At 42.7% G+C, this 57420-nt stretch overlaps 1 protein-coding gene across 2 annotated transcripts; it reads right to left on the minus strand.

The window, feature by feature from the left end:
- Window positions 1-23981: 23981 nt before the first annotated feature.
- FEM1C (fem-1 homolog C) lies at window positions 23982-41407 on the minus strand. Of its 2 annotated transcripts, none has more exons than XM_061478509.1 (3): window positions 41321-41407; window positions 40059-40786; window positions 23982-28057 (listed from the first exon to the last, which is right to left on the minus strand). In XM_061478509.1, the coding sequence occupies exons 2-3, from the start codon at window positions 40600-40602 to the stop codon at window positions 26748-26750; spliced, it is 1854 nt and encodes a 617-aa protein (XP_061334493.1). In that variant the 5' UTR covers window positions 40603-40786; window positions 41321-41407; the 3' UTR covers window positions 23982-26747. The 2 variants fall into 2 exon arrangements, with proteins under 2 accessions (XP_061334493.1, XP_061334494.1); XM_061478510.1 differs by lacking the exon at window positions 41321-41407 and adding an exon at window positions 40873-40937.
- Between the last annotated feature and the right edge of the window lie 16013 nt (window positions 41408-57420).

Raw genomic sequence — 57420 nt, forward strand, 5'->3', positions numbered from 1 at the left:
CAGGAGTGCTGTGTACTAACATAAATGGCAGTGTGCGCTTGCAGCCCAGAAAGCCAAATGTGTCATTTGCTGCATCAAAATGAAAGTGACCAGCAGGCCGACAAGGTAATTCTGCTCCTCTTCTCTTGTGGGACCTCACTCGTGTGCTGTGTGCATTTTTGGAAAGGACATGGAGCTGTCAGAACAAGCCCAGAAGAGGGCCATGAAGGTGATCGGGGGCTGAAACATCTCCTGTATGAAACCAGGCTGAGAAAGTTGGGGCTGTTCAGCCTGGAGAAGGCTGCATGGAGACCTCATAGCAGCCTTTCAGGATCTGATGGTGGCCTACAAGGATGCCAGAGAAGGAGTCTTCATCAGGGACTATAGTGGCAGAACAAGGGGTAATGGGTTTAAATTTAGGGGGTGTATTCAGGTTAGATATAAGAAACTTCTTTATTGCGAGGGTGGTGTGGCAGTGGAACATGTTGCCCAGAGAAACTGAATTCCCCATCCTTGGCATTGGTCAAGGTCAGGTTGGAAGGGGATTTGAGCAAACTGATCTTTTGGAAGTTCTGCCTGCCCCTGGCAGGGGGGTTGGTACTAGTTGATATTTAAGGTCCTTTCCAACCTCAGTCATTCTATGAATCTTTGAAATTATTTTTCCTCTCACCCACCCAATTGTCCTTTGGGGTGCAGAAAAGATACTTTTGAGTCGGAATTATGACCCTCTCCTCTTGACAGCCTTCTCCAAAATGTTGCTAGCAATCTATCTGGGTTACTAGGTGTACTTCTCAATCACAACAAATGATGCTGGCTTTGCTCCTTTGCAAAAAGCAGAGCTTTGCCAAAAAATGGTACTAAAATTACCTGTCAAGGCTGATGTTTCAAGTCAAAAGTGTATCTTTCAAATGTATAATCCAACAGGAAACAAAAAAGGAATAGATTCATTTAGGAAAAGAGAACACAACACAGTTTGTTTCAGTTTGATTTCAGCCTATCTTCCAACATATCACATCTGAGAGGCACGAGAGCCATACTGGTGCACCAGGATGACACAGTATCTGCTTTTAACCTTGATTATTCTACTCCTAAAGAGAGACCTAAATACAAGGTTTGAGAGTTTTTCACTGAGGGGGAAAAAATATTAAAAATTATGTGTATTTTATATATAAAATGTATTAAAAAAGACTATATAAAAAACTATATTAAAAAAATTTGCATAGAATATAGCCATTTCTTCATATGTCCTAGAAATGCAAAGAATGGGAGGATGTTTTTTTCTTAAAGTAGTGCATAGGATGGTTTTGAACTGACAAGGAAAACTCCTTGTTAATACCCAGTGAAAACAGAATAGCCGTAAGCTGCCTTTATGCTTTTTACTTCACAGGAATGTAAAATAATGGAGATCTGAAGTGCTGTCTGTGGCATCCTGTTCCAAATGTGCCTGCCTGAGAGGCCTCTGGTCTGCTCTGAGCACCACAGAATACCCTGGTCTTTTGAGCCAGCTGGCTCTGTGGGCTGACACAGCCACTGTGTGCTGAACAGCCACTCACACTCAATTGTCATTGTAGTCCCATTTACTGAAGCGCCCTGAAGGTCATCCCCATGCTTCTATCAATGCTATTTTTTTATTTGTATTTAACTTTCCAGCTCAATCAGGGCAAACATTTCCATATCATGTGTTACCCCACTGATAGCAGCAGCACGGAGAGGGTACCAAGCCTTCCTTATGCATGATCCCACTGCACTGGGGAACCTTATTTGGAAGCTATGGCTATCCTTGGTTACCAAGGCCTGCTGGCAGAGAACCTGGCTATCACAGCTGCATGAATCCCTCTGGGACTTACCCTCTGGGGACCACAGGCAGACGTCCCTTTTGTGACCACATGGAGGGGAAGCAATTGTGCAGATCCTTCTTCTTTGCAATGTGGTTGATTTTTATGACTGTGGGGTACCCTGCACTTCCATTGGTGCACTGGCTGTAGATGGCAACCATCGCAGCAGCACTCTTTACAAACCTGTTTGCAAGATGGGATTTTTTGCCTGCTTAAGCACAGATACAAAAGCTGTGGATGACCTCAACTAAGGATTCACAGAAAGAAAAGCAACCTTAATCTCCTTCAGGAACACAGCAGGAGTCATGCAGCTGGAAATAGCAGTGCGAATGCAACAAAAAACTGAAGCATCAGGTTGCTCTGTGTGCCAGCACTACTTTCCCAGAAGTGGAATGTTAGGTTCCTGACATCCTTCTACACTAGCCTTAAGCACTTAGCTTCCCTGCCAAGCATTGGTAAAACCTGATAAAACTAGGTTCAAAAATAGGGAGAGAAAAGTGAGCAAGTGCTGGGTTGCTGCCGTGAAGAAGAGCAGTGTGCACTACCGTCATGTCTTTGCTGCGAGCTTGATGTGTTTTCATGCAGAACATGACCTCTGCTCTCACAGTTACTGAACAGCATTGTATCAGCTTGAGCTCTACACCAGCAATTAGCAATTTGAGAAATCTGAGATTATCTGCAGCAACCAGCCACTTTCCCAGGGAGGACACACTGTCCTGAATCTGACCAGACGTTCAGCTGACCTCTTATTGGTCACCGCACCGTCACAGATGCTTTCATTCCTTTGTGAAATAACTGTTAAAACCTGTTCCTGCAGTCTTAGCATGGCAACTGATTATCTTATGAGAAACTGCTTTTTTCTTTGGCTGTTTTTGCAAGGTAAATTTATTTTAATGCTTTAAATTGCATTAAGGATAACCAAAGGAGATTATTACCATCTCAGGCAGAGGTTTGCCTCTGGCCATGCTTTTGAACAGGCTGTGTCACACCAGTCTTCCCTAGCCTGCCCTCTCAGTGTGCTTTGCTCATGAAAGACTGTTGCTGATCCACTGCTGGCCGTGAACAACTCAGCATCAACTTGAAGCAAAGCTGATCCAAAGTGCTGTCTGTGGTGGCTTATGTGACCTGGAGAGGGGACCTTCATAGTATCCTCATCAGGACGCTACATGCATCAGCAGAAGTAGCATGGTGAGAGAAATGAAGAAAGTCAGCTATGGAAACTCAACCCTCTGCACTGTAGATATGCAGAGGAGGCATTAGTGCTTTGGGTTTTCACCCTTAATCATGGAATCTCATAATTGTCTGGGTTGCAAAAGACCTTAAGAAACCATCTTGTTCACCCCCTACCATAGGCAAGGACATCCTTCCATTAGACCATGTTGCTCCAAACACCATCCAAGCTGGCCTTGAACATTGGCGGGGATGTGGCAGCCACATCTCCTCTGGACAACCTTTTCCAGTGCCTCACTACCCTTACTTCTTTCTTCTTTATGTCTAATTTAAATCTACCCAAATTTCTAATGTAAATCTACCCTCTGTCAGTTTAAAGCCATTCTCCCTTGTTCTATTCCTACATACGTTTGTAAAGAGCCCATCTCCAGAATTCTTGTAGACCCTCTTTTAGTTCTGAAATACTGCACATAGTCTGTTTAGAGCCTGCATTTCTGCAGGGTGAACAAGTCCAACTGTCTCAGCCTGTCTTCATAGGAAAGGTGCTCCAGCCCTCTGCTCATCCTTATGGTCCTCATCTGGATTCGCCTGAGCAGGTCCACATCCCTCTTGTGTTTGGGGGCTCCAGAGCTGAATACAGTACTGCAGGGGGGATTTCATGACAGCAGAGGGATAAAATCATTTCCCACGACCTGCTGGCCACGCTCCTTTTGGTGCAATTAGGCACCACTTTCTGCACTGTGTGCACACATTTCCATCTCATGTCCTGTTTTTCATTTGCCGGGATCCCCAGTTCCTTCTCCTCCTTTCCTCTCACTCCATCTCCCAGCCTGCATTTGATACTGGGGATGACCGTGACCCAGGTGCAGGATCACACATGTTGAAATTTATGAGGCTTAGTGGGCTTGGAGACCCACTCCTCAAGCCTGTCAAGCTCTGAAAGGTATTTTCTTGTTAACATGGGTATCAAGAGAGGGTTGGTTCTGCATTTGTTTCTGTGCCGGTGGGGCTTACAAATCCCAGCAGTTTATGTGAGAGAAGATCTGGCCCTCAGAGACAGCCCTGCAAGCCTGGTGCTATATGCAGTCTTGTGACTCATCATCACCTCTCCGTCTTCACAGTCTCTGGCACACAGCTGCTGGTGAAAGTTCCACGCAGAGAGGGGCAGTCTTCCAAGGAGGGAACAGAGCTGGCTTTTTCTCCCCACCCTCACAACTGGGCTGTGGCTTCTGTTCCCCTTCCATACCCGTAACTGGAGAAGCTGGGCTGCCCAGCCAGGCACTGTAGAAGTGACTGCTCAGCAGTGATCTCAGACCTGGGTCAGCTCTCATCTGCTCAGCAAGCCAGTGCTGGAAGCTTGTGACACGAAATTCAAGTGCATTGTTAAGAGTTTAAGTTGACCCATCATAGAATTATCCTTAAATAGCAACTAAGTGACTTCACAGAAGTCCCTGGCTATACTTTGAGAGGGACAAAGCAGGACTCAGTAGTGGCATGGAGGTGGAAGTTGTGGTCTGGCACTTCCCCCACACAACACATCCACTGCAGGTGACAGAGCCGTTTCAGTTTAATGTTCCTCACTGCTGCTCATACATTTGACACCTGGAACAGACACAGAGCAAGTTATACTGATTCAGATATGAAGTCTACTGAAATTTTCATTAGTTTTGATTATTTAGGATTTGATTCTGACTTAGCCAATTGAAGAGAACAGAAAAGAAGTACATTTGATGTTAGCCTAGTATCTTTTCTCCATCCTCCTATTACTCCATTACTTCTCTAACTCATGCTTATTTCTCTTATTTGGGTGGCATTAATTCATCAGTCATGCTGTGAGTTTTCTTAATTGAATTTCTTTCCTGTTCCTTGCTATGAAAAGCCTCTTTCTAGGCTATTGAGAGTACAGATCAAAATACACTACACTTATTTTTAGCTTTTTCTTATGCTTTTTCTTTTTCTATCTTATTGTCTACAAATCCCATTTTAGGAAACAAGTCTCTTCCTTGACGTGAGATGCTCGGTGTAAGTTTCACAGTAGTGTTAAAAACCTTTCTGAGTTGTAGTTCCTAGCACAACTGACGTTACATGCAAAAGTGAGAGCACCTTCTGTATGTTCAGTAGCTTCCTAAAGCTAAAGGTGTTTCTTACATATAGATACTGTGCTGTGTATCTAGCTGTCTAGATATGTTCTGCTTTATACCCATATTCATGCAATAGAAGTGTTCTACAGCTCAGATTTCCCATTCCATTCATTTGAGATGAATGCATTGTTCAGGCTATGAACAGGAAAGAAGTACGCTCACAATCATCACTCTGTATCCTGTTAGTCACATACACAAAAGAATTCTTACTCTTTGAACACATCAGCTGTCTTGTGGCCATTATTAACTCTCCCAAGAAAAAATGCTGAAACACATGCAACCTAAATCGGCTTCAGATAATGAGAAACCAAAGGGAAAAGTCAACTGTAAAGCAATAACAGATACAGAAACGAACCCGAGTCCTTGGGGGCAGAGCAGAGAGGAAATATGTAGTCGTAGACTTGTATGCTAAGCCGAAACTAGGGCACATGCTTTAAGCACCACTTCCATTAAGTTCCACCCCAAACTTAACCATACATAGATGTGCTTTTGCACAGTGATAGTACAATCATACTGTTTGAAGTGCAGCACTGTATCAGCATAAAGAAACTCTAAGGCAGAAAAATAGTCATGAAAGGAAGCAGTTAGGGTTCAGTGGAGCTGAGAAGGGCAGAGCAGACAATGTTGCAGGGAGGCTCAGAAGAAGGCTAGGATGGTTTTTTACTGTTTGTCCTGCAGGCAGCTTCATTAGCAGCTGTGTTAGAGGAGGTCTTACATACATTCCAGCTCTCTGAAAACTGCTGAAAAAAAATATGCAATTTCCATGACAGAGACAGGGAAAATGCAAGACCTTCGTATTCAGAAGGGCCAACATGAATTTCTGTACGTATGAATGCTTCTATATATTTACTTATTTAGAGGCAATTTTATTTCCCATATCAAGTTGAGCACTCAAGAGGCCCATCCTGGGAGCTGGTCATATATTTACGTTGGTTATAACTGTAAGATATTTTTAAACAGGGCAGAAGAAATTGTGTAGTGACTTTGCTTCACACAAGCACTGCATTTTCAGAAACTGAGGAAAGTATTTTTGCCCTTGGAAAGGTTCAAGCGTATTTAAGCATTTATTTCCAATTTTAGAAATCATTCCTGTAAAAGCGCTTTGAAGTAATAGAATGCAGATGATATGGTACCTTAGATTCTCGCTTGGTTTCCATAAAGAAACTGTAGCTGACAGCACACTGCCTGAGACCCCAAGAAATCCCACGCTGCCGTCCTCCCTCTACTAAAAGTTTCTTGTTCTGTCTTTCTAGAAATAATGAACTATTTTTGTGATCTGTTTCTTTGCCTATCAATAGAATTACAGTGTGTCTCTTGGAGGTGTTTTGTGACTTAAGTCTTTTGCTTTACATCCCTAGGATGAAAAGCTCCATAAAAGTCCAGTGATAAATACAGCCAAGATTGCAATTTAATCCAAGTGCTCCGATTATTTAGGGAAAGACGAAATGTAAACCACAAACTACGAAGTGTTCCTTGCACTACTTCTGAAATTTTCCCGTCAGTAACTTTAGAGGATTTTCTGCTCCTGGTTAAGTTTTCTTCAACTTTCTTGTAAACCCTGTTGCAATGAAATCCAGGGAAACAGTACTTAACATCTGTTTGAATCATCTTCTTTGGACCTATGTCCAAACAAACATATCTACTGATGCATACTCTGGGATAGACATACCCATTTTCTTGTTATTCAGCACAGATTACATGGAAGAAGTATTTACACCCTTCCGTTTAAAATGCTGTCCAGTCATGGAAAACTTTGCATCACAGGAGGGACAATTTATTGCACCCAAGCTGGAAGCATTAACATAAATATCCTGCATAGCTGTGCACTCGGTTTCACATATATTTTCCTAAATGTGTTGCTCTTCATGAGTGGCTATAGAATTCTAACTCATAGACCATAGTGAAGCACAGGACTGTTCTAGTGCAGGGCAAATCTGTGCCCCATATCCACTGATGTGCAGTATACATGCAGTGGTGCCTGCCATTAACGCAAGGGCAAGGAGCTGCTTTTGGCTCTTGACAAATCCATGGGGACAATGACTCATCTGATATTATCACGTTTGCAATTGTGCCTGTTGATGCACAGTGAAAAATAAGGAGGGCACGGTCGAGATCAGAAGTTGCATTCCCAGTGCCAGCAAACAGATTATGCAGCCTGCATCACTACCAACAGCTATCCTGTGCTGGCTTCCTGCTGCTTTTAGTGCCTTCTCCTGTTAGAGATGACGATGTCTCAGATTAAGGAGGAAGGAAAAATGTCCCCACAGTAACCTGCCTTCAAAGACAGCCCTGCTGTGCACCAGCTTACATAAAAAGAAAGATTGTATTTTTCCTTGGCAAAAATGTCTTTTAAGAGAAAAAAAAGTCATGTAGCTAGGAGACATGTTTTACTTCAAGCAGCCTTTTCTGTTATCAAAGATGTTATAGATAATAACCAAAAGCCTGGGAGTAGACTGCTAGGGCACTTGCAAACCTTTGATTATAAATCAACCCATGGTTTTTAATGACTTTTAACTTATTTTGATGGGACTGTTGATTTTTTTTGGGAGGCCTAAGCAGGCCACAGACTTCCTTTACTAACAGGCAGGCTCTATCTACCCCAGAAGCTCTTGATTTCAAGCTTGCAAAGAAAGATAGTAGTGGTAGTTTGGGGTTTTTTTCCTCTTTAGATCAAGGAGTTGACCATACCTGGTGCTTAAAAAACCTTCATGATCACATTAATATGTTACTGAGCAGTTTTCGTACTTGCATCTTTTAATAAAGACATTTTTACAGCAACTAAACTTCAAGTATCTCCAGGATCCTGCTTATTCTGGATTTCACACCTTCCATGACCTTCCATCACTATAAACCACCTCTGGTCTGCAGGCTCCTATCACCTGCATATTCACTTCATAAAATAAATCAAGGTCCTCCTCCTCAAAGCTCTTTGGAGCCTAAATCACAGTTTATTACTTCAACTACTTGAGGACTTGCTCATCAATTCATGGCAGTCCTTGCCAGCTACAGTTATGGTACTAAAAACCTAAAGACACTAAAATTTTTTTTTCTCAAAATGGTGGATTAGAAACTTTCTGGTGAACAGAACCTAAACTTCTGATTTCCTTCCTAAGAAGGACTGCATGTATCCCGGTGTGACTGCCATCACTTCAAAGTGAATTACATGCCCCTCCAGTAAGGCAAAATGATACTCAGAAAAATCCACATACAGACCCCTTACTAAGGGGGAACACATTAAGAACCTTTCAATTTCTTCATGGACTCCTCCTTCATAATTCCCAGTTAGCAGAGAGGGATGTCTGGATGTGGAGGCAGGGTGACAGCTTTTTGTATTGAACCAGAGGCAGATGATTTTATCCTGCCCTTTATTCAGCACTTTCACATGCAGATTTTTAAAGGCAGGCATAATCCTTCTATGTATTGATTTGAAATTTGAGGCAGGAGGTTTATTTGTTGTTTCAGTTATCTCGGTTTCCAAACCTTTCCCCATTAACACACTTGCAGTAGAAGGGGATGGCTGAAGGTGACCCTCCACAGGTCACTGCAGTTTCCTTTCTTTCCTGCCTTGTAGGTCTTTATACTGAATTTCATTAGTACCTACTAACTCAGTAGGCATTGTTTAAGTAGGTCGTTCTGAATTTAGTTACTGTCCTCCTTTTTATGAACCCAGCCTCATTACATGTCTATGTGGAGCTGCATTCACCAGGGGACAACTGCCTTGGGACCTACACCTTCCACCTAACTTCACCATCAACGTAATGATGGTGAGGTCAATTTCATTGGCTTCACAGCGAGCTATAGCCACACTCATAAAAGGCCTGAAAATTGACATAACCAACAAGAAAGGTGATCTTCATTGCACAAAGGTGGAGAGGAGGTACTAAGAGAGGATGGATCTGTCCCAGGCTGATGGCAGAGGACACACAGTACACCAGGTCAGCATTAATTTGACCAATTAGCTGTTACTAGAAACAGATTTTGATTTCCCAGACAAAACTCTAGCAGATTGCTACTTGCTCTTTCCTTGCAAAATGATTACATATCTTTACATCTAGCTTTTGCAGACTTCCTCAGAAATACGACGGATTAGTTGGTTTGAATTCCTGCTCCGCTGGTAACACAGAACCAATTCACCCCAGCCTAACCAATGAGTACACCATCATTTGTGTAGAGCTCAGGTGAGACTAAAAAGCACACAGAAGGGAAACTCAAAGTACCTGTGTAGATGGCAATCAGGGAGACAACAGCCCCAGTGAGGAGGAATGATTCAAAAGTGGAAAACCAGACCAGCTCATCAAGGAGCAGAAGGTTTTGCAGAAGTCAGCTTTCTGAGATGTGTCTTAAGGCAGTGCATCCAAATTTTTTGATTTCACACCCTTATCAGTAAAATTTTTTCAGCATGTACATGCAATATCTGTATATTTACTAATAACATACATCTGCTATTGTACTATTATGTACATTATAAAACATGCACAGAAGTAGAAATTAAAAAAGGACACTGTAAAGAGTAGAAGCCCACTTTAAAAAAATATATTTAATATTTAATATATTTAAGAAATATAATTTTATCTTGTTTATTAGTGGTACAAAAATATTTTCTTCCAGTACTAATGGGCTGTCTTGCAAACTCCCTGAGGTGCTTGCCCCCAGCTTTGGAGATCACTCTTGTAAGCTGCCAGACCAACACAGGCGGAGGTTTCACGCAGTGAAGCTATTGAAGGCTGGTAAGAAGGGTGTAACAAAGAAATACAAAATGAAGCATAATCTTTTGTAAATAAGTAAAATCAGTTCTGCTTTGTGGTTAAGTAGCATTGAGCTTGGTAGCTTTGCAACAATAGCAATGGGTAAGAGCTTTGTAGTAGATGACAGTGAAGAGGTATCAAGTAAATATTTTACACTAAGCAGCTAGAACAGAACCAGTTTTTGCTGGCATTTGGTACTTTCCAAACTTAAAGTTCAGCCAAAGGGGTACGTGAGAAAGAAGATAAGGAATAAACCTCCACCAGGGGGCCCAAAGACCACTACCACATTATTGTGTGCATGCAGGAGGAATTTTCTAGAAGAATGATGTCATACATAAATAGCTTTATGAATATACATGTAATGTAATGAACATGTATGTTTAATGACTACATAATCATGACTTGTTTCATACTCAAGTGAGATACACTCGGAGGAGCTATCCCCCGTATTTCAATAAAGAATACCTGCTTGCCAACTTAAACTTTGTTAGCGAATTCTTAGAGTTTTTCTAAGAATCAAGGGGAAAGGGATGAAAATAGCACTGTGCAATGAATATCATGACTATGTACTACATGTTTCTGGCTATTTTAGGGATGAGAGGAGCACAACCACTCAACCAAGACCTTCATTTACTGCTCTTCTCAGGGCTTGTTATTCAGAGATGTTGTCGGCACCTTTCAGTGCCAACTCAGATATCTGCAAACTATCTTCCAAGAGTTGTAGCAGGAAGAATATGTGCAGGAAAGATCAGCAGAGGCAATTTCTTGGTCCTGGTTTTACAAAAACGAATGTAGAGGAGGGAAAGCATATTCTTCGGCATTTATGCAAGCACTGTGCAGAATGACACAGGGCAGACTGTGCCAGATCCCTGCTGAAGGACCCATAGGTGGTGGGTTCAGGATCCTCAGTGCAAAAGGCAGAGCTGCAGAGATGAAAATGTGTGCTTAGACAAGACAACAAGAAGAAGCAGAACAGAGGAACAGCTCTTCAGCATGAGTTTACTTTAGTCCTATATTTCAGCCAGACATTAATCAGCAATAACTGCTTAAGGCAAAAGCATAAAGTACAACACAAGTATGAAGCAAACCTTTCCCTAGCACACCTGCAAATCAACAGTTTAGGGGCTCAGGTGCACTGAGGCCATGCAGTGTTTCCCTGAAGTGTCAATTTAAAGTGTCTAATCACTTTCTAGATTTATGGGTACTTTTAGCCACCCCAATCCTGTGGCAAAATTGCCATTAACAGAGAAAACTGCAGGCCAAGTGGCACAGCTAGCAGTAATGGCCTGTTTATATGTGGGTCTTATTGGTCACTTCCCAGTGATGGTGCACCTTTTGCAACCACTAATATCCTCAGGTTTTTGCCAGTTCATTGTTCTCAGGGATCTCCTTTCTCCCTCTGTCCAGCTTGCAATGCCTAGGCTCTGTATGCACAGCTGCTGCATAACCCGAGTTCCCATTGTCATCTCCTGAGTGCTTCACTTTTCCAAACCCAGGATGAAAACTGAGACACATAAAATAAGTAGATGCTTTTGAAATTAAGGGGCTTGAGCAGCTTATTGTTGCTGACAAGGTAACTCTGCTCTCAGGTAATACAGTAATGTAAATTGTGAATTTCAGGAGCTGGGTACTGCCTTTCCATGGCATCAGCACTTTGTTTTGCACTAAATCAACAGCTGTCAGATTGCAGCCATATGAGACATGGCCAGGAGTAATTTGGATCACCCGCTCCCACCTTTGCTTCTAGAGGCAAGAGACTGTGCTTCTGCGCAGCGGCTGCAAGTACCTGTAGGCGTACTGCTTGGCCATATCAGTCCAGCTAACCTGCCACCACTACAAAGGTGCTGTTTCTTTTTACATTTCATTCTTCTGTATCATCTGGAAGAGGAGGAGCCGTTGACATCCTTACCCCATTACAAGGCAGAACTGCTGACGCTCTCCCTAGACATGAACTGCACACAGACACACATATGTTCTTGGGCTTGTCATGACATAAGCAACCTGTGCCTATCCCAGAGCAAAATGAACATTTGCTCTTCTGCTAGCCATGGTGTGCCCTTGTTCCCAAAGGCATGTAAAACTAACGATATTTGAAAAGGGGAGAGAAGGGGAACTGCAACAGGACCCGCAGAGATTACAGCTGAGGGGGCTGCTGGCAGTATGAAGGTGTTTTGTATTAGCAAATGTATAGATTCATTAACAAGAGAGCTAGTATAAACATCATTCTTGGAGGCAGGAGAGGCAGGCAACATAACCAAGCAGCTGTACTGCCAGGAGAAGTTTAATTTAATATTATATCGTGTATACCATCTGACAAATGTTAGTCCCTCTCACCAAATAGTGACTGTGCTGCTGGGAGACCAGGTGAGCTGTAAGAAATATGTTTTAGAACTGATCTTAAACCAATATAGAAACACAGTACAGGATAAACAACTGCTTATCTGTCCAACAAATTCATCCTTCTGGAGTTTTATGATTGCTGCGTCGGTTGCAGATAATCTATGATTTTAATCTCTTTTGAAACCAGTGTTGCTTGGAAATCAAACCAGCATTGCTTCCTCATGAGCTTTTGGCTAAACATCGCACTCATTTCATGTCAGTCACACACTTCACTGGGTGCATGTCCTGCAATTGTTCCCATTCATATGTCTTCATGCTGAAGTAGCTTCCATTTTAGCAAATGCAGACACACTAACATGCTACAGTCACAGTGCAGTTATGACGTAGAGCAACTGAAAAATTAAATTCAATGTGATAGATTACACACTGGCCGCTCCTCCTATTAAAAAAGAAAACCACGGGGCCATGACAAGGCATTTTGTCTATTCCAATATCCAGGCTGTCCACTCGTGCCAATTCATTTTACTATGTAATTGCCATTTAGTGGCTCCATAATGCTTTTTCACCTGGTTTCCTATGATAATTTTTGATGTTATGGTTTACTCCTTCCTGTAACACACATAGCCTGGGGCTATGATCATACCATGAGGTAGCTCACTCCTATGAGCAAAGGAGAGTTAGAAATCTGTATCATGGAGACCTCACACTTCACAGCTAGTTTGCTTGCTAGAAGCAGTAACGAGACTTGTACCAACAAAAGTAAGGGCATGTCCTGGTCAGGGTTACAGCATATCATAGCACCCTGCATCTGCTGGTTTCCCAAGGAGGCAGCTCCTCTATGAACAGAAAAGGGCAGGAGATTGCTCCCATATCTCTTCCTCTGGTGGGGCACTTGGCTGTGCTGCTAATTAGTAGCTGCAAGTTTTACTAATCATGCAGATATTTGTAGGATACAGGCAAAGCTGTAAAGAAATCCTCTATGTTTTACCCCACCTTACAGACCTATCTCTCCAGTGTCTTAGGCAGAGATCTGGGAGATACTTATTTTAGAGGCGATGTCCCATAACACTTTACAAGAAGTTGAAAAGAACATGTATATTTTTAATGACAAATCACACTTATCTGCTTCACTGAACTGAGTTTCATGTGACTGATATCAGTGTTTACATACGACAGATGCTGAGGTTGAGCTCATTGAAGAACAAGTGGATGAAGCCAACTGGTTTGCTTGGTCTTCAGTCACAGAGATGTGCACTATTGTGTTTCACATATACCAAACATCTAAAAGATACGGTCACTTTTTTCCTCTCTGGCACTTTTTCAGCCATTTTAGTTGCTTCCAATTTTTGCAACAAATATTTACTTTCTGGCAGTGTGCAGGTAAGAGTAATTTTTATGCTCAAATCACCACATTTGAATACGGACTTCTGCAAGAATTAATCCATTTTCATGCTAACTAGAAAAAAGACAATACTGCATGTGATTTTAAACCAGAACCACTGGCATAGCTGTGTATCTGCCTCCTGTATTTTGCTGTGGATAAAGCCCTGCAGCTCCTGTCAGTGCTAATTCATGTTATTCATGATGATTCAATGCTTAAGATGCCTACTCTACTGAGAAGCACTGCTGAGACTGTATTTTCTTGATGCAGTGCAGATTGCTTAGCAACTTGTCACCAAAGCAAATGCAATCACTTATATATTTAAAGAGCAGTCTTTCCCAAAGGGGCCAATATTTTGCAGGAACACCTGTTAACTTGCATGCTTGAATTTTCTTTTCTGAAATGATAGGTTCAATGCTGTACTCCAGCTGGTTAACACTTTTTACAAGGAAGTCATGCAACGTGTGCAGCGTTCTATGACTCATCTCACATAGGTGTTGCTTAAATCACATTTCAGCTTGCATGTTGTCAGATTGAATACAGGAGCAAGAGTCAATAAAGCACTACCCTTACCAGACAAGTAACAGTTTATACACTTGTTTCCTATTTCTGCATCCTTGGTGGAAGCTGAAGGTAAATGACATGCTTCCTATCAAAATACACCATTGAGTCACATATGAATAAGGACATGGAGCATGAGGGTTTCCCACCAGCTGGGACTCAAGTTGTCGTGAAATGTTAGGTCACTCCATGCACCCACAACAGGGCTAAGCACGGAAGTCCCCCTCAAGGACTGTAAGGGGCTCTGCCCTGTGAAGGTCACACCTTGTATTTCATGGCTGGTGGTTAAGCGATGGACTCAAGAGGTGTGTTGGGAGGTTGGAGGTGCACCACAGCTATTAACCGTGTAAGAAGGCTCCAGGTATACCAGCTTGTTTCTCTTTAAACTCACCTCCAGAACTAGCTGAAGTGTCAGTAAGTACTAATAGATTTATGTAATAAGGATTTAAATATCTGTAAAAGAAAGGATGGCAACTTATGATTAATTCATGGTATGGTGATTCACATGCTCACATTTCGTCCCCCTTGCCTCAGCCTGTCATCAACATAACCGAAAAAGCCCCATGTCTAACAAAATATATTTGCGAAGGCAGATACTTTATTCAGAAAATCCTAAACCCAAAGGGTTTCACAGGGAGCCCCTCAGCCCTCCTGTTTGCATGCTTGACACTGGCACAGTTGATGACTTCCTTTGCTGCAGGACTGGGGCTACAAAACCAATTTCTGGTCCAGTCATTAAAAGCAAGAAGGCAGAAGGGCAGACAGAAGGCCTGCTCCCCAGAGAGGAGTGCCTAAGAATGCCATGGCACTATCAGTTTCTGCATGGAACAGCAGTCCTTGCTTCTTCTCATGGTAGAGCCAGGTCTTTTGCCTGGCCCATTTCATTCCCTTTGTTGAGAGCATGGCATCAGCTGTAAGAGAGGTTTCCTGAACTTATTTATGGAGCTCCCACCATAAATGCTACACAGGCACAAATTAATTGAGCCCTCTCATCACACCTATAGCTGATTGTCACATTCATTTCGAGAAACATGCCTAATGCTGTCTTAAACACGCTGTGCATCCCTTCAAGTTTTTATGTGCTATTTGAAACAGGAAGAAGTCAATTTTTTTAAGAATACAGAAACAGCATTTTCATATTTCTTTATATGTTCAGAGTGGCTAGATGATTCTGTAAGAAATATTTACCACCAAGATTTTCAAGACCCGACTGGTTAAAGCCCTGAGGAACCTGGCCTTGGTTTTACACCTGGCCATGCTTTCAGTTGGAGGTTGTATGAGAGACATCCTGAGCTCCCATCCAAACTAGATTATCCTGTGAAAGACTAACTAATGGCACTAACGGCTGGAAATAATGCAGTGTCTCCTGCGTACTTAGCATTTGGCTGAGAGTCATGCATAAAGTACACTGCTCTTCAGAGCAGTGAATCTGTTCACAGGAAGAAGTTGAGCAGAAGCACGTTCTTAGTTATCAGTCTGGTTTGGTGGGCTGTGATACTTTAAAGCACACTGTTTCAAAACCACTCTGATGTGATAGTTTACAACAGCATATCAAGAGTGAAAGCTGGCTGAAAAGCACAAGACTATCAAGACCAGAAATTTGCCAAGCTATGTTGCAAATACATTTTTGAAAGGTTTCTATGTGTCTGAAACCACAACTACTGTTAGCTTAATGAGAAGTTCCCTGTACTCTGTGATAACCTAGATTTTAACATGCGTGGCAAAATTCCACATTCCACAGAATTGTACACAGTGTATTCCCATCTCTGAATGACCATGAATTTAATTTTATTTTAACATACCATGTCTTGATAAGAAGTGAGCATACTACTAATTCAGAAACTTGTAGCTGCAAAATCCCCCCAGCAGCAAAAGAGCAAGGTAATCACACAGCCTCACTCCTGCACACTTTACAAGAACACTCTGGGGCCCAGAATGATGTGAGCTGCTATGCGAAACAGCCTTCCTTAGAAACATTTCCCACATTACCCACGTCCTCGGTAATGTTATTACTGGCTGTCCCCATTTTATTGTGTGTGTGTTTCCTCATACATAAGGTGCAAGAATATAATCAGAAAAAGAAAAAAAGAATTTTCCAAGAAAAAAAGCAATTCAGTTGATTCTGCACCTTGTCTTGAGAATTTTCTTAACTTTCCAGGGGGCTTGTGCCAGACCACTGCACAAGTGCTCCTCCCTGACTGATGAAGCTTTAGACCTGCTGCTAAGGATTCCCTGCTGCTGAGCCACTACATCTCTTTCCTTCTGCCCTTCACTAGTCTGTCTGCATCATTACAGTCCTGCATGGCAAAATCTAGTAACGTTTACTCCAGAGTGCTCTGAAACATTAAAAAATACCTCAAACTCCTTGAGGATGGGGAGAGTCCCGGCAGCCTGGCATTATAGCACTGTGTTTGCACAAGCGTTTTAACGGCACAGGCTTCCCTGGTGTCTGCAAGCCCTTACACAACATAGACTTCTTCCCAGAGGAAGGTCTTGACCTCAGAGGACACGCAGCAGTATGGCTATTTCAGCTGCAGAACACATCACCACCAGCAAATTAGTGACTTCTGTACCAGGAAAGAAGAAAGCAGCACAGGTACCCTTTCAAGGGATGGCGTTACCTTCACAGTTCATCTTCAGGAGTGTATGCGAGCCAAGTGCAGACTCCTGGTGAAACGGCATCAGGGCATGCCCATAGCACCAGGTGGGAGACAGCAGGAATCAGGAGAAACAAAGAATGTGATGGCACACCTTCCTAAGCTTCACTAAACTTTGGAAGCCAGCACAACACTGTTAATAATCCTAACATTTCTTTGCCTTTTCTAGAAGATTTAGCTGTCATGTGCATAGCTAATAATACTGCTGTACCATTGTGAGCCTTCACCATGACCCAGGAGACACAGCTGGAAAACACTTCTTAATGCCAAAGCTTCAGGCTGTCTGCAAATGTGACATTTCTGCCACTGTTTCACTCCTTTATGCTAACATCATGGTGACAAACACTAATGTCTTCAGTTAATTTTAAACAACACAAGTCTGAAATCAAGGAGCAGGCAAAGTGGGTAGATTTTAGTTCTGCAGCCTGCTCTCTCTGTTCTTTGATCTGTGTGAGCATCTGTTGTTGATACTCACACTTCCAATTTGCCTATTTGAGAGATGTCTCTTAGGAGTACATGTTCTGCAGCACAAACCATGGCTATGGACATATTTTAGTAACAGTAATTACACACTGATGTGCGCGCCAACTAAACCATGCTCTATGACAGCATTTCAAAGGGCGTGATGGAAAATTACTGTGCTTTGAACTCTCTCAGACACTGGAGACAAGCCAAAGAGATTTCTAGTCCTCATTTATGTGAAGAATTAGACAAATTCTTAGATAACTAGCTTTGCAAGTAAGCTATTTAAGCAAACCGTACTTCCACTTTGCAGTTAGTAAGATCATTTTGATGTAAAACACAGTCGCTTTTTTCAGTTCTCTTTTACACAGTTATTCAATTTGAGGAAAATACCCACCCACAAAAGCTTGTCAGAAAAAAAAAGTCTTAAAGAACTTGAATCTGTAGGTGTTCCTCTCAAAAATGTTTTATCATTATCAACATTGGAAAACACTCTTCTTCTTCTTTCCATTCAATGAGCAGTCTCAATGGAGATGTTCTGTAAACACCTGCCAGATTTCATCCAAGAAATATCTGCAGGGGCTGCAGGACGAAAGTACATGGGGTAGCTTGCAGTCAATTGTAAAATGCTCACAGTAGGAAGGAAACAAAGGTAGTTTAGGATTTCTTTTCCCCTTCTACATTAGGTTGTTACACATTTTTCTATCCATGCCAAACCAGAAAAAGTGTCTATTTATCTATATATGCAGTTGTGTCATATGCCATTAAATACACAAAATCCAGTAATCTTTACTAAAACGAGTTTGCCGCCCTGTGAATCTGTCTTCAAGTGCACATTTTTCTCCACGGCCAGTATCAGCCACACAAGCCATGAAACAACGGTGGTTAATGTTTCTGATTCTCTTAGTGCCTCAGTTTAGCTATCTAGTATCTACGGTTGGCTCAATGACTTCAAGTCACTCTGCTTTGCCTTTGCTTCTTCAGGCAAATGAAAAGAGAAGAGAGCTGTTAAAAGCACAGTTAATTGATAAGGAAAGTTCACAGCTCTTGCAGCAAAAAGAGCTTGCTTCTCTATTTATAAGCAAGTGCATGCCTATGCACACAAGTGTTCTGTCACACACGCACATGCATATTTATGCCATGAGCTATACACATGTATTTTGAAGTGTGGTCACTGGGCCCTGCTTAGTTAATGGTGACGGAATGTCTTTAGCCTCTCTTAAGTTGTTGTTCAGCATCCACATGTGCTCAACCCCAGGTACCAAGTCATAAAATCACAGAATTGTAAAAGGTTTGGGTTAGAATGGACCTTAAAAGATCATCTAGTTCCAACCCCTCTGCCGCAGGCAGGGTTGCTCCAAGCCCCATCTAACTTGGCCTTGAACACTTGCAGGGGTGGGGCAGCCACAACTTCTGTGAGAAACCCATCCCACCACCCTCATGGGGAAGAACTTCATTCTAAGTTCCAATATCAGTCTCCCCTCTGTCATCTTAAAGCCATTTCCCCTTGTCCTATCACTACACGCCCTTGTAAAAAGCCCTCTGCAGCTTTCATGCAGATACCCTTTAGCTACTGAAAAGCCACAAGAAAGGTCATCCCAGAGCCTTCTCTTCTCCAAGCCCAGCTCTCTCAGCCTGTCTTCATAGGAAAGGTGATCCAGTCCAGGAGCTTCAGGATGCCCTTCAGCTGGAGGCAAAGACTACAAATTACAGGGAGGTTCTTGATTTGTAAATCTTTCTGATATCCTTGATTAATTAAAAATCCCACCTCTGTACAAAAGCAAGCATGTACTTTCCTCCTTACTTCCTGAAATGTCTCTTTTGAACAAGTACTTAACTCAGGACTAAGTTGCTTTTTAGTTTTCTGATGCTGTTGCACAATGACCAGAACATTTTTTTCTCTGTCCCTGGTGGAGTATTCCTCATTAAAAGGGTGCTTTTTTATCTGCTGAAGAATGGACTCTGTAGATGAACTCTGCTTTAGAAGGTATAAAGTTCGTGCTGAGGGGCCCCTTACAGAAGGTGTCCCAATCATAGTGGATTAAATAAAAAATTAAAATAAAGATTTTAGGAATTTTTATTCCTGAAATCATGTCAGAGAATGGTTCAATGACTATGCATAAAATCTTAGCTGCTTAGGAAACACTCTAAGCAACATTTCTATTTAGGATTCTTTTTCTGGGATCAAAGCTTACTAAAATGACTGAGGTGATATTTCAGATTTCTTTTCCAGACTGGCAGTTCACAATATGTGGGCACGGACTCTGATCTTTCTGTAGTGGCTGCTGTGCACTGCTTTTCTGCCATTAGTATAGTAACGATACTTCATTTTCCCACTGAGTGATATTTCAGTATCTTTTGACCCCCGCAGATGAAATTTACCTGCTAAACCAGCTTTGCGTTGCTTTCCACTGTTCTCCTTGGCTGATTTCTGCTGGTGTAAGACCAAGATCACACAGCTGAAGTTAGCTGAAGACTAAATGAAGCAGGATTCAAGGATTTACCAGGTGAGAGTGGCACCCCCCTGGATCATCTCCATACCGCTTGCAGTCAGAGCATTATGCTCAGATGCCTTGACATGCTATTTCATCCTAGCTCCAGATCACAGCACAACTAAAAGTAAGGGGTTACCTAGGTCAGCACGCTGCTTACACAGTCTCTATTCTGGAGAACAGGAGGACAAGGTCTGCTGTGTGCATGGGACAGAAGAGGACTTCCAGCAGCAGCTGTTGCTATCCCTGTTGCTGCTGGCTGCAGCAGCAAAAGCTCTTCAGCCTTGTCTTTTGCACTTGCTCAGACCTTTACCCAACAGCATGAAAGATGCAAGATGGTCAGGAGAGGCTGCTAACTGGAGTTGTTGAATGCGGTGTTTGGTAACAGACATCCATCCTTGGCACCCCTAAGTTACCTATAGCCTGTTAAAGTCCAACTGACCACCTCTTCTATAAGACCCTTTCTAGTCTTTCTTCCCTCTTCTGTTGCAAAACGCACCCTACTGCCAGTGCAAAATAAGATTTTCTTTTGCCTGAATTGCTGAGAAGCCTTTGGCGAGGTCTGTGGAGTTCAGCATTCTTTGCTCTAAATCCACAGAGGTCTAATTATCCAGCCATGGTAAAGTTAGCAGTAATCTGGGTGTTGACAGGGTAAACAAGTGAATTTACTTGCTTCTCCAGTCCCACCAGTAGGTGCCTTTATCTTATTCCAAGCTTGGTGTTTCACTTTTTCCTTTTTGGATTTAAGAATATAATTCCATATTCAATTCAGGTTATTAAAATATGTTTCCACAGTAGTAATTTACAGATTTTCACTATCACCTATTTTAAAATAGCTTTTTTAGTCTACTGGAATTTATCCTCTGAGGTAAGTGACCCTTGCCTTGTTAATGGCAAGCCAGAGTCAGGCAGTACACCCTGTAAGAAGCAATTTTAACGCACTTCCCACCTTTGTGGTATCAGCATATTGAGAAGCAACACATGAAATATCACATTTCTAATGTTAGCACATATTTCCACGGCTCAGAAGGGCAAAATGAGGTCACAAAGCAACAACCTGGTGGACGAACTAGTGGGACTTGGAAAGACGCTGAAAGACACATTTTTAAGGCAGATTTTCAGAAGCCAGAAACTGCAAAATCAGCATGTTTGAAGACACAGGACCAGATGTTTAAACAGAGGCAAACCTTTTAGGGACTTTCTGCATGGAAAGAAATCCAGTATTACTGATTCCAGGATGAGATCTGCTTATGGAATCATAACAGTTTAAAACAGCAATACCTGCATAGAGGGCACATCTGCAGACAGATCTGGTTCTCAAGCAAGCTCAATCCCACATTTCTTCCAGACCTCCCACTGCCCAGCTGACACAGCTTAGAAATAACACAAGCTACTTAAGGCATGGCACAGGCCAAATATTCACAAATGATTCTCATTTCAACACAGGCTTGAGTCAGTCACAACAGCAGCAGGGGAAGAGTGGGTAACAGGACTCCCTGGAGCAACTGGTAACAGTTAAAGAAAGGCCATGGAGAACACAGAGAGAAGCAATGATGGCATGGTTAGAAAAAGGTTGCAAAGAATGTACGGAAATCTGAGCTTTTAGTTTTTTTCATTTTTAATAGCTACCATTGCTCATCCTCTGCACCAGACTTCTCCAGACATCCCTATCAGAGAGGAATTGACTGGTTTGGCAACTGTGTCCCAGTAGCAGCGCAGGGCAAAGGCAGCTGGGGCCAGGCAGAGTGCATGTCTGCATTCAGTGGGGCATGAGGGCAAAGTATCAGAGTTGGAAAAACACTGCTGCACAAACAGGACATGAGACAGCTGGGAAATTAACTCCAGGCATGCACACAGGAAAACTCCTGCTGGAAACTCGGGAGAGAGCAGACCACAGTGGGCAGATTTTCAGAAGTAACAATTCCCATTTCCCACAGAACTGTTTTGCACCAGATGTGTGTTTCTCTTTCCAGAATTCATTTCATGTTATTTTAAGCTTTTTAACACAACACTTTCCATCTTGGAGAACTGAAATGCAGGATTTTGAAAAAGAGTGTGTCCTCGGTTCAGCAGTAGCAGTCATTTTTCTCCTTCTTAGTAGCTGGTGCAGTGCTGTGTTTTCGACTAGTCTGAGAACAGTGCTGAGAGCAACAACTAAAACCATAGGTGTGTTTATTCCAATCAAGGACTTCTCAGTCTCATGCTCTGCCAGGGAGGAGGGGAAGCCAGGAGGAAGCAGAGACAGGACACCTGCCTCAAACTAGCCAAAGAGGCTAGCCAAGAGGCTAGCAAGTACAGTGCAAGCCTGATAGCCACACATGCAAAAATAAAGAAAAGGAGAGAAAGTTTAGTACTCTGAAAGTATGGACTGGAAATAAGAGACAATCCAAGCGTAGCTCATCCACTAAGCATTTTTGCCTCATACTCCAGTTAGGATAACGATGTGTGTGAATAGAAAAAAAATGACATCCAACAAATATTGGAACAGGACAATATAAGAAAGTATCTGAAAAGAAAACAAGTCTATTTACTATGAAAAGCCCCTCTCACTGTAACAGGGAAAGAACTGGCAAGTTAAACTGTAGTTTCAGCAGCAAAAAATGTTTAGTGACTCAGTGAATCTTTTTTTTTCCTAGTAATACACAAGCAAGGGAAGCAAAAAGGGAGAACTGAACGATTTGGTCAGCTTACTCTACCCTGCATGATTCCCTGTTCTTTGCTCACCCGTACAGCCTGGGTTTTGCTTTTGGTTGGTTGGCTGATTTAGCCTCACCACATGAGGCCTGAGAGGGGATAACTCAGATCTGAAGGGCAGACAACTGCTGAAACTATAAATAGTTCAAACATACAAAACTATGAAAAAATAAATATCAAATAGGAATTAAATTCCTAATTACTGAAGGACTGGAGTTACAAATAGCCCTCTAAAGACACATTTGGCAAGGAACTTATGACTTGATAGATCTTCAAGCAGCAACTCTTTGAACTTCAAGTGGGAACCCACAAGTTTTACAATCTGATGGGGAGACATGACTGCCATTTACATCATAGCCTCACACCAACTGACTTCTGATGGGTATTTGTAGGGATCAGAAAGCATTTATCGTTATCCCTAACTTCTGAGTATAGAAACCCTCTTCTCAATTTTTCTGAATATTGAAGATAAACTGCAAGGGACAGCTTGATTTGGCAGAAACAGGAAGGGCTTTTCACTGTGGATGGTATATGGTCCTCTGAATATTGTGTGGGCAACAAACTTACTGCCTTTGATAGAGTAACATACTTGTGTTAAGCCAACACACTGGCCTCTTTTGCCCTCTTCCTGTGCTACTTTCTTTGTACACAGAGTTTTGGTCTTCAACTGACAGCCAGCATTTGTTCCTGCCAAGAAGCATTTCTGCATGGGTATACAGCTTAGGTAACCAGCAAGCACTTCCAGACAAAACCACCTTTCAGCATCTGCAGACGGATAAATAACATAAATGCTCTTTTCTCATTCTTCCCTTTCCCAGTTAAGATAACCTATATGCAATTCATTAAAGCCATCTCTGTGACAATTACTTTCCTGTAAAAGCTCTGGATCAGTTTTTCTCATCCAGAGCCTCATCTTTTTTGATTAGGCCTAAGTCTAAAATTTCAGTTCTTTGAAGTGTATGCTGCCTCTAAGTATAGGCCTGTGATTACTGTGCATAAAGAACTTTGGCATTGTTCTTCAAAGTCTCCTATTTTCTACAGGCCTTTAAGAAAGATCTTCCTTACTTCTCTCAACCTTAGAGTATTCTATTCCTATTTTTTTTAAGTTGTGTGCTCAATAGGGAACAGACTTCAAAAGCTTTAAGGAGAAAACTAATTTGCAACTTTCTTGAAAAAGTACAAGGTTTTACTACTTCTATGCTATAAACTAAAACAGCTAGTTTTCACAGTTCTCAGCACAATTAACAGCATTTTCTAGAAACTGGGAAAATAATGTCATCCAGTTTAGCGTCTTCTTTACTGTTACCCACTACCAGAATTTAAAGGTTTGGCTGCACCACCGTTTCACAGAAAGAAGGAGAATGAAACATGAAGTTTTGTTTAAGGTACAATTCTTAATAACATGAAGACTGAAATCTAAAGTTTCAGCATTCATATTTAACTATCTACACTCAACAGAAAAAGTGGCTTACCAACCAGTACTGCAGCAGCCCTAAGGGTAACAGATATACAGACACAGAAAGATGTTCTCCAAAACATATTTTTAATGTAATCTGCATCTGGAGCCTAAAGAGAGCAAGAACAGAGAAATATGCTTGTTATTCCTTTTTTACATTACTGTTAAAGCTAAATTTCTTCACATGAAGAGGAAACTCCAATATTTCCATACATGGAGCTAGCCCTGCATAGGAAGTCTTTGTGATAGAACACAAATACCATGTTATTTATAACCAAAACAACAATAACTTTTCATTTGGCCCTCACTGAGGGCTCAATTCACACTCAAAGCCAAGAGGTACGAGCAGTCTAGCATGTCTCCCACCAATTTTTCCAAAATTACTTTGAAGCATTAAATACCAACTGGTTTCATCATAATCACAGAAGACGGAAGTTAGTGTGTAGTCTACTTACTCGCATTTGCCAGCATCTTAGAGTTTAACAGGCATCGCACTCTGTATTTCAAAGCATGAGGAAGCTATTTCAAGAGCAGTTATACCCTGCCGCTGTCACCTTGCATTTGATATAAAACTCATGAGAGGCACATTTTTTCCTCATGAGGCTTTTACCTTTCCTATAAACCCTCCTGTAAGGATTTTGCTACAGCACTCCATTCCTTTTTTAAAAAGTAGTGTTCTGTAAAAATGGAAACAGGTTTATTTTAATGAGTTGTAAAACAGTCAATAAGAGATACCTCTTTGGGGACTCTGAAAACACACAAAATTACTTCTTATCCAGTGACTGCTGTAAAGTACATATGGAAAACTAACTGTTGCCTTTCACTTCAGAAAGTGTCTTTACACTGCACTTAACAAAGAGAACAAAGACACCAAAGACAGATGAATCTTGTTATCAGCATAAACTATACAAAAATAGGAATAAAGTCTCATAGAATTTGGTAAGAAAAGCATTTATTTTTTTTTAGGAGAATACTATTCATCTTCCTGGATTAAGTATTTCATTTGAAACCCAAGACAATTAGAAGAAAAACAGATTTAAGCATTTATCCCCTACCCCCCAAAAAAATACAACTTTGGAGGTATCAACAAGCAAGGAGCCTCTGCCTCTAGAGAGGCTTACTGTGAACTGTATAATCAATTTTAAAAGCTGTTACACCCCTGCAGGGCATACAATTTTTTCAGCAGTGTTCCCAATATTTTTCTGCATTGGTAGCTCAGAAGCAGTATGTTTCAATAGGGAAAAAAAAAAATAAAATCCCAAATAGGAAGAGAAAAATGAGAAGAACAGGAAGGCCTAAACACAGGCCTAAATGTGCTTGTTGACCTTCTGGATCAAAAGCCCTGTATAGGTACACTTACAGCCCACCACTGAAATGAAATATCAAGTCAAAAATATCCAGTATGCTATACCATTAAATTTACAAGTAAACTATATTCTATGCAACTGAAATGATTTTCACTTTAACACATCTGCATTATAAATTCTACTATTAATCAACAGTAAAGTGCTGAATTAAATTAATTACCTGAATTGCACTCACATTTATGATCTTTATTTATAGATTTCTTATCAAGTCAAAAGAGCCCTTTCTGTTGTAAAAGCTAAGCTGTTGTGCAAATATTATAAAAATAGGTACTTTAATTAGGAGCTACATACACAACAGAACTTCTGCTTTTTGTTATGTAGAGCTGACATAGCAGAGGTGAAAAAGCCATGCAAGTATTGATAAAGACACTTAAAATGAATTAAAAAAGACACTGCTATAGAACTTTCAACACCCTGCCATACAGCCGTTTACTGTATTAGATGACGTCTAGATGCGGACAAATAAGCATCATGCCACCTACATGCTTTAGTTTCTTAGATAGCTAATACTGATTTGTAAATTTTAAACTACAGCATACATTTGATCTATTTCTCATTAAAGTGTACCATTAAGTTTGAGGTTAAACTTTGAACAACTTCACATCTAGTTACATAACCAGCACAAGCAAGACATTAGTGCAAAGGGGAAGGTGTCAATTGTACATAATGAAGACTCCTCCCCTAACTGCACGATGCAATAAAACATCTTCAGATTTAAAGTTCAAGTGGACTACAAAGAGAAAAAGTGAGATATTCTCCCAAATTTAGAACAAATTTCCAGAGGATCAGAAGGAAAACAACCTCCGTTACAGGTCAAACCCAAATTTGGACAGCTGGTAAGTAACTCCAAAATTTATCATGCTATGAACACAGCAGTCTTGGAAAAGCTCCAAACAAACTCCAAAAATCGGCATTTAAGTTCACATTGGCCAAGTGCTGCATAGAAATATGCTCACACACAACAGTCATGTTTAAGCCAGTGCATAGAGAAGATAAAAGCACTTACGGTAGCTGCAAATGTTAACAGTCCATACAACTTGTACATTTTAGCAATGAGTCCATAGAAAAAGGAAAGAGTTAGAGTAGAAATGCTCAAGCAAAACCAAAAAGATGACCTTCCAACTGTATAAAATCCACACACTTACAGTAAAAAGATATCAGTGGAAGATACTTAACTCAGTCCCAAACACCAACAGGCAAGTAAGACCAGAATAGACAAGCCTTTGGCAGACAATTTGAAGAGTCTAAATATGGCATTACATTTCTAAATAATCCACAAAATATATTATATGGAATATTCATATTAAATACTAGGTACCCAACTCTGCAGATCTGACACTAACAATGATTTAGCCAATGAGAGCAAGATGAAGCAAGCTAAGAGAATGCTGGTGTATTGTAACAGTGCTCAAGGAAAATATTATCATGAAGTCATGCTTCAAAACCGTACTCTGGCACTCCATACTATCATCTATGGAGCAAAACAAAGTTCTCTAGTTTTTCAGGGATGTGCCCTGTGTAGCATATGTTATAATTCGCTATTACACGGGCAGCAAGACACTGCAAAGTAGTATGATTTATTGGCTGGATTAAATTTTTTGCCATTTCCTTTTCACCCAGTAAATCACTAGCAGTTTGTTTATGTGAGTTTGTGGCATCAAAGTGAGAACCTGACTCGATAAGAAGATTCATGATGTCTGGATGGTTGTTCAGTGCAGCAATGTGTAACGGACTGTTGTTATCAAAGTCTCTGACATTTACATCAGCACCACATTCCACTAGGATAGCAGTAACTTGTAGAGAGGGGAATTTACAAACTGGGTAGCGACCCACACATGTAGTTTTATTGTCAACAGCAAGGTGAAGTGGACTAAAGTTATTCTTCCCTCTAGGCTGAAGCTTAAGAAACTTGTAAATAGTCTGTTTCTTAAAATGCTCCTGTTCTGAGGTGCAAGGTACTTTCTCCAACAAGCAAATTAAATGCAAGATGATGGAAAGGGCTTTGTTCACCTGTATCGGATCAGGAGAACACTGGGTTTGTTTCATGGCCCGTTCTATTTCAAGAACACTTTTGCACAGTATACCCATGAGATCATCAAATGTGACAGTAGTGCCTAGCAGGCCTTTTGCCCTGTCCTGAAGCATGAAGGAAAAAAGTTCAGCAAACGATAGCAAACTGCTGGCTGTCATTGGGCTCAGTGGGTCAAGATTGCTCTGCTGCATGTCCAAAGCATATTTCCATAAGTTGATACAACGCTTGAAGTTTCCAGAGTCAGCATAGACAGCACCTCTGTATCTAATATAGTAGGATGTATCTGGGTGAGATGGACCAAGAATTCGTTCTCTAATTAATAGTGCTTGCATTCTCATTTCATCAGGGTCTGCAATAAGATTTTCTAGCTCTTCGGAGCTGTTTACTTCTTTAGCATAATCATATGCCATAATTAGTGTTTGCGGCACAGGTTTGCTCAGGATATTAGTCCTATCACTGTATCTCATTTCCATAGCTCGCTTCCAGTACTTCATGGCACCAAGCAGATCCCTCTTTTTGTCCACAAATGTTGCTCCTAGAAGTTCCAGGGCATTTACGCGTTCAGCCTTAGTGGTCTGCACATGCTGTGTCAGAAAGTCCACGATATTTGTATGGCCTGTCACACTAGCTGACAGCAGGGGAGTCATTCCGTAACCATCCTGTTCCATTTTAGCACAATACTTCAGAAGCATCTTCATGATCTCCAGACTTCCAGACTCCGCACAGTCATGTAACGCTGTGTTTCCTGCAGAAGAATACAATTATACAAACCACAATCAAGCTATAGTCTGAACTTTGCACTCTAACAGTTTAAAAATAGTTTAAAAATCACCAAACATTAATAGTTAATAAAAAGGAGCTACCTGTTTTGACATCTATGGTCTATGAAGGTTTACATGACAAGTCAAAATATCCAAGATCTGATTAAGTATCAAGGCTGATAGGCAATTATACAACCCAAAACATTCTATATTATCACCTGAAAGAATTAAACAGGTCTTAAGGACCTCTTTGTCCCATTATTTCAAAAAAAGCAAACCCCACCACAATTAAAACAGAATTCCTTACTACATAAAAACCACAGGAGCAGGCAATTCCTTAAGAGTCAAGCAAGCAGGGTAAAAGACCACCTTGGCTGAACAAGGAACTCCTTATAGAGCTCAAAAGGGGAAAGAAATTGTACACTCTCTGAAAGCACATTCAGTCTTTGTAGGAAGATTCAGAGCTGTGGTTCATGTATGCAAGGAGAAGATACAAAAAGACAAAGCTCAATTAGAGCTGAAACGGGCCAGTGCTGTGTTAGACAACACAAATGCTTTATGTAAGTTAATAGCAAGAGTTGTAAAGAGAAAAAAGAAATCAGACCAATATATGTTGAAGATGGTCTAATAAGTATGATAAAGTGGAGGCTTTCAATGTTTTTTCTGCCCCAGTCTTTAATAATATGGATAGACCTTGAGATGCCCAATCCCCAGAGTTGGAGGACTGAGTATGGGAACAGTGACTTTTCATTTGTGGACAACAAAATTTTAAGGGACCAGCTGTATCAGTTTAACATTCACAAGCAGAGAAGGAGCTAGCCCATGTTATGGCAGGACCTTCTCTATTGTCTACCAAAGAGTCTTGGGAGGTCCCCATTGTCTGGAAGCTAGCCAGTGTTATTCCAGTTTATAGGAAGGACATGAGGGAAGATCTAGGAAACTACAGACCTGTTAGTCTAATCTCAGTTCCTGGAAAAATTACAGCGATTATACTGGATACTATTGAAAGGCATTAAAGGACAACGCAATCATCAGTCAGCATGGAGAAGTCCTGTTTAACTGATTTGATAGCCTTCTATGATAAGGTCACCTGCCTGGTGGAAGAAGGGAAGGTGATGGCTGTACTTTTTCTGGATTTTAGTAAGGCTTCTGATGCTGCCCTCACAGCATCCTTCTGGGCAAATTGTCCAGCTCTGGAATGTGCAGGTTCACTGTGTGCTGGGTGAAGAACTGGGTGAACAGCAGGGCTCAAAGTGTTGTAGTGAATGGGGCTACCAGTGGTGTTCCTCAGGGCTTTTCTAAGGCCAGTTCTGTTCAGTATTTTTATCAATGATCTGGATCTAGTTGAACATTGTAGGTCCCTTCCAGCTAAAATATTCTGTAAGAGATTTTGTATCTGCTTTCAAGTATGAAAAAGAAACTTAAGCTGTCTCCATGTTTTCCCTTCTTCCCCTGTCAAATTTCCCTTCCTATCCCCAGAAATGATTAAAAAATAATGAGATCTATATGAAAATTAAAGTTGGGCTAACTCAGTATTGGCTTTGTGTGCCTCCATACTATACCCCCTCTTCTCTCCACCTACCAGACATTTTGATTTATGCATTTTTAAGCAATAACTGTATTACAACAGGCCCTTGATCTCAGCTGGGGCCTCTTGAGACTGCCAGTATGTTCTGAGGGAGCTGGATATTTTGCCAAGCACCAGACAAACTATTCTTAATGCTTTCTTAGGTCATTATCCCAAAGTCCTAAGTTAATTCATCTGCTCCTCTGGTTAGGATTTCCACAGGCAAAAAGGGAAAAAAAAAAAAAAATCCAACCCAGAACCTTCAAATCCAACCCAGAACCTTCAACACACAACATCTAAGTGTCTTATCATTTACATACAGATTATTTCACATTAGCATGACATTGCAGAGTCTTTTATTTAAAGGCATTCCCTTTCTAACACTGTGTGGGAAAGTTTCTAGAAAGCACTAGTGTCACCTGTTTGAAAACCGTATTCACAGAAAATTAGAAAGCAAGCACTGGACTCCACAGTTAAATAACTTAACTATGAGGCTTCAACTAGATGAAAATTTTGCCTTTAAAATTACACAATTTATATCTACCTTGCTCTTCCATAAGGTGTTATACATTCTACAAATTCAGGCACAGCACTTTTCAGCCTTCCACTAATATTAAATTATTAAGTGAAAGCTTATGTAAAAATGCCACCCCCAATTAAAGAGATCTTGCATTAGTCCTGCAAATTGCAGTTACCTGCGCATCAGATCATCAGTTACTGTGACACTGTCAGTATGTTTCCATATTCACAAATGAGACATTCTTTATAAGGGTTCTCTGCACATTCAGATTTGGCTTTTTAAAGCTGAGAGAGAAGTTTCCTGAAACTTCCTTATTTGCATTTTTGGTAGGCTTTTCTTTTTTAAATGACAACAAGTCAGCAGTTGACAGTGTGCTTTGCTATTGTATTTCCAGTCTCTTAAGACAACTACAGTGGGTCAGGAAACAAAACCAGAAAAAAAAAAAACAAAACAGAAAAACACAGAAAATATCAGATTGTTTCATTAACAGATAGCAAGCTTCACTTGCAAAATATTCCTTTTATGAAACACTTCTAAATAGCAGCCAGCAATTCTATCACTCACTAACAGGCTGAGGAAAACACCCCAAAGTGGCACCTGAAATTATCTCTTAGATCAAGATCCACAAAGTTAAAAACAGTTTGTACAATAACAAGTTTGTTAATTTGGCATCTGTATCAAATATAATTCCCTCTGTCCTTATCACACACCACAGACCAGAAAATGTCAACACCTTTAAATGCCTAACATGGGAAGGTGTCAAATGCAACAAACTCACCAATGCACATACATTTTAAGTCTTTTTACTATGCTGGAGAAAGTCCAGTTGGTACGTAACTTCAGCAGACATCCTAGAACTAAGGACTGGCTGTTCCCTCAGTCCATCTGCACTTCTGCACTCAGTGATGAAGACAAAAAACAGATACATGTGGGTGCTGGCTAAGCCACCAGTTAATACAGCCATTCCAGAGTGTATTCAAGTCCATCCCGCACATCAGAGCTCCAAAACACTGGAATTAGCACCTATTTTTTTAACTTCAAGTCGGTATTTTCAACGTATTTTAAAAGTCGTGGCATAAAAGTGTACTAAAGACAAGCAAAAAGATATTTACAAAGTTCCTATATTGCTTCACATCTGCTAATACACATTTTTCTGGCTTTGACAATAGGATCACTGGCACCTATTCATATTACACGTTGTAGACCCATTGCCATATAATGCTGCTCTTGACACTCTTATTAATTACCAGCCATATATGCTATGACATACTGATACTGAAAAAATCCCACATAGATTAAGCTTGGCTATTGTCTGGGTAAATTCAGGTCCTATCCAACAGTCTACATGTCATTAATTTATAAGGCAGCTATGCAGAGCATATGGAAATATGCTTAAGACTCCACAAAATTTCAGTACTCTGTCCAACTGCATGTCCTTAGTTTAAAAAAAAATAATAAATTGTGTTTGTATTACAATTTTTGACTTTGGTTTAAGCAGCTGTTACTGACAGTATAACAGAAGTAGTGTAATTTTTTAGCTACTTATATTGTAGTATGCCTTAGAGTTAGAATAACCATAGTTATTTTAAGCCATGCACAAACCAACAACGGAAGGCCACCACCACTAATTCTTAGCGGCTGCACCTCACTTAGGTTTGACTGGATGTTACAGGTACCATTGTAAAAGCCAACAAATTTTTAGAGAGGAGATGTTGACTGTGTAGACAAATAGTTGAGAACTGCCAATCTAAAAAATAATAGAAAAAAAAAAGCAAAACAAAAAAAAACCACCACCACATATACATAAACCCCAAGAAATAACAAAATTACCAGCCATCTACACATAGAAGTATATCAAGTGTGAAATTTTAGAAGAACTCAAAAGAAAAAGAAAACTTTTATCCTGCTCTATGTTTGATATATTGAGCAGGAATTGGAACAGCTCAAGTAAGTATGGCAAATCAACCATTATTCTGTAAATTAACTTACCCATTTCAGAACCACTGTATTGTCTATAGTGACAAGAATATACAGTGGCTGAACACAAATCAGCAGTTAATTTTTGTAACAAACTAAAAGCCAACACTACATCTAGTGTTATATTAAAAAAGGAAAAGGCTGGAAAACTTGATATTTCTTCTCTTTGATAAACAGTTTTCCAAGAGACATATACAAAGATGGTGGTTAAATTCCTTTTTTTTTTAAGGTGTGAATGGTTATTTCAAAGTAGGTTTCAATAAATTTGCTTAATCCAATTTTTACTTCAAAATGATCTGCATGGATTTAATTACATACAGAAGACAGTTAATATTCCAATAACACGAAAGTTTCATTGCTCTTTCACAGAAATAAAATTAGACTGGATATGTTTTGGTAGTCACAGTATTTCTCTGCTAGAAAGTGATTCCCACTATTATTAATACTCCTTACAAACTATCTGTATCACACTTTACTATTCATATTATCTAGTAACTTCCTCTGACTAAAAAAGCAACAAAGAAATGGAATAACCCTACCTTCCAAATCTTGCAAAAACAAAGTAAGAAAATAGGTATGGTCAACTGACACCATATCTTCATGTTTTATTCTTTTGTTACTTTTTAAAGTTAGTATGAACACTACACATACCTAATTCCCTAACTATCCACTGTTACCAAAGACTGATCAGAGTGAGGGTTTAGCATTCAAATTCATAATTAGGCCATTTCTTTCTATGTCAGAAGCAAATAATTCCCAAAATAGACTGGTAGCATGTGACATGGGAATGAAAGAAAATGAAGCAGTCACACAGAAAGTGACTTGAAGCCAACCAAGTACATCTATTTCTTAATACTTATAAAATGCTTGGTTTCTAAGTAGTAAAATTTATATTAAAATTTAGGATCAATCTGACTTCATATTCAAGATGTTTAAACATAAGAGAAGAAAGATTTCATTTAAATGACTGGTCAGTATGTAAAATTACCCACGTGTATATTTTTGTAGCCTTACAAATTAAATTAGTCACTTTTATAAAGTTGTTCATGTAACATCAACTTTTTTTCCCAACAGATCACTTGAAGTACCCAAGTCTAAGAGTTTCACTGATTACAAAAAAACAGATGTATTACTATGTACACACAAACATGGACAGTGCACAGGAAAACTGCTACAGATCCCTATAAATAGTTTGCAAGACAAAGAAAAGCTAAAGGTATGTGTTTCCTTTAGAAGAAATTAAGAAAAAAATTGAGAAGAACTGCTGATCTCAGCAAGCTATTTCAGTCTAGTTTCCATATGCTGTAAGGGAACAGTTGCTCTCTTGCTCACCACAGCACTTCAAAAGAAGTTGCATAATCAAGATTACCCACATAAAGCATGCTGTTCTCCATTTAATTTCAGCATGGACTCCTTTTTAGTTGAAATTATTGAATTTGTTTCTTTAAACTGTATCCTCCTTATTTACAAACATTCCTACTGAAGTGCAGTTTCCACAGCATCAAGCATGAAATATCTAAAACATGGAGTGCACTACATCATTAACACCAAATAAAAACAAACTAAAACCAACCAAACAATAAACTCAAACCAACAAAAAAAAAAAACAAAACAAACAACAAAACACCTAAAAACCCAAACCAGAAAAAAGACCCTAAACACTTTTAGAGCAAGGGTTTATTCACTGTGTAGGGAGAAGAAAGGGGAGGCTTTAGTTTTTTTTTTTGTTTGATTCTTTCCCCCTCCCCAAAAACAAATCTTTGCAAGCAGACAAGACTGGCAACCTCAGAACAGAACAAACCTTTCAGACTCCTTAATGTGTATTGCAAGAGAAAATTAATTTTTAACACAAACATAAACACTGATCATAGAGCAAAACCAAACTCTCATCTTCCTGTTTCTGGGTCTGTCAAGTCTGTACAAGTTCTTTTTCCTTTACCAGCAGGTTTGAGTGTTATGCTTTCCAGTATCCCACATAAATAACAAGACTGAAGTCTGTATGCTTTTATAGTTTCCAAAGTGGGGAAGCAAAGTCAACAAGCCTTGTCCTCCACATTATTTTACAGAATTATTCTGATCAATTACTGTCCCAGTAGAATTTAAGAACAACAAGATTTTGAATCATAGTGTTATTCTGCATTTTCAAAACCAATGAGTCCCTCCAACTGCTATGGTAGTACGGAGCACCATAAATGATGAAGAGTCAGGGCTTGAAATCAAAGGTTCCTGTGCAGTACTCAAAAGACAACTAAAGGAGCACGTAGTCCAGCAGTCCTTAGGAAATGTTCTTAATACTCAGCAGAAAAATTAGCCTTTGGACCAGCAGACTAGTCTGCTAACTGAAGAAGAGGGACAGAATTAGTGAAGACCACTAGTAAAAACCACTAATATCACCCTGACGACAAAGAGACCACATACCAAGCACCTGAGCAATGGCAACACTTAAAAGCCATGTTCAAGAAAAAAAAAACAAAACAAACCTGCCTTCCAAGTAGATAATTTTTGAAAAGAAGACTCCTTATTTCCTGCACCATTATACTCAGACCATCCTTGCTATCAGATGTGTACTTTAACTGCAGAACAAAGGGGACGAATCTCAGCTGCTACAGTCTTGTGGAAAAGGATAATGCACAACATAAATTACCAAATTGTGCACTGCTCATTTTCAAAATGCAAGATCTAAGTGTCCTGTCTGGAGTTAGAACAGAAGGCTAAGATACCTATAAACGGTCTGCATGCAAAACAGAATCACAAAAATCACAGAATGGTTTCTGTTTGAAGGGATCTTAAAGCTCATCCAGTTCCAAACCCTGCCACAGACAGGGACACCTTCCACTCGACCATGTTGCTCCAAGCCCCGTCCAACCTGGACTTGAACACTGAGGCAGACGGTGTCTCATTACCCTCACAGGGAAGATTTTTTTCCTAATGTCTAAAATCAAATCTCCTCACCTGTCAGCTTAAAGCCACTGCCCCTTGCCCCTGTCCTTACATGCTCTTGTAAAAATTCCACCTCCAGATTTCTCATAGGTCCCATTTAGGCCCTGAAAGACTGTTACAAGGTCTGCCCTGAGCCTTCTCTTCTACAAGCTGAACAAGCCCAGCTCTCTCAGCCTCTCTTCATAGCAGAGGTGCTTCAGCCCTCCCATCATCCTTATAGCTTCATCTGTACTCACTCAAGCAGGTCCACGGCACTCTTGCGCTGAGGGCCCTAGAGCTGAACGCAGGTCTGCAGGTGGGGTCTCACAAGAGCAGAGGGGGGAAAAATCACCTCCCTCGAGGTGCAAGTTCCTGGGCTGCAAGTGCACACTAAAGCCAGCTCATGTTTTTCTCATCAACCAACACCTCCAAGTTCTTCTCCCCAGGGCTGCTCTCAATCCAATATCCACCCAGCCTGTATTTGCGCTTGGGATTGCCCTGACCCAGGTGCAGGACCTTGCACTTGACCTTGTTGAACTTTGGCTGGTATTGGCTCACCTCTCAAGCCTGTCAAGGTTCCTCTGGATGACATCCCTTCCCTCCAGTGTGTAAACCACATCATACAGCTTGGTGTTGATGGCAGACTTGCTGAGGGTGCATCAATCCCACTGTCCGTGTCACTAACAAAGACATTAAAATCTTGCCAGTCCCTGAGGAACCACTTGGACCTTGAGCTACTGACCACAACTCTGAGTGTGACCATCCAGCCAATTCCTTATCCACAGTAGTCCATCTGTCAAATTCCTCTCTTGACTTTAGAGACCAGGATGTCATGCACGATAGCGTCAAATGCCTTGTATAAGTTCAGGCAGACGCTGTCAGTCACCATTCCTTTATCCACCAGCACCGTGGTGGCATTAGATGGAAGGCCACCAGTTTTGTCAGGCACATTTTGCCCTTAGTGAAGCCACACTGGCTGTCACCAACCACCCCTTATAGTCCACATGCCTTAGCACAGTTTCTATAAGGTTCTGCTCCACGATCTTGCTAAGCACTGAGGTAAGACTGCCTGGCCTGTAGTTCCCCTGGTCCTCCTGTTTCCCTTTTTAAAATGAAGATTACGCTTCCCCTTCTCTGGTCAGCAGGGACTTCACCGGACTGTTACGACTTCTCAAATATGATATATGACAGCTCAACAACTACATTTGCCTTTTTTTATTACAACAATTATATGAAATAATTTATTCTAAGCATAAAATCCAACAAACACAGCCCCAGGTATATCCCCCGTGGAGCCCAGATCTGTAATTTGAAGGCCCAAGGATTGCTACCGTTACAGGTACAAGCATTTCCCTCCCTACACATAGCAGCCAAAGACTGCACAGAAACACATCAGTGAAACACTGTATTCAGGAATACAACAGTCAATTCTGAACATGGTAAGGAAGCACCACTCTTAACAGGTCACTGACAGACTTTGCAATGCAGAAGAGAAAACTGAATGCAGCTGACACAGAAAACATCCTTCTCATCCAGCACAAAGGTACGTAGGTCTGTGCTTCACTTCAGGAATTGTTCTAGAGTGAGAAATGTCCCACCCTTCTTAACCCACGTATCAGTTTCCCCCCCTCACCAACACCGTTCTTGTTACATTAAACATTTGTTAAGAACTCTTTTGTTTACATGTCTGTTGTCTACGTGCTTCATAAAAGTTTGGGGAAACTGTGAAAGTTTAGATTTAAAAAACAGAAGAAACAAAGACGACTAAAGGCTCATACTTCAAATTCAGAACCACTGGGCATCTTTTACAGTAGAGCATTTACCTACACTATGCATCTTGTTACCTCCCCTCTTCACAACCATGTCCTGTGGGACAGTGGCAGACTGACCATCTTCCTCAGTGTAGCATCTGATCTGATTCAGACTCTGAAGTCCATGAGTATCTAACTCCCTAGCTGTGCTTCTGCACTTTTGAAATAGACATTCAAGAACCTCTGCATCTGAATTTGCATAGTCCAAAACACAGCTGTGGGATTCTGCCTGTATTTTAGAAGCAGGATTTCACTGTATGTTTTCACCTGCTCTGTTACATACTCTGCCTCTGTTGTCACCCAGACTTTTAGATGTTTGTGAACTTACCCATTTTCTCATCTTTCCCTGAAACTGTCAACACTTTGAAACTTTTTCATGTCTTTTCAAGCTTTAGATTTTCCTGGGCTTTCTTCACATCTTAAAGTTCTACCTTGCAAGATTATGACCCAGTGGAAAAACAAGGAATAGTTCAAGTAATTTTGCCCACATCTTCCCTTTCTCTCTCCCTTCTTTCCCCCCTCCCTCCCCATTTTAAGAATAGTATCTGGAAAAGAAAATATACTAATCTCCCACAAGAGCACCTCTACTGAAGTTACATAGTTTTGTTTGCATAGTGTTGCCATTTTAAAACGAACCAAAACTTACAGTAACTAAAGCTTTTACATCTTCCACAGAACAGCAGGCTTCCCTGTATGTGGCCCAGGAAGGGGTCTATTTAAAAAAAATTCAGACATAATTCAGAGCAACAACTTTTCCTACTCAAGAGCAGAGCACTCAGGTTCTCTGTAACTCCCCATCACAAGGGCAGGCATGCTGTCAATTATTTAGTACACAGCAGTTGTACAGCAGGGAGTAGTACAACCTGAAAATAATACAGAGGTGGACATGACAAAATAGAATTAATCCTGTTGGAAATACTAATTTTGAAATTAATAGGTACTGAGAATGCTTGCAAAACAAAGCCACTGCAATACCCACACTGCTGCAATACTTAAGGCTATCAGTTTTCCTGCCTTTCCACTGCTGACTTTCACTTTCAGATTTTATAGCACTTTCTACCTCACTGCTGCTTATTAAACAATTTCAGAGATCAAACTACTTTAAGATGCCAAAAAGAAAAGGTATATTTGTGTCGTATCAGCAGCGATTTCCACATACAAAAACTTATTCCACATACTTGATACCCATTTTGTACACACATCCATTTGTACACATGGCAGTTTGAAGTATAAAATGAGTTTTAATGAGCTAAAGCATATCCAACCCAACTTTTTTAAATTTAATTTAAACAAGGATCAGTTACACTTAATGAATCTTTGCTCACTTGTGTGAGTCACACGGAAACTAAAAGAAGCAGAGGCAGGAAGGAATTAAGAGAGAAAATTCTCAGGAGTGCGTGGCTGCCACTCAGTCATCTCAGCAAAAGCAAATAACACTTATGCACAAGTGAATAAGGCCCAGTATAGTAAAGCCTACTCCACCAATACAAAATGAGGGGAGAAAATAGCTGCAGAGATATATAATTTTCTCTTTTACATCATTTAACTGCACTGCTCTGTTCACACCTATCATATAAAGGGATAGGTTTAAAGCTAAAAAGCAATACACAGTTTATATTTAGCTTGTTATTCCAAGAACCCTATCTAGAAAAATGACATTTTTATCCGATCACCAGTCCATGATGATTCATAAGCAACCGAAGGACATAAGGTTATTTATGTTTATTTTGCTCTGCCCACCTTTCTGACAAATCTGTAGTTTAGTTTTCTTTACATTAAACCCACATATCTGCATGATTTGCTGAAAGGCATATTTAACTGAACAGTTTTTCCAAGAATTACTTTCATATTTGGTATTTACCAGTATCATACAACAATCTACACCTAAATTACACTTTAACAGAAATAACTTTAAGATATAGTATACTGTTACAAATGTAATTTGCCTAAAACAGGCAGTGGAAACTGCCTTTTACACTACAAAAAGGTTTATTAGCAAGTTCATAATATAAATATCTCAAAGACAGGTGCCAGACTTTTTTCAGTGGTGCCCAGCAACCAGATGGAGAGCAATGGCCAGTAACTAAAATACAAGAAGTGTCACCTCAACACAAAGAAGAACTTACTTACATTGAGGGTGGCAGAGCACTGGACCAGTGTGGGGTCGTGGAGTCTTCCTCTCTGGAGACACTCAAAACCTGCCTGGACAAGTTCCTGTGTAACTTGCTCTGGTAGCCCTGCCTTGGCAGGGGGTTGAACCAGATGACCCCCAGAGATCCCTTCCAACCCCAATGATTCTGTGAGATATATAGATACATATATAAAATAAGCTGCTGAAGCAGAATCCTAGCTCAGTCAGCTAAAAAATTAACTGTAAACTCCAACAACGGGTATGCTTTTCAAGCAAATATCACACCCACATACAAGTCTGAGATGTAATGAAAAACAGTGTTTAAACCATGAGAGCCACATAATTATGATCACAGCAAAAATGCCAGAAATCTTCATTTTGCATGATAACACCAGGGTAACTAAACAGGCCACAGAGATATCATTTGTGATCTGCCCACCACCAGAAGTCCTTCTGTTTGGACCACAGACACCTCCAGCTTCATTACTTTAATCTTCATATATGTTTTTGTTTTCTAGCACTGAAAAAGGCCCAAAATTATTTAAGAATCTGGAGGAAAAGGACGGTAGAAAGCAAAGTGGTTATTCATTTCCAATGCAGAAAATATTTTCTCTCCTTTACGCACCTTTCCCTGTATTAGCCTTATTGCTATAGGTCAGTTTTATGTCCTGCATATCTGCTTTGTTAAGAAATAGTATAAAGAACAAGAACACATGCTCATATATTTAAATACGTTGCTACACCAACATCTATAAAGAGGAGTTCTCAGTGTGTTCATCAGGTTTTCGCACACACAAAAGTGAATTTTCATGACTGTCTTTTTAAGAATTATGGGGTTAAGATTAAAATGTGTGAATTCAGAATGAAATTATACAACCTGTGTTAGCAAAGGAGTAGACAAAAGAACAGTAAGAACATTACTAAATACACTTCACCTCTTTCTCAACCACCTTATGAGACTACAAGAATATTTTTGGATGTCAGCCCCCTGAAGAAGGTTAAATGAGTAACTTCACCCTTATGCACCACAAAGGGAAAAAAAAAAACAACCCAAACTTACCTTTAACACTTCTTCGGTTAACATCAGCTCCTTTCTCAAGTAAATACTGAGCAATTTCTTTGTGGCCTTTGTAACATGAGATCATCAAGCATGTATGCCCATGACGATTGGATACTTCCAGGTCTGCTTTGTGCTCCACAAGGTACTTTACTATTTCCAGGTGACCATCAAAACAGGCAGCTCTAAGCGGCGTTGAATTTGTCAGAGTTGTGTTGTTGACAGATGCACCATGATCTAACAGACACTGAACCACCTTCAAGTGACCAGCTGCAGACGCTGCCCATAACGGCGGAGCCCCCTCAATGGTCTCACCATCAAAATTCACAGAACCCCCAACTTCTATTGATGCAGAGCAGTGGTCCAGCAAGTATTCCACCATGTCTAGATGACCGTAACGGGCTGCCATCAGAAGTGGTGTGGCACCACTGGTTTTCTCTGATATCAGTAGGGCTACCTCTTCTCTTGTTTTGCTTGCCAGCAGCTTAGAGAGGAGCCGCAGCTTGCCATCACGAGCTGCAGTAAACACTGCTGTCTTTAGATCCATCTAGTCTGCACCTCTCTGCCTCTTAAAGGACACACGCCTGCCTTTTTCAGGGTCAAAAGCTTACTAGATACACACAGCCCAAACACAGTGTCCCCAGCTTCTTCTCAGAAGTTTCATCTAGACGGGTCAACACGGAGATTCCGAACGGGGTCCTGACAAAGCACAAGCTGTCCTTGCTATGAATCTGCAAGAGAAATAATTCTGGATGTTTTCACCTCCTACTTCACAGACAAGTAACCGCAACTGTGCTTTTTCTACAGCTACACTCACTTGCTTCTGCGGTGTGCCAGTGTCCAGCCGCCTTCCCTGGGACGTCCCCAGGCAGCGCGGGCCCCTGAAGAAACCTGTTGGGGGGGGGGGTGGGGGGGGTGATCCTACCCGCCTGTTATCCATACGAGAAGAGAAATCCTCTTCTCCCTTACAGCGATAAGAGCCATGCCCCCGATTTGTTCTGAGCTGCGGCTTGAAGAGCTCCTGCTGCCCCAAGAAGCACACAGACACGTATCCACACGGGGAAAGCCACGCGAGGAAGGCACCGCGCGCCCCAGCTGAGCCTCAGAGGAGGAGAGCCTGCGCCTGCCTTTTCCCTCACTACCAGCTCCCGCCCGCCCAGAGGATCCCGGCCCTCCTCAACAAGAAACCCCTCCCGCACCCCCTCCCCTCAGCGGTCCTTCAAGGACCACCGCGACCTCCCCGCCCACGCGGGCCTGCGTATTACCTTCCCAGGACGCTACCGGCGGGCCTACGCCCGCCCTGGATCCAACTCCTCCATAACAGCCGCCCCCCACCACCCACAACCAGCCCTGCTCTGCGGGGCGGTGCAGCACCGCCTCTTGGGCGCAACAGAGACCAATCCGAAAAGGGCGCGGGCGCCCGCCAGCCAATCGCAGCGGGGCTGTGGGCGGGACTACGCCGCCGCTCAAGCGCTTGTAGGGCGCGGAGGATAGCCACCAGCAGGGGAGATCGATCTCCGCGGCGCGCCCACTGCAGGGCGGGGCTTGCTCTAGGGGCGGGGCTTGCTCTAGGGGCGGGGCTTGCTCTAGGGGCGGGGCTTGCTCTAGGGGCGGGGCTTGCTCTAGGGGCGGGGCTTGCTCTAGGGGCGGGGCTTGCTCTAGGGGCGGGGCTTGCTCTAGGGGCGGGGCTTGCTCTACGGGCGGGGCTTGCTCTACGGGCGGGGCTTGCTCCGGGGCGCGGCTGGTGGATTCCGCGGAACATGTTTGCTGTGAAGGCTGCAGAGCAGGGAAGCTGCGCTTGTCGCTCCCGTGGCAGTGTTCAGGGCCGCGGTGGACGGATCTTGGAGCAACCTGATCTACCGGAAGGTGACCCTGCCTGTGGCAGCAAGGTTGGAATTGGGTGAGCTTAAGGTCCTTTCCCACCAAAACCATTCTATCTTCAAGCTTCAGAAAGGAGGGACACCATACACACAAACTTGGAGAACACCAGTGGACATTAATGGTCAGTCACTTGGAAATCAATTTGCAATGTGACCTAGTAGCCTCTCCACCACCAAAAAAAACCTAAAAAACATCACCAACAAAGAGAAAACATTCAATTTGCAATTTTATGTACAAAATCACAGTATCATAGCCTAGGTTGCTGTTTGTCCCTTTTAGGAAGCTGGTTCGTAGGTTTGTGATTGTTTTGTCCACAGACCTCAGAACCAGAAAGATGAAAACCGAGTGATGAGGATTTAGAGAAGAACAAAATGATTAAGGAGTTGGTGGTATTAATTTGAAGAATGGGGTTGATTGAAGAATAGGGTTGTAAATAAGTAACTTCAAGGACATTAGGCTCTGTTAGCAACTATAGAGAAAAGGAAATTACTAAGATGAGCTTTGCCAGAACCCGCTGGTGGTGATATGACAACGATCCTAAAACAAAGTGATGAAGAAATAAACACCAGGGGACACAAAGCCCACTACCACATTTTAGTGTGCATGTAGGAGGCATTCTCTAAAAGTATGATGTAATGTATGTAACCTAACGAATATGTATGTTTAAGGACAATATAATCACAGCCTGGTTGATGCTTGGATGAGACATGCTAGGAGGAGCGATCCCCATGTCTCCTGTTACCACAATAAAGAATACCAGCGTGTCAACTTAAACACTGTTGTCGAGTTCCTGGAGATTTCTCTGAATCAATTTGGCACCACAGATGGGACCCTTTCTGCTTGGCTGCAGGACCCGCTGAGGACAGGGCTCCCGAGGGCCCCCAGGACAGATTTCCCTGGAGGGACCCCTTGACTCACTCAGATCACTGCAGGAGCAGACAAGGACCATGACTATCATTGTAAAGGTATTCTTTTGCTTGCTTTATTTTATGGCATTCCGTAAGGCATAGGAGACATCCTATGCAGGAACACCGATTAATGTTCCATAAGGCGTAGGAGACGTCCAATGCAGGAACATGGGAACATGGTTAATATTCCATAAGGAGTACACAGGAATAAGAAAGTCTTCTGTAAATCAGGATAGAAAAATCTCATAGATAAAGGCACATACCCAGCTGCTAGCATCTGTTTGGTATACAGGTGTACATTCTGAATTGTTCTGTGAGGCATACGAGACGTCATATGCGGGAATGTCCTGGATTCAGCAGTAGCAGTCATGTTTTTCCTTTGTGTTAACTGGTGCAGTGCTGTGTTTTGACTTCTAGCTTGAGAACAGTGTTGGTGAAGCCGATGTTTTCGGTTGTTGCTAAGTGATGTTTACCCTGACCAAGGACTCTGTGAGGCTCATGCTCTGCCAGGGAGGAGGGGAGGCTGTGAGGAAGCAGAGACAGGACACCTGACCCAAACTGACCAAAGAGGTATTCCATACCACAGCACGTCATGCCCAGGATATAACTGGGAGTTAGCCGGAAGGGCTGGGAGACTGCAGGGTTGGAGGAGGTATCGGTCGGAGCTTGGTCGGGCTTGGGGGGCGAGTTATCGGTCAGCTGGTGCTGAGGTGTTGTATTCTCTTCCCTTGTTATTTCCTTTATCATTATTATCATTGGTGGTAGCAGTAGTGATTTGTGTTATGCCTTAGTTACTAAACTGTTCTTATCTCAACCCGTGGGAGTTGCATTCTTTTCGATTCTCCTCTCCGTCCCTCCGAGAGCAGGGGGAGGGCAAGAAAGGGGGGGGAAGTGAGCGAACGAATTACCTGACTGGGTTTAAACCACGACAGTTCTTTTTGGCGCCCAACGTGGGGCACGAAGGGTTGAGATAACGACAGATCTGACCAGATTAATAGTCACTCATCACAATGACGATTTATTGGCTCTCAGAGTTGTTCTTGTTGATCTCACAGCTTCAGAATGTTGTAACTTCTGTAGAGCCGGTATTTGCTGTGTTGGTGTTTATCAAGTGTGGGGCCCGGGCTAAGGTTCTTGTCTCACTGTGCTTTATGGCAATGGCTTGTAATACGGGTGGGCTCCAGCAGCAGGGCGGGACGGACGTGGCCGTGGACTTGTACCTGGCCTTCCGGCTGCTCTTCACCGTCCTGGCCCTCACCCTACTCTCCATCTTCGTGAGGCTGCGGGGAGCCGAGGGGGAGCGGCCCCGGGAGCAGGCGGCAGCCGAACCGGCCCGGGAGAGCGGCCCCGGGGACCAAGCGGCGGCGGGAGCGGGGCCGGAGGCCGCGAGGGGACGGCTGCCGGTGGAGGAGGTCGGGGAGATCGAGGAGCAGAAGGAAGCGGCTGCCGAGCAGCGGGAGAAGGCGGCGGAGGAGCCGAGCCCCCCGGAGAAGCCGAGCCCCGCGGAGGAGCCGAGCCCCGCGGCCGAGCCCAGCCCCGCGACGGCCGAGAGCATCCCCCGGAAGCCGCCCGCCGAGCCCCAGGAGGATGCAGGAGACCACGCAGCATTTCCCAGCAAGGCAGAGGAGGAAGAGCTGGACTCAGGAAAAGAGAAGCTGGCGGTGGGAGAGCCGGCAAGCACAGCAGCTACACCAGCCCCAGTGACAAGTACAGCAGCATCAACTGAGAGTTCTGAAGGTTTTGAATGGCCTTTGGGTATCCTTGGGACCTGCCTGCTGATTGTGATGGCGATCAGCATGTTGGCACACACACAGGCTGTGTTCTACCCACAACCATTTTGTCTGATCTCAAAAGTTAAGCAGAGTCAGGTTTGGGTCTTGTCTGGGGTTAGACAACAATATAGGGAGACCAAGAGATTTTCCCCAAGGCTGGACAGTCATGAGTGGCAGGGTGTATGGGACAGTATGGGCAAGTATCTAGTCCACTGGGCCCCTCCAGTGCTTTGGAAGCATGGGAGATGGAAGGCAGCTGTATGGAGTCCCCAGCAACAAGCTGCAGAAACTGCTGAAGGGGACAGTGAATTATTTTGAGCCTGGTGGGCCCATGGCACTTCAGGCCATCAGAGCAGAGATGCAACATAGAGATGGACTCATGATCAAGGGGTGGACTTAGCAATGGACACTATTGCCCTAGTTATTCATGAGTGTGAACACTTCACACAGTCTCTCCTGCTCTGGAAGACTGTTACAAGAGATGGAGCCTGACAGGGACCTGGATATACTTGGTGGGTAATGCGGGAAGATGGGGAAGTCCGATGTATACCTCAAGGGGATTTGATTTTAGGGGAAAACAGCCAGTGAACTCAACTGTATGCTGTTGCCTGCTGTGTAATGCTTTTATAGCCCATCAACTAGATGTCTCCAGGTCACCAGCGACTGGCCCTGACTTCCCTCTAGCCATCATCCCAACAGAGAATGAAATTTGAACATCATGGACCGAATGGACTCGGCAGCATTATAGGGATTGGTCCATGCACTAAGAAAATGATTTTTTCCTCTTGGTCTGTATGTATATGGATGTATATATGTGGGAGAGCGATGGTGTATTGAAAATGTGGGATCTGAGCACGACGTGAATGGTATGGAATAAGGGGTGGATAATGTCCTGGGTTCAGCAATAGCAGTCATGTTTTTCCTTTGTGTTAACTGGTGCAGTGCTGTGTTTTGACTTCTAGCTTGAGAACAGTGTTGGTGAAGCCGATGTTTTCGGTTGTTGCTAAGTGATGTTTACCCTGACCAAGGACTCTGTGAGGCTCATGCTCTGCCAGGGAGGAGGGGAGGCTGTGAGGAAGCAGAGGCAGGACACCTGACCCAAACTGACCAAAGAGGTATTCCATACCACAGCACGTCATGCCCAGGATGTTACTGGGAGTTAGCCGGAAGGGCTGGGAGACTGCAGGGTTGGAGGAGGTATCGGTCGGAGCTTGGTCGGGCTTGGGGGGCGAGTTATCGGTCAGCTGGTGCTGAGGTGTTGTATTCTCTTCCCTTGTTATTTACTTTATCATTATTATCATTGGTGGTAGCAGTAGTGATTTGTGTTATGCCTTAGTTACTAAACTGTTCTTACCTCAACCCGTGGGAGTTGCATTCTTTTCGATTCTCCTCTCCGTCCCTCCGAGAGCAGGGGGAGGGCAAGAAAGGGGGGGGAAGTGAGCGAACGAATTACCTGACTGGGTTTAAACCACGACAGGGAACATGTTTGTATTTCCCTGGTATCTGACCCAATTTCTGAAAACCGGCATTTGATGCTGTGCTTGAGTAATTAATGAATGGCGAACCATTTCTGTTTTTATCGTGCTGCTAATTAGTATTTGTGTATTTGGTGTATGTTTTTATCTTTGTTTTCCAAATTTATGAGAAAGTGAGCGGAATTTTTGGGATCCCATGTGGGTGTGTGTTTGTATAGCATGTATAAGGAAATAATAGAAAAGAGCCCTTTGGGATGTATTCTGGCTCATTGGAAAGGATTAGGAGGATCCCCCAGGGGCTCAGTAAATAAAAAGACTTTAATGAAATATTGTAAGCAATAGTGGCCATTATATACCTTGGAGGATCAGGAAAAATGGCCAAAAAATGGGACTTTGAATTATAATATGTTGTTGCAATTAATGTTATTTTTAAGATTACAGAAAAATGTGATGAACTGGTGTATGCAGGTATGTTTTTCATTTTAAGAAACCACCCAGAGTGGCAGACAGAATGCGAAATTAATATTGCTCCGCCAGATCCCTTAATTTTGGCTTTGGAAAAGTACAGGTTAACACAGAAAGCTAAGCTGGAGAGATGTTGTTCAGCCTGTGATATTGGGGAAAGATGTTTAAAGTTAAAAAGAAACAGAGTAATCAGGAAGATAGTTGGAGGATTATGTTTCACAGGTACTTCTGAGAGGACCACCCTCAGTATCTGCCCCATCTGTTATTGATAATGAGGAAAAGGTTGCTGTCACTGGCAACAGAGCAGAAGGACTTGAGAATGTTAAAGAAGCATGGAGAGCATATAGGAATCAGGAACAGGTAGAGAAGAAAAAGCTGAGTCGTGCTATAGCCACGTCTATGGTGGCTGCTCTGGGACAAGTAGAAACTGGTGGAGGGAGTTACGTGAGATGGTGATGCAGAGGTAGAGGAGAAATGTCAGGCAGAGGTGAAAGAGTGTATTCTTCTCCTGTGGGATGGGATCAGGGTGCATACTGTAAGGAATTCAAAGGTTGTAAGTGAGACTGCCCTAAAAGGAATACCCACAAAGTGGCTCTGGTGACTGAATTAGAACTAGATTGATGGGGAGCTGGGGAATCTACCCTAGCAGATCCACTGGTTAAATTAAAGGTGGGGACTAGAGAAAATGAAATGGAAATTTTAGGGGATACAGGAGCAACTTATTTGGTATTAATCAGAAGGAAAAAACATTTGTTACAGATGTGAGAGCTATGGGCCACCAAGAAAAAAGGTATTCTTTCTGGAACCTTTGGAGTATAAATTGGGAAAACAAATAGGAATGCATAAATTTTTATACATGCCAAATTCTCAAAAATCTTTATTAGGGTGAGAAGGAACATTTAAAGAAGGCAAAATGGAATTAAGAGTCAAACCTGATCAATTAATTCAAGTTTTGAGTTTAATTCAACAGAAAAGCGAACAGGAAGATCTCCCTGAAATAGAAGAACTTCTCAATCAGGTATATCTGGGAGTATGGGATCTGAAGTTCCAGGTAAGGCGAAAAAATTCTTTGCCTGTTAAAGTAGAAATAAAAGGGGAGCCTGCCCAATTAGAATAAAACAGTATCCCTTAAAATTGGAGGATTGAAAGGGAATCAAAGAAATCATTGATAAATTCTTAAAATATTGATTATTAATTGAATGTGAATTGGAATATAATACTCCTATCTTGCCAGTAAAGAAATCCGATGGTAAAAGTTACAGGTTAGTTCAAGATCTCAGAGCAATCAACCAAACTGTGGAGGATATTCATCTAGTAGTAGCTAATCCGTATAATTTATTGACTAAATTGAAGAATAATCAAAAGTGGTTTACCATTCTGGACTTAAAGAATGCATTTTTCTGTCTGCGCCTGGCCAAAGAAAGTCAAAATTTATTTGCTTTTATTGTGTGGGGCGATACAGCAGAAGAAGTCTTTGAGAAAGGGAGGAAAATAATCCAAATCCTGCTGAAAGCCGGTTTTGCCATAAACCGGAATAAGGTCAAGGGACATGCACAGGAGATTCAATTTTTGGGAATAAAATGGCAAGATGGACATCGCCAGATCCCCACAGATGTGATCAACAAGGTAACAGCAATGTCTCCACCAACTAATAAGAAAGAAACGCAAGCCTTCTTGGGTGCTGTGGGGTTCTGGAGAATGCACATCCCAAATTACAGTTTGATTATAAGCCCTCTCTATCATGTGGGCCGGAAGAAGAATGGGTTTAAACCACGACATGTATGTAACCTAATGAATATGTACTTTTAAGGACAATATAATCACAGCCTGGTTGATGCTTGGATGAGACATGCTAGGAGGAGCGATCTCCGTGTCTCCCGGCACCACAATAAATAATGCCTACTTGTCAACTTAAACTTTGTTGGTGAGTTCCTTTGAGATTTCTCCTAATCAAATTTATGGAGGGAGATTAGAAGATGCAACTGTGTGCGAATGCTGAATTAGAAACAAGTAGGGGTAAGAAGAATAGAGATTTTTTTCAAGAGATATGAGTAGAGAAATTTTTTTGAAGAGTTTTATAAGCTTGTCATGGTTTAAACAGCTTTAGTCAACAGCAGTTGGGAGGAAAATAAAGGGAAGAAATCGCATCCTTAAGCTCAGAAATAATATCCTGGTAAGAAAGCACTGTCCAGCATGACTCTATTTCTGTTAGGCCAACTAACTCAGAAAACTGTGTTGCATATTGCAAGGTGGACAGGCAGTCCAGCTGCAATATGTACTGTATGTAATGTGTGTCTTACCTAACCTGGCACCCAGTCCGGTACACAGAGCTGCTGAAGAAGGGAATACAGAGTACAAGAATTGGGTTGCTCCCAGGAAGGGGAGCTGGAGAAGAGACCAAGTTTAGCACAGAGATGCCTAAGGCATCTGTGAGCAAATCCCAGCATGTGATCTGAGGCCAAAATGCTCAATAAACTGAAACACCTCTTAAAGCACAGCATGAATCCTAGGTTTTCCTTGAGGAGCCTTGACCACTATGCAATTGGGGAAATCAGACAGATGCTCAGGTTGGAGAGAGGGGGAGATTGAGCACGTGCTTGAATTGGGAATTGCATATTTAGGCTGTCTGCTAAATTGTGATTGCTCCCTTTAGGAGACATCAGTAATCCAGATGTTCACCCTTTTGTCTAAAACCTTCATGCAAGTCCACTCTGGGCAAGTGTCGTGGTTTAAACCCAGTCAGGTAACTTGTTCACTCACTCCCAGTGAGTGGTGCCAAGCTGACAACAATCAAGGTCTGTGTCCATCTCCCCCCCCCCCTTGCACCGGGGCTCTCCCCTTCCCCGCTCCCGGAGGAACGGGGAGGAGGATCAAGAGAGTGCAACTCCTACGGGTTGAGACAAGAACAGTCCAGCAACAAATCACCACCGCTACTATCAGCTAAAACAATGATAAGGGAAAATAACAAGAGAAGAGAATACGATACCACCGGCCAAGAAAGCGAGTTCCACCCGGAAGCCCCTGTCCTTCCGGGTAACTCCCAGTTACCCCTCACCCCGGGCATGACGTGCTGTGGTATGGAATACCTCCCTGGCTGGCCCGGGTCAGGTGCCCCGTCTCTGCTTCCTCACAGCCTCCCCTCCTCCCTGGCAGAGCATGAGCCTCACAGAGTCCTTGGTCAGGGTAAACATCACTTAGCAACAACCGAAAACATCGGCTTCACCAACACTGTTCTCAAGCTAGAAGTCAAAACACAGCACTGCACCAGTTAACACAAAGGAAAAAACATGACTGCTACTGCTGAACCCAGGACATTATCCACCCCTTATTCCATACCATTCACGTCGTGCTCAGATCCCACATTTTCAATACACCATCGCTCTCCCACATATATACATTCATATACATACAGACCAAGAGGAAAAAATCATTTTCTTAGTGCATGGACCAATCCCTATAATGCTGCCGAGTCCATTCGGTCCATGATGTTCAAAGTTCATTCTCTGTTGGGATGATGGCTGGAGGGAAGTCAGGGTCAGTTGCTGGTGACCTGGAGACATCTAGTTGATGGGCTATAAAAGCATTACACAGCAGGCAACGGCATACAATTGAGTTCACTGGCTGTTTTCCCCTAAAATCAAATCCCCTTGAGGTATACATCGGACTTCCCCATCTTCCTGCATTACCCACCAAGTATATCCAGGCCCCTGAGCAAAAGCAATCCCACGAGTGGGTTTGCCTTTACCTGAAGCAGGAATAACCCAGACTGTCTTCCCCAGCAAATTCTTCATATGCACCACGGGAACTTTGTCCCCCTCTACAATATGTAAAAGTTCTGACTGGGCTGGGCCAGCCCTGTTGGCATATCCTCTGGTGTTGACCAACCAGGTGGCCTTTGGTAAGTGTGTATCCCAATGCTTGAAAGTTCCCCCACCCATCGCTCTCAGTGTAGTTTTTAACAGCCCATTGTACCGTTCGATTTTCCCAGAGGCTGGTGCATGGTAGGGGATGTGATATACCCACTCAATTCCATGCTCTTTGGCCCAAATATCTATAAGGTTATTCCGGAAATGAGTCCCATTGTCTGACTCAATTCTCTCTGGGGTGCCGTGTCGCCACAAAATCTGTTTCTCAAGGCCCCGGATGGTGTTCCGGGCAGTGGCATGGGGCACAGCGTATGTTTCCAGCCACCCGGTGGTTGCTTCCACCATGGTAAGCACATGGCGCTTGCCTTGGCGGGTTGGTGGCAGTGTGATATAGTCAATCTGCCAGGCCTCCCCATATTTATACTTCAACCATCGTCCTCCATACCAAAGAGGCTTTAACCGCTTGGCTTGTTTAATTGCAGCACATGTTTCACACTCATGAATAACCTGGGCAATAGTGTCCATTGTTAAGTCCACCCCTCGGTCACGGGCCCATCTATATGTTGCATCTCTGCCCTGATGGCCTGAAGTGTCATGGGCCCACCGGGCCAAAAATAATTCACCTTTATGTTGCCAATCTAAGTCCATCTGAGCCACTTCAATCTTAGCCGCTTTATCCACTTGTTGGTTGTTCTGGTGTTCCTCAGTGGCCCGACTCTTGGGTACATGGGCATCTACATGACGTACCTTCACTACCAGGTTCTGCACCCTGGCAGCAATATCTTTCCACAGTGCAGCAGCCCAGATGGGTTTACCTCTGCGTTGCCAGTTGCTCTGCTTCCATTGCTTCAACCACCCCCACAGGGCATTTGCCACCATCCATGAGTCAGTATAGAGATAAAGTACTGGCCACTTTTCTCGTTCAGCAATGTCCACGGCCAGCTGGATGGCTTTCACCTCGGCAAATTGACTCGATTCACCCTCTCTTTCAGCAGTTTCTGCAACTTGTCGTCCAGGACTCCATACAGCTGCCTTCCATCTCCGATGCTTTCCCACAATACGGCAAGAGCCATCAGTAAACAAGGCATACTGCTTTTCACTTTCTGACAGTTTATTATATGGTGGGGCCTCTTCAGCACGCACCACCTCCTCCTCTGGTGACATTCCGAAATCTTTGCCCTCTGGCCAGTCCATGATGACTTCTAGAGTGCCTGGACGACTGGGATTTCCTATTCGAGTTCGTTGTGTAATTAGTGCAGCCCATTTACTCCATGTAGCATCAGTTGCATGATGTGTAGAGGAGACCCTGCCTTTGAACATCCAGCCCAGCATGGGCAGCCGGGGTGCCAGGAGGAGCTGTGCTTCAGTGCCAATCACTTCCGAAGCAGCTCGAACCCCTTCATAGGCTGCCAGTATCTCTTTCTCAGTTGGGGTATAGCTGGCCTCAGATCCTTTGTATCCCCGACTCCAAAAGCCGAGGGGTCGACCTCGAGTCTCCCCTGGAGCTTTCTGCCAGAGGCTCCAGGTAGGACCGTTCTCCCCAGCTGCAGTGTACAGCACATTTTTTACATCTGGCCCGGTCCGGACTGGTCCAAGGGCTACTGCATGAACTATCTCGCGTTTAATTTGCTCAAAGGCTTGTTGCTGCTCAGGGCCCCATTTAAAATCATTCTTCTTCCGGGTCACATGATAGAGATGGCTTACAATCGAACTGTAATTTGGGATGTGCATTCTCCAGAACCCCACTGCACCCAAGAAAGCTTGCGTTTCTTTCTTATTAGTTGGTGGAGACATTGCTGTTATCTTGTTGATCACATCTGTGGGGATCTGTCTACGTCCATCTTGCCATTTTATTCCCCAAAATTGAATCTCCTGTGCAGGTCCCTTGACCTTACTCCGTTTTATGGCAAAACCGGCTTTCAGCAGGATTTGGATTATTTTCCTCCCTTTCTCAAAGACTTCTTCCGCTGTATCGCCCCACACAATAATGTCATCAATGTATTGCAGGTGTTCTGGAGCTTGCCCCTGTTCCAGTGCAGTCTGGATCAGTCCATGGCAAATGGTAGGGCTGTGTTTCCACCCCTGGGGCAGTCGGTTCCAAGTGAACTGGACACCCCTCCAAGTAAAAGCAAACTGTGGCCTGCACTCTTCTGCCAAAGGAATGGAGAAAAATGCATTGGCAATATCAATCGTGGCATACCACTTGGCTGCCTTTGACTCTAGTTCATACTGAAGTTCTAGCATGTCCGGTAGTGAAATTCCAAAATACTGGAGGGGCCCACTGACCTAGATACTTGCCCATACTATCCCACACACCCTGCCACTCATGGCTGTCCAGCCTCTGGGAAAATCTCTCGGTCCTCCTACATTGTCGTTTGACCCCAGACAAGACCCAAACCTGAATCTGCTTAACTCTTGAAATCAGTAGTGGGCAAAACACACTCTGTATGCGTGTTAGCATGGTGATTCCCATCACCATCAGCAAACAAGTCTCAACAGCATTAAAAGGCCATTCAAAAAATTCAAAACTCTCAAATGTAAATGGTCTGGGGGGACGACTAGGAGGGTAAAAGAATGTCTCCTTCACAGGTTGAGCACCTGAGAAGGAGAAAAAAGATGTGTAATTGCTAAGCACTTCTATTGTATACCTCCCAAAGTATAAAGGTGGTGACCACACTGGGAACATAAGCCAGATCAGTTTCATGATCAATGATTCTATTGTATTACAAGTCATTACCATAAAGTACAATGGGATAAAAACCTTAGCCCAAGCCCCACACTTGAAAAACACTAATACAGCCAATACCGGATGGATGTAAGATATGATATACTGAAACTGTGAGATCAAGAGGAAAAACCTTGAGAGCCAATAAATCAGCATTGTGACGAGTGACTATCAGTCCAGTCAGATCTGTTCTTATCTCAACACCTCGTGCCCCACGTTGGGCGCCAAAAAGAACTGTCGTGGCTTAAACCCAGTCAGGTAACTTGTTCACTCACTCCCAGTGAGTGGTGCCGAGCTGACAACAATCAAGGTCCGTGTCCGTCTCCCCCCCCCCCTGCACCGGGGCTCTCCCCTTCCCCGCTCCCGGAGGAACGGGGAGGAGGATCGAGAGAGTGCAACTCCTACGGGTTGAGACAAGAACAGTCCAGCAACAAATCACCACCGCTACTATCAGCTAAAACAATGATAAGGGAAAATAACAAGAGAAGAGAATAAGATACCACCGGCCAAGAAAGCGAGTTCCACCCGGAAGCCCCTGTCCTTCCGGGTAACTCCCAGTTACCCCTCACCCCGGGCATGACGTGCTGTGGTATGGAATACCTCCCTGACTAGCCCGGGTCAGGTGCCCCGTCTCTGCTTCCTCACAGCCTCCCCTCCTCCCTGGCAGAGCATGAGCCTCACAGAGTCCTTGGTCAGGGTAAACATCACTTAGCAACAACCGAAAACATCGGCTTCACCAACACTGTTCTCAAACTAGAAGTCAAAACACAGCACTGCACCAGTTAACACAAAGGAAAAAACATGACTGCTACTGCTGAACCCAGGACAGCAAGCCAGATGATGAAGTCTCTTCTTTAACTGGTAATCCTTGCTTGTCTACAGAACTCTTGGACATGAATTTATTAGTTGTGTAAGTGGACAAACTGGGTTCAGATTAGTGTTAGAATTGTTAGAGAAGTCATAAACTGACTAGAGATGCAAGTCTGCAGGAACTGAAAACTTCTGGCAGGTTTGCAAGCTGTGAGCTTTCCTTGTCCTTTGGCACTTAACAGCTGTCCTGGGTTCAGCAGTAGCAGTCATTTTTCTCCTCCTTGGTAGCTGGTGCAGTGCAGTGTTTTGACTTTCAGCTCCTGAACAGAGCTGATAACAATGATGTTTTGGTTTGGCCAAGGACTTTGTGAGCCTCATGCTCTGCCAGGGAGGAGGCGAAGCGGTGAGGAAGCAGAGACAGGACACCTGACCCAAACTAGCCAAAGAGGTATTCCATACCACAGTACATCATGCCCAGGATGTAACTGGGAGTTAGTCGGAAGGGCTGGGACTGCGGGGTTGGAGGAGGTATGGGTCAGAGCTTGGTTGGGCTGGGGGGCGGGTGAGTTATCGGTCAGCTGGTGGTGAGGTGTTGTATTCTCTTCCCTTGTTATTTCCTTTATCAGTGTTATTATTGGTGGTAGCAGTAGTGATATGTGTTATACCGTAGTTACTAAACTGTTCTTACCTCAACCCGTGGGAGTTGCATTTGTTTCGATTCTCCTCTCCATCCCTCCAGGAGTAGGGGGAGAGCAAGAAGAGGGGGGAGTGAGTGAACGAGCCCTCTGCCTGGTTTTAAACCATGACAACAGCCAATATCAAAAAACATTTACAGCCTGCATGTTGACACAGACCAAGACAGAAAAGTCTGGTCCTGGGGAAGTACCTAGTTTCTCAAGAGAAAAAAAGCATCTCTGCCTATTCATCCTGGAGAGTAAGGATAACATTTTGTTTCCAGTAAAGTCTGCTGGGCCAGGGTTTAGCCCCAGTATCCATAACAGTATTTGGTTCACTAATTTCATCTAGTTGTACTATGAAAATGGGGAAATACGAAGAAAATGATAGAGTTTGTTCAAAGTTTATGAAAACCTTGTACAAAACATACTAATTTTATAGGCTATTAAATTATATATTTGTACATGTGTATGTAATAAAAGCAGCTGCCAGAGTAAAATTCTCTGCCAAAGCAATATTTGCACCTTAAAAAATAATATCATATTTATCTGTACTGTTGTTTCAAGTCAACACTTGGTTAAGCTGTAGATAAAAGATGTGACAAAAAATTAGCTTACCATTAAAAATTAGCTCACTGTACTTAACTATGCCATTATTGGGTAGAGCAAGTCATGTTCATGTTGCTAGCCATGCTGGGGTCAAGCTGTGCTCTGGCATGGTGTGATCCTTTGGCAGAGACATGTTAGGCATGCACTGTGATTTTGCTTACAGGAGATTGATTTGATTAATCCTTTGCTCTGTTAAACTGCAGTTGTGCTCTTGCGATACCAGAAGCCTCCACTGCCCTGCAGGTTGTGCCCATCCTTGTAGATATGAAACTTGCAGAAGAGGCTGCTTACAGTTTCTTTGCTGCCCTTTTTATTTCCCCATATTTATTATCCACCTGTTAGTTTCCTCTCTTTGACCACAGACTCAAGGAAAAGATGAAACTGACAGTGTTGATGAACAACAGAATTTTAGCTATTGGATTTACAAGATTTCCACAGTGGGTGGAATGAAAAATAGATAACATCCTCTTCTTTCCGAGTATAGAACAGACATTTCACCTACAATGAAATCTACTAGGCTAGTCATGATTCTTGGGAATATGCTTATTTAACTCCCTGCCCTGCCAATTCACTACAGATAAAAACTATGGAGCTAATCGGCCAGGGAGCACTCTGGGCTGTCAGAAAGCATAAAAGGCTCCAAGGTGTCCAAAATGGTTGGAGGCAAACATTTCTGTAGTAAAGCTATTTTTCCTCAGATAGACGTCAGTAGAAGGCAGGTGTGTGTGTGTAATCAGAGAAACACTTCATTTATCATGAGCACCAGCCAGCATGATCACAGAGAGCAAACACAACACAGTACAAGTGCTAGGCAACAGTCTGGATTGCAACATGCTGCGAGGTGCAGCTCGTGCAGAAGCTGCTGAGTGGCTGGGAGCATGTCGGTAGTATTTCAGCCCTTGGCTTGAGATGCAAGTGCTATATGTGTCCCTGCTTTTTAGCCATCTGCAGCTGTAACTGTCATTGAAGCCTGCAGAAGCACTGATCAGTTCAGACTGGCTGTGACCTCTTACACTGCCAAATATATCCAGTAATCATTCTCTCTGTGGCAAAAAATCCTGTTTCCCAGCGGCTTCTGTCCACATTGAGGTGTGTGTACATACACACAAATGCATGCAGTCACGTGTGTATGTGCTTTGAAGATTTCTGCCTCTATTTTTTGCCTTCTAACCATTTCTATAAGCAGCTGGTCAGAGGCAAGTGTGTGGCCTCTTAGAAAAAAGATGTCTGGGAATAACTTCTTGTTGAATTGTGAAAAGGACTCTTCTATTAACCTACCTCTGACTGCTGAATCTAGCTTGACCCTGAAGAAACAGAGGGCATGGGGTAACAGGAAAACTACTTTCCAGCCTGGCTTAATTCTAAATTAGGATGCAGAGGTTTGGTTTTGTTTGTTTGTTTTTTTAAATGATTTGAGTTTCTCAGTTTCCTTGTGCAGGATGTCTCTGCCTGTCTGGTGGTTTTCTGATAGGAAAGACTGGTGTAATTTCAGTAGTGGTTCTTCTCCTTGCGAGGTGCCATCAGCCACAGCCATCCTTTGGGCATTGCTGTGCATTCCCTCCTCAGGACCCCTGACCTGCCTGAGGAAAACTCACAAGCTCTCCAACGCTTGCCTTTAACAGCGGGGTGGTGCATTTCTGAGTGAGTCTGCAACAGACTTTCATGTAACCGATTCCTGCCTTATCTAGGCTGCCTATTCCACTGCTGCAGTATATGAGCATATACTCCCATATTCTTCTGCAGGTTGGATTACTAAAATGCACTTTACTGGGGCTTCTCACAAATATGCCTCAGAAGATCCAGTTAGAGCAGATTGGAGCTGTTTGCTTGGCTTTTAATGCTAGCTGCACTGAGCTCATTAAAACTGTTCTCTACAGATTGCCTTAGCTTATTTAAGATTTATAAATCTCTTGTATTTATGCCAGTAGTGCCTTGGATACTAAGGCACTGGCTTTTCCTTGTGTACCCCCCATATTCTTGCTTTCAGCTGGAGGGACAAATCATCCCCAGCACTGAAATCTGAGGAGAAGCTGCCTTTTTTTGCCCCTTTTACAGGCTGCACCAAATGAAATTGATGGTTTTCTGAGAGGAAGAGCTGCTGCTTTTACCCTCTTCTTTTTCTAAGGGATGAATGCAGCATAGGGCAAGGTAGCAGCCAAAATTTTGCAATAGGATTGTAC

Source organism: Pezoporus flaviventris, unplaced genomic scaffold (genome assembly GCF_033815535.1).
Source record: "Pezoporus flaviventris isolate CSIRO_AGI_PZ_B2104156 unplaced genomic scaffold, CSIRO_AGI_Pfla_v1 ptg000126l, whole genome shotgun sequence".
NCBI classification, from domain to species: Eukaryota; Metazoa; Chordata; class Aves; order Psittaciformes; family Psittacidae; genus Pezoporus; species Pezoporus flaviventris.

Bases quoted from the DNA above. Each gene is read 5' to 3' on its own strand.
- FEM1C (XM_061478509.1), bottom strand. From the start codon at position 40,602: ATGGATCTAAAGACAGCAGTGTTTACTGCAGCTCGTGATGGCAAGCTG. The intron at 28,058-40,058 runs GTAAGTTTGGGT...ATTCTTCTGCAG, and splicing joins TAACCGAAGAAGTGTTAAAG to GAAACACAGCGTTACATGAC.